This window comes from Borostomias antarcticus, assembly GCF_949987555.1.
Source record: "Borostomias antarcticus genome assembly, chromosome: 15".
Taxonomy (NCBI): domain Eukaryota; kingdom Metazoa; phylum Chordata; class Actinopteri; order Stomiiformes; family Stomiidae; genus Borostomias; species Borostomias antarcticus.
In genome coordinates this window covers 10,294,708-10,366,230 of record NC_140248.1, presented here as the reverse complement: position 1 = coordinate 10,366,230, position 71,523 = coordinate 10,294,708, and the positions used below count along the sequence as shown (strand labels likewise).

General features: G+C 42.2%; 6 protein-coding genes across 8 annotated transcripts in view; 2 read left to right on the top strand and 4 right to left on the bottom strand.

Annotated features, from left to right (window-relative positions):
* Positions 1 to 30,537: 30,537 nt before the first annotated feature.
* Positions 30,538 to 34,576, bottom strand: LOC311318729 (guided entry of tail-anchored proteins factor 1-like). The gene is made up of 5 exons (XM_084450153.1): positions 34,477 to 34,576; positions 33,586 to 33,751; positions 31,829 to 31,896; positions 31,500 to 31,614; positions 30,538 to 30,971 (listed from the first exon to the last, which is right to left on the bottom strand). The coding sequence occupies exons 1-5, from the start codon at positions 34,564 to 34,566 to the stop codon at positions 30,898 to 30,900; spliced, it is 513 nt and encodes a 170-aa protein (XP_084306279.1). The 5' UTR covers positions 34,567 to 34,576; the 3' UTR covers positions 30,538 to 30,897.
* Positions 34,577 to 35,070: 494 nt separating this feature from the next.
* On the top strand, positions 35,071 to 37,886 carry hmgn1b (high mobility group nucleosome binding domain 1b). Its single transcript, XM_084449557.1, has 6 exons — positions 35,071 to 35,215; positions 36,482 to 36,508; positions 36,714 to 36,743; positions 36,834 to 36,869; positions 37,030 to 37,134; positions 37,299 to 37,886. The coding sequence occupies exons 1-6, from the start codon at positions 35,198 to 35,200 to the stop codon at positions 37,353 to 37,355; spliced, it is 273 nt and encodes a 90-aa protein (XP_084305683.1). The 5' UTR covers positions 35,071 to 35,197; the 3' UTR covers positions 37,356 to 37,886.
* Positions 37,887 to 38,312: 426 nt separating this feature from the next.
* Positions 38,313 to 47,897, top strand: mipepb (mitochondrial intermediate peptidase b; the record flags this gene model as incomplete). The annotated part of the gene is made up of 19 exons (XM_084450199.1): positions 38,313 to 38,336; positions 39,753 to 39,926; positions 40,046 to 40,134; positions 40,225 to 40,311; positions 40,485 to 40,548; positions 40,681 to 40,863; positions 41,101 to 41,257; positions 41,403 to 41,451; positions 41,560 to 41,620; positions 41,763 to 41,815; positions 42,078 to 42,231; positions 42,409 to 42,486; positions 42,648 to 42,852; positions 43,410 to 43,519; positions 43,942 to 44,016; positions 44,127 to 44,243; positions 45,757 to 45,878; positions 46,466 to 46,539; positions 47,806 to 47,897. The coding sequence occupies 19 exons, from the start codon at positions 38,313 to 38,315 to the stop codon at positions 47,895 to 47,897; spliced, it is 1,968 nt and encodes a 655-aa protein (XP_084306325.1).
* A 6,796-nt stretch (positions 47,898 to 54,693) lies between these two features.
* LOC311318765 (gamma-sarcoglycan-like) lies at positions 54,694 to 57,665 on the bottom strand (the record flags this gene model as incomplete). The annotated part of the gene is made up of 7 exons (XM_084450198.1): positions 54,694 to 54,870; positions 55,195 to 55,318; positions 55,652 to 55,724; positions 55,810 to 55,929; positions 56,750 to 56,840; positions 56,950 to 57,051; positions 57,471 to 57,665. 7 exons carry the CDS (start codon positions 57,663 to 57,665, stop codon positions 54,694 to 54,696), a joined length of 882 nt encoding a protein of 293 aa, XP_084306324.1.
* Positions 57,666 to 60,278: 2,613 nt separating this feature from the next.
* Positions 60,279 to 63,523, bottom strand: rps25 (ribosomal protein S25). Its single transcript, XM_084450452.1, has 5 exons — positions 63,466 to 63,523; positions 63,133 to 63,222; positions 62,337 to 62,520; positions 62,124 to 62,225; positions 60,279 to 60,530 (listed from the first exon to the last, which is right to left on the bottom strand). Exons 1-4 carry the CDS (start codon positions 63,466 to 63,468, stop codon positions 62,128 to 62,130), a joined length of 375 nt encoding a protein of 124 aa, XP_084306578.1. The 5' UTR covers positions 63,469 to 63,523; the 3' UTR covers positions 60,279 to 60,530; positions 62,124 to 62,127.
* Positions 63,524 to 71,134: 7,611 nt separating this feature from the next.
* slc37a4b (solute carrier family 37 member 4b) overlaps positions 71,135 to 71,523 on the bottom strand; it is a gene marked incomplete at both ends in the record, with an annotated part of 4,122 nt that continues 3,733 nt past the window's right edge. For all 3 annotated transcript variants that reach the window (XM_084449988.1, XM_084449989.1, XM_084449990.1), the window contains 2 exons: positions 71,135 to 71,301; positions 71,410 to 71,523. The exon at positions 71,410 to 71,523 is cut by the window's right edge and continues 25 nt beyond it. In XM_084449988.1, the coding sequence (XP_084306114.1) occupies positions 71,135 to 71,301; positions 71,410 to 71,523 (281 nt within the window). The remainder of the gene's footprint in view (positions 71,302 to 71,409) is intronic.

Genomic DNA, 71,523 nt, shown 5'->3' with positions numbered 1-71,523 from the left:
GAATTCTGGGGGGGCTTGTGTGGTGGTTTACATAATTCACCTACGGTACTTGAGTGAGGTTAATTGGTTCCGCACGATCTGTTATCTTAGGCGGACTTCCGGATGTTATCTCTCTCTGCGAGTGGTTTGACTGAGTAATGAAACGTTCTGTTGATGTCTCACAATAAAGTGAAGTTAGCTCCATTGTTCGACACTCCGCCTCCGACTCCAATTCTTCGGCACTACAGCTTAGATATTTAGATGGCTAGAATCAAGACAAATAGACGAACAGTTTGATGTATATTATGTCCCATAATACTTTTGGATATATTATATTATGGAGCTACGGACGCACAAAAAGTCTCCAATGGCACAGGGAAGAGAAACAGACATCGACGCCGACTCAATCGGCCTTCACTGTGGTAAATCTGGAATCTGGAATGTGATTGGACTAACAAAATGTCAATATCTGAATCCTGTTCAGACAGGGCCGGAGTAGACCTACTAGCCTCCCTTGCGGTAATTTTTCAGCGTTTTGGCCAATCACAAATTGGCAAGAAAAAAAGGCATTAGCCTACATTGATTTAAGAGAAAAGAACCCGCCCTAAGGGAGGCGAGCCTCCCTTCCATAGATATCTATGGGTCCTCCAGCTGCATGTTATAGATGTCACTGTTGGAGCTTTAGAATTTCAATAATGGGTTTTTATCCATAGGGAAAACTTGCTTTATGAACAAAACTGAGATAATATTAATTATGAATAAATAAATTACCCATATATAACCCATATATTTATATTTTAATCCCTCTCTTCTCTCCAAAAACTGAGGAGGACTGTCCCCCCCTGCCTCAATGGAAGAGCCTATGAACACTAGCCTGGCTTCTCCATCCTGATCACATGATCTCACATACTGTTCCTCTCCACGCATGTCCATTGCATTTGCAAATTGAGTCTGGTGATGCCAGGCTACATGAACGCAGCATATCCTGTCCTCTCTGTTGTAGGAATGAGCATCAAGCTATCAAGCCCACAAGCACACACCACTAAACCAGGACTTACAGATGGTCCGGTGAAAGATTCAGCTTTTCCATATCAAATCATAATCAATTGGATATAGGTTGATCGAATTGGTGTTCTGTGTGCATATTTAATTGGTGGCGCATTATTCGCATACAACTGCTCGTAAAAACGTATTTGCCAGTTAAAGTTGGAAAGCAGCTCAAGATCAATGTGAGATTAATTAAAGGGGTCCACGTTTGCAAAACTAACTTTTTCATTGTTTTTTCATATACATTTGAGTCTCTGATGGGCCTACTAACACACAAAGTATGAAGTGAAACAGCATAGTCATTTTGTTGTGCTCAGCCGAAATGAAAACATTAGAAAAGAAGTCAGTCCCAGCAAGCCATTCAAATCTCCTGTGTCAAATAACGTCACAGTCGGGGACCTATTATAAAAATCCCGCCCCCATCTGAATACCTCCAATCACCTGTGTTTGTTTACCTGGCTATAAAGGCTGACATTATTTGCAGGACCTGCTAGCTAGCATAATATCTTCGCACGGAAAATTCTCTGTTCTTGGATGTACAAAACAGCAAGGATCATCTCCCAAGCTCAAGGGATAGAAGAACTGAGTGGATAAATTGTATTTTTGATGGCAACGTTCCCACTGAAATTGACAAAACACTGGCAATGTGTGCTAGTAATTTTTTGCCTGATTGCTTTTCCAAACTAGGTCAGTACAATGCAGGATTTTCAGATAAACGCTTTCTAAATGATCAAGCAACACCAACTGTACGTGGAAATTATGGAGAAACTAAGTAATTATGCAGTGTGTTTGTTTGCATATAGTACTAACGCTAGCTAGCTAACACAAACAAACTCCCCTTTTGCCACAACCCTGATGCACGTTTCATCATATGTTTAGAGTACGCTATTGGAATGAAATTAGTAGACTTCTAGTTCATTGAGTGGTCATTAAAAATGATCAAATGTTAAGAAGTGGACATCATTGGATTCCCCTCGGCCTACGGAATCTAGCTTTTATTGTTTGTAGACGAATGGTTTCATATAGCCTGGTGGTGTCTAGCTAGCGAATGTACAGTAGCTAGAGGTAACAGCATACAACCGTGGAGATAATAACATGGTCGTTATCATGTTAAGTCAGGGAGAGAGGACAAAGAAATTTGTCACAGTGTCATCGAGTGTGGATGGGCCAGGCTAGCCAGCTATATTTGAGGTAGCGTAGCGCCGTCAACAGCCCTCGTTCTCTAGCCTGCCGACTTGCTCTTAGCTGAGCTCATTTGCATATGAAAAAAAGCGTTCAATCTGATCTTGTGGTCAAAGGGGGGTATAGAGGCATGCTAGAACGCTTATTCTGAGTGGTATTTTCAGCAAAAATACTCAGACATGTTTTGGGGACCCCAAAGACTTATATTAAATTGTTGAAAATTACCATAATAAGACACCTTTTAATGTTACAATTTGCCAAGTGATGCTGGTGAATAAGGAGCCACAGCTCAGGGGTGTGTGTGCGTGTGCGTGGTGCAGGCATGAATTCTAACCACTGACTCTGTTGACATATTAGGTGTACACCTGAACAATAGCGTTGATGCCTGGTACATGTTTTTTGCTTGGTGCTTTTGAAATGACCAATACTTTTCAGTGTTATGCAATACTGTACCGTTGGAAAGCTTGTCCGGTCTATTAACCGTTCAATGAATAATAGGCATACTGCTCGTAGGCTTACTAGAGATTGTAAAGCAACAGGTCAGTCCTCTTTTGCCCCTAGTCTTAACCCTGGAGAGGTTCATGGGGGAACGTGTACCTGGCTGCAAAACAACTTACTGTAAGCAGGATATAGTGAGCCCTAACTAATAAACACAGGAATTGATGTGGGTGCACACAAGAATAGCCCTTCATCTTCACTATCGACTACAGATGCAGGCAAGGGAACTGTCGACTGCACTGTACTGTTATAGTACTATTGTATTGTTTTTATTGCACCGTTTTATTACTATTTATCCTGTATAACTACTGTTTTTGCCACTATCTCCTGTTGTTACTCTGTTGCTGCGGCAAGGTTGAGTGGCCAGAACCTAAGAATTGTATTCCCCTGTGCCTGTACAGTGGATGGAACTTAACAATGAAGGAATCGAATCTGAGGGACCTGGATCAGAATCTGAAGATGGCTGTGAAGTAACGTGGTAGAAGGCAGAATATTTGAATAGGTGCACATAAATGAAACTGGGCATTGAAATAGCCACCTACAGTACAATGGGGGTGTAAATGCACAGGGATTTCAGCCTGATGGGGTGGGTCATTGTAGCATCTCACTCTCTATAAAATAGCACAGATGGTATTTTAACAGTGTTACTCAATCCTCTCCTTTTTCATGTCACATTAATGCTTTTTATATAGGTGTCTTAATTGAGTGAGGCAATTAAAGTGAGTCGCTCCACCCATTCAATTCTGCCTATTGATTGAGGGATCGGCATTGAAGAATGTGGTATCTAGAAAAAATGACCTTGCTGTCCAGTCCCTAAAAGGGTCGTTGGGCTCAAAAAATAGACATTGGGAATTTTATGATGCCTAAACTTGGCTTTATGCACATCCAGGGGGTCTGTTGTCAAGGACTGGCTAGTCTCCATCTAGCTAGTTAACAACAATTCAACTTTCCAAAACTAGTGAGTCCTTGTTCTCTTCACCACCATTAGATCTTTGGTGATCTGCTAGTCATCATTCTCATGTTTGCTATACTGTACACACAAATTCTCATGTTCTCTCTCTCTCTCTCTCTCTCTCTCTCTCTCTCTCTCTCTCTCTCTTTCTCTCTCTCTCTCTCTCTCTCTCTCCTATAAACAGTGGTTAGAGAGGCCTGACAGGCCGTCCCTGTGTTTTACATGGCAACCTAGCAACCCTGTCTCATCCTGCGAGTTTCTCCTCTCATGGTGTGTAGAGACAGATGCCCACTCAGCTGCCTGTCCGCCCCAGGGAAAGTCTGCCAACCTATAACACTGAGCTGTCCTGAGGGTTGGAACAAAGGCGGTATTATAGGGGTATTATAGGTTAGAACTGGCATGATGGCACGGCACATATCAAGAAAGTTCCTGATTCTACAGAAGATCTGCTTGATTCTACAATTTGATTTGATACATTTGATATGTATGTTTTCATACAGGGCAGTGGTTGCTTAATATTTACAAACTCCACTATGGGAACTGCTTAACGGACCTATGCAGCGAGAGCACTGTACTTAATATTAACTATACCCCAAATTTCTTGCATGTTTTCAATTTACTTGTCAGTGCCTCGCGCTTGTTTTTGATCAATACTAATTGTGTAACAAGCCAAACCAAGGCAATCCTTTCTGCTGCAAACTGTTATGTACTGAGGCTTGACTGCAGATCGGTGGATGTGTTTACCCTGTAAGCCATGCTGTTCACTGTTCCATTCATACTCCCCAGGCAATCCAACAGCCTGACAAAAACAGACCTAAAACACATTTGTGGGTCTTGAACATTGGTCTTATAAGTGTCAAATCCATCTCACACAGAGAATCACTATTTATGGACAGTCAGTGGCAGTGGACACTGTAAATTGCTTAAATCAGGTTTTCTGTGACAAGAACATGCAATTTCCTGGTCAACTTCATTCCAGATATGTGGTACAACCAGATAGCAGAACGGAGATTCTGCAGAGCAGAGATGCAGAACTGGGGAGTATTCCACCAGGGAGTGGCTAAATTACCTTTATTTCTATGAAAGAATAAGAAACAAAGAAAGCTACATGCTGGTCAGTTACACCAATTATCTTAATTCATACACTTAAATTCATTTCAGTTATTTCATACACTAAAATTCATACACTAAAATTCAGTTATTTCGAAATATATATACAGTAGCTGGTAAAATCGTTGATTCCTGAAACACTCCCAATCGATAAGCTGTTATTACAATGTGAATACAGCAGACCATATTATCAGTAGCATTGGTGCATACACACCTTAATCACATGCTCTATGAAATGGACTTGTCTCAACTAGATCTCTTTGATGATATTCAAACAAACATAGGTCCTTCTATTTTCAGTCTCAGAAGCAGACACAGCTCTTCGGTTCCCAACAAATAGCCAATTTCATGATTAAAGTCTGCTTTGTGAGATTACTTTTCAAGCTATTCCTTAGCGGTGGTGGAACTGCTTAGGAAAGCGGACACACTGCAGACAGGGCCCTGAAAGCCTGGATGAGTTGACAGGCCACATTACTGATGGTCTATCAATAGCCATTACTATAGCACTATTCATTATTACGCTAATCTAATCCCTCCCCCCCCACTGAGCAAGTAATTGCCTGCAGCTCGGGTAATCAAGCACTAGGCCTATATCGCTCTGAATGAACGTTGGTCTCTGACGAATCCTGCAGACTCTTTTGTCCTTCAGGTGTATAATGTAGCTCACTTATCACTGATTCTCATAAGATTAAAGAAAATTAGCCATTCTGTATACAGTCTACGCAAAAGGCTTGGTGAGTTATCATCATAGTCACAAATTAAAGATATAAACAGTTGAGGCTTAGTCATAGTCATAGTCATAGTCATCTTTATTTGTTACACGCATATTATTTACAACTGGTCAGGTTGCCCAAAGCGTGGGTTCCATCAGGTGAAAACATGAAGACAAAAACTGAGCAGAGGAAGGAAACAGACATATAGAACTCTACTAAGGGTAGTGAGCAACAAGAATAGTCAGATAATAAGGAAAAATACAAAATTAGATATGGAGCACATCTCAGTAATTCAGTTTGCGGCAGAAATATGTCTTGAGGCTAACTGGTCAACCCCAACTGATCTACTGAAGTCTACTGAAACATTACAGAGAGCAAGTCAAAGCATACAGAAGGATTTGGTGTAGTGCTGCCCAGAGAATATGCTTTCCTATTATGAGTTATGGGAAGAGTTGCACTCTGCCAAGATGCCCGGACAGACTTTGCATGCATGTCAAGCTGACACAGCACAGCGGAGTGTTGCTGTCCATCAGGGTTATGATGCGTCTGGACAGGCAGTCTCTCAGAATGACAACAAGGGGAACATTCTGTAAAGTCAACTGTAGATGCCCTGGTTGCTGTGGTAACCTAAGATCATGCTTTCCGTGACACCCAATCATATAGGTCTACATTCATTACACATCACATAGAGCTGAGAGATATAATGGTGAACTCTCACAGTTTAAGTTTTTCTTTGGGGACTGTGTTGCTTTTACATTAAAAAGCATGTTTGCATGATCGTCTTGTTGAGAGGGGTCAAAGAAGAATTTGTCTCAAATTGGTGAACTGTTTTTTTTGCTTCCCTCTGGAAAATTAGGGGTAGGACCACCATGTGGTAAAGTGTATTGTGCTGCCTTTGCGTATGAAATGTGCTTTATTAATAAAGTGTGATTTGATTTCATGAACTTGGTAACTTTTTATACAGCCTGTGTTTTACCCTAGTCTTACCAGTGTCTTACACTGTCTTACCCGTGTCTTACACTGTCTTACCAGTGTCTTACCAGTGTCTTACTCTGTCTTACCAGTGTCTTACCAGTGTCTTACTCTGTCTTACCAGTGTCTTACCCGTTTCTTACCTGTGTCTTACACTGTCTTACACTGTCTTACCAGTGTCTTACCCGTGTCTTACCAGTGTCTTACAGGATACTTACCGGGTACTTACAGGTAAGTACAGGGTACTTACCCAGTACTTACTCATACTTACGGGGTACTTACCTGGTACTTACCAGTACTTGCCTGGTACTTACAGGTAAGTAAGCATTCTCTTTCACAGCAGCAAACAACTGCTGTGAAAGAGAAGCTGTTGTCAAACTGTTGCCCCATGTAAAGTCCAGAAATCATCTCTGGCACAGTAATTGAGAAAATGTTAGATGCAACATAAGACCACAGTGCATAAAATGCTTATGATGATATTCAGCGGAGCAACATGCATGAATAATGATGGCTTTGTCTTTTTTTCTTTTATGTCTTCTCTTTTATATACATGTGGCTACAGGAATGGTATAGTATGTACAGTATGTCTGTGTATGTATGTGTGCATATATGTGTGTTTGTGTGTGTGTGTGTGTGTATATATATATGAATAGGTAGGGATAGGAATAGGCTATTCAGTGACATCAACACTGGTACCTACCGTAGTATTACTGTATATTTTCTGTATGGGTGATGGGTAAAAAAAGTGTGTCAAAATGTTACAGATGTGTGTGTGTGTGTGTACTGTACTGCATGGGCTTGTATCTGCATAAATAAGTGGGTGTGTTTGTACATGCATATGCATAAGACATGTATTAATGATGTGTTGACACAATAAAGTAAAAAAAACAAAAACAATGGAGTAATGCATAAAATATGGCATAAGTGGTTTCAGAGATGCAGTCATTTGCATGGTCATTAATATGATCTTGTTCTGTGGACACTAAGTGAGGTCATCAGCACAGTAGATCACCACAGGATGCATAACGACGTAACATGTGGTTCCATAGCTGTGCTCTGATCATAGTTGGACTTCTCATATTTTCCTCTGCATGTCTGAATAACTTCACTCCCGACCACTACGCTTTGCTACCTTGGGGCGATTGTTTGCCCCATCTCACCGCGGCCCCTGCGGTCGATTGATACGGTCCCAACTCTTCTCTGTCCTGGCCCCGCAGTAGTGGAATGAACTGCCCACTGACGTCAGTACAGCAGAGTTGCTTCCCATCTTTCGCCGCAGGCTTGAAGCTCACTTCTTCAAGAAGTATGATCCTCCTTCTCAAGCACCTATTGTATTTATCTTTTTCTACTCTTGCACTTTGGCCTTAGCACTAGATTATGCTCGTTGTCACTTGTTTAGAAAGGAGATGCACTTGTGAGTTCTGGCGAGTAGCAGTACATGGACTAAATGCAATTATGGATATGGATAATGCTTTGGATAAAAGTGTCTTCTAAATGACTAATGTAATGTAATGTAACTTAGCTCACGTGACCACCGTTATAATCTAATCTATCTATAGCAGAGTTGTCGGGCAGCTAAGAGACAGGACGCGTGGAAGTTAGGTATTCTCAAATTGAATGAAGGTGAATGAGATCCGTTCACAGTATGTTGTGTCTGAGTAGCTGGTCCGGTCCGCCTCCATTGCCAGCAGTGACTTCCCCCCAGCCTGATCACCCTGTCCCCAAGGCAGATACGCTTCACCGTCCAGCACAGGCCCCTGGGCTAAAGGGCATGCATGGTGAGATGGATAAATAAACTGTTTGTTGGCTGACCTTCCAAATTTTCACTTCAGCTGCAGTTGCTTGCTCAGAGCAGCAGCAAGCAGCCATTTGAAAGAAATCTAATTAAATGCAACTGCAGTAATTCAACTAATTGAATTAGAGCCGTAATTAGCCAACACTCTCTATAGCAGCACTGTGAAGACACAAAAGTGAAGTAAGAAGAACAGATATATCTGTTCTGAAGAGGGGGTTGTGTGTGTGTGTGTGTGTGTGTGTGTGTGTGTGTGTGTGTGTGTGTGTGTGTGTGTGTGTGTGTGTGTGTGTGTGTGTGTGTGTGTGTGTGTGTGTGTGTGTGTGTGCGCGCGTGCGCATGGGTGTGTGTTCTCATTACATCTCCATTCAGACAGGGTGAGTTACTCCCTGCTGACATTTGTGGACTACAAGCATAATTGTTTGGCTGGCTGTCTTCGGGATGCCAGGCTGAGGTCAACTAAGTTAAGACTCTGCTTTAAAGGAGCCAGGCCATGCTGACTCCTCACACTGGATCTGCAGCTCCAGTCAATACTAGCAGAGGCATTGCAGCAGGCCAACTTGGAGGCGTCATAACCATTTCCATATTAAGAGAAGTTGAACTGCAATCGCAAACCAAGCATTATGCTCTGTCAATATGCCTCCAACATTTTCTGTTTCCTTCCCGTCTCCTTCCTAATCATCCAGTAGGTACAGTAGTTTTGCTCCTTCTTCTTGAGGTAAGGATGAGAAGAATAGGGACAACCAAGCAGAGACCTGCCTGCATGACGAGCCACTGAAGATGGCTCCTTGCTGCTCAGCCCATTCTCATAAGTCATATTCATGAAGGCGGATACTGGGGCCTGGTGGTGAAGCCAATCAGATGCAGAGCTCCCCCATATCCCGTTATCTGTCTTTCCTTCCACGATATAGGATTGCAGCCTGGAATTCCTAGTTGAATGCATGTTTAATAGCATCACATTGAAGCCTTCTACCCCTGTCCCCCATATCCCCCTGAGACCTCCAACACACATGTTCTATACAGGCCCTTAGTTAGTCCCCCATTTCGTCCCAGGGGAAGCCATTAGTCTCTTCAAAGAGAGCGGCTTGTGGAATGAACCGAAATGCAGCACCATAACTCTACGGTGGAAAGACCGCGTGACAATGATGTAGTCATGGAGTTGGTGGAAACACACCGTGGGCCCCAGGTTTATTGTTAAATGTCTGTAAATGTGTGTGCTGGGCTCTGAGAAAAGGGAAAACGCACCTTCCATTCTCTTTAATTGCTTCAGTAGTTAATGATCTCCGCAAGCAATATTGTTATGCCGCACCACTCCTCCATTCAAGATATTACATTAAAAAGAACACGAGATCCACGTAGGAGGGCTGACCGATGGCCTCTCACTGCTGAGGCGTGAATATGGAGAGTTTTAGTTAGAACCTCCCTTGTCTTTTGAGACCTGACCATTTGAATCATCAGTACTGATGACGTCCGAAATAGCTTATTGATGATATCACTGGTATCATATCGCCTGGAGATATGGTTGTGTAATGGTTGTGCATGCAACATAGCTAATGTAGTCCGTATCTGACAGGATATAAAAAAGGAGGCTAGTGAGATGTTATTGTCTCATAAATAAAGCATGTCTTGTTATATTCAAATCTCTACACTGACATAACATTCAGAAAGTATTAACAGTGTTCATAAGAAGGCTCATTACTAAGCACAATTATGGTAGACTTTTCAGGCATTGGTGCACAGTCTAATAAGTATGAATGGATAATACCACTTCTCAGTCCTATTCCTGGCATGGTATTCCATTCCATTGGATTACCAAAAAGGACCCTGACAACTTTCCAGGGCAGGACATATATCAACGTAAATATTCTCAGAGGGAGAGAGAGAGAATGAAGACTTTCAATGGAGTCAGATGCAGCTTTATAGCCTGAAGGAAGAACACTTCTTTGAACACTTCAGCTCACCGTCATAAAGGCCTTATTCAATCAGACTGATTTTACGAGCCACAGCGCTGGGGACTAGTGTAGATAGATATGCGGCTATGGTTGGACAAGCTTTTAACCTAACAAAGTTATATGGAGCCTATAGAGGACCTTGCAGCATCAATCACCAGTTTCCACTAGACTACCTTGAAAAGATCCAAGATCAGGTGGGTCCATGCCATTAACACTCATTTACACTCAGTCCTGTCCCCCCCCCCAAAAAAAATCTCTCTCTCTCTTGAAGAATCTGTCAAACTAGAAACCCAATGGAGGAGATATAGAAGGTCCTTCAGTCACTGTATTCACACTAAATCCCATAAATGTTTATTAGGCTACATACAGTACATCCCTTTACTACAAAGGGTTACTCCCCAGAGAGAATTCAGATGATGTCCTTCACCCCTGTAAGCTGCTCCAAAACTAAGAATTGAATTTAATTGAATTGAAACCTTTATTGCCCCAGAGGGGAATTTGTTTAGCACACGTCAAGCATACAGAAAATATTAAAATGTACGCCCAACACCACAATGTCACCAACCACCATCATCGTCATCACCATCCTCACCAACATCATCACATCAACATCATCATCACTGCAACAGGCATCAACAGCTGTTCAATAATTTAATGCTTCTTGGCACAAAAGAAGTGCTGGCTCGTTTTGTCCTTGTTTTGGGCATTCTAAACCTGCGTCCAGAGGGGAGTAGGGGGAACTCTGAGAAGAGTGGATGGGAAGGATCGTCCAGTATTCGTCTGGCAAGGTTGATGGTATACTGATCAGAGAGCTGAGAGATACACTGAATATCTGAGCCAGTGATTTTCCTCCCCGCCTTAGTAACCTTGTCCAGCATGTTTCTGTTCTGGATGGACAGACTTCCACCCCAGCACTGGATGGCGAAGGTCACCACGCTCTGAATGAACGTCAGGTAGAACAGTCTCAGTGTTGTTACGTCTGCCTTGAAGCTGCGTAGCTTCCTTAAAAAATAAAGTCTCTGTTGTGCTTTTGTGTATCTTGCCACTGTGTTTGCAGTCCAGGTGAGTTTGGAGTCAATGATAGAGCCCAGGTACTTATATTCCTCCACCGTCTCAATCGATATACCTTGTAGGGTAACCGGTTGCAGGGAGGGGGGGGCTTCTTCTAAAATCCATCACGATTTCTTTTGTTTTTGAAATATTTAGAATAAGTGAGTTTGTCGTGCACCATTCATAGAAGTGGTCTACCTCAGTCCTGAACGGAGAACGGAGTTGTGTGGTTGATATCAGATAACCTCGATGCCCCTGTGGCTTGAGTGGAGACAAACAGCTTTTGACAGGATTCTGCACGCTAGATTTCCTATCCTAAACCTCAGCAAGACGGTGTCCAAAAAATGGGATGTGTAGTCAAAATGGTTAGGAAGTGTTTCAGTAATGAAAGATGTAATATACTGTAAAAGTCACGGGGGAAGCAAAAGCCTATGACTTGTGACATCTGCTGTATCGTCAAGTCTTGATTCTGCCAGAGTACAGTCTCTTCAGACTATGGTAGCATGCCGGTGTTTCTTGAAACCAGATCCGTCAGTAGTGTGGTATTCACTGGGATGTCTATTTGCTGCCTGGTTACTGTTTACATCATCAGGAATCTGATAAACAAAAGCAAAAAAAGAATACATTACATGATCTACCCTCTAATTAGTGATAAGGTAACTTTTCAGATAACTTTTGGGGTCCCCTGCATCTTAATGACTGAATATACCAAATCTTCTAATAGACCTAATAGACCATTGCAGCTAGCTCATGTGTCAGTGCTTATTACATACTTCAAAATGGTTAGAATCGTTTGTCTGGCTGTATCCACTGTCGTTGAACTGACTGGGAGATACACCTGCAGTAAAAGAGGAAAATGTATGGGGTTTTTTTCTTCAGGAAAAGCAGTTTGAGAATGTGTCACAAGGCACAGGACAGTATAACTTGATGCCTACAATATATCAACATCACATGAGTGCTATATCAACATGGCATGACATGATGTAGCCATTGCTGGTAAACATGATCAAACATTTGCTTTGTTAATGGAAAATGTAATTTGGATTTATGCATGCATGATTGTGTGTGTGTGTGTGTGTGTGTGTGTGTGTGTGTGTGTGTGTGTGTGTGTGTGTGTGTGTGTGTGTGCACGCGCGCGCGGTGGGTCTGCATGTGTGTACTTACTCATTTGATCTTCTGTTGCATATCCTAGGTTAACTTGGTCAAGCTTCTGTCCACTTCTGCTAACAGTACTTAACTGACTGTGTGTCCTTACTCTCCTGCAACACAAAAGGCCAGTTTTATATAAAATATATAGTCTGTTTCTGAACACATACTGAAGATCACTTGCATGAAAAATAGACATTTCTCTAGCCTGCTGATAATTGTGAGTGATATCCCAGTTGTACACTTAAAGTGATCCTATCTTCTGGCATTTGAATCATTCTGCCCCGTAGGCGTAGCATATCACCTTTGCATCTAACCACACAAACACATATCCGCACCGATGGCCAGGTTTGGAGTCACTGTGCACACCAAGAAAGCAACAGATTGCTCTGTATACTTCAGATCCCTATACCCAGACACTTAGTTCATATACACTACATGGACAAGAGTATTGGGCCACCTACACATTACACTTACAGGAGCTTTTATGACATCCCTAAATTCATAGGCAATAATATGGAGTTGGTACCCCCTTTGCAGCTATAACAGCTTCCACTCTTTCAAGGCTTTCTACAAGATTTTGGAGTGTCTCTATGGGAATTTTGCCCATTCATCCAGAAGAGCATTTGTGAGGTCAGACACTGATGTTGGACGAGAGGGCCTAGCTTGCAATCTCCGTTCTAGTTCATCCCAAAAGTGTTCGATGGGGTTGAGGAGAGGGCTCGCCATTCAAGTTCTTCCACACCAACCTCACCCAACCATGCCTTTATGGTCCTTGCTTTGTGCAATGGAGCACAGTCATGCTGGAACAGAAAACGGTTCCCACAAAGTTGGAAGCATTGAATTGTCCATAATGTCTTGGTAAGCAGAAGCATTAACATTTCCTTTCACTGGAACTAAGGGCCTAGGCCAACCACAGAAAGACAACCCCAGACCATTATCCCTCCTCTACCAAACTTTACAGTTGGCACAATGCAGTCAGGCAGGTAACATTCTCCTGGCATTCGCCGAACCCAGACCTGTCCATCAGACTGACAGATAGAGAAGCGTGATTCGTCACTCCACAGAACACGTTTCCACTGCTTCAGAGTCCATTGGCGACGTGCTTTACACCACTCCATCCGACGCTTGGCATTGCGCTTGGTGATGTGAGGCTTGCATGCAGCTGCTCAGCCATGGAAACCCGTGTCATTAAGCTCCCGGTGCACAGTTTTTGTGCTGATATTAACGCCAGAGGAGGTTTGGAACTCAGGAGTCAGCAGAGAGTTGGTGATTTTTACGCACTATGTGCCTCAGAATTCAGCGACCCCGCTCTGTAACTTTATGTGGTCTGCCACTTCATGGCTGAGTTGCTGTGGTTCTTAAACACTTTCACTTTGTAATAATACCACTTACAGTTGATCGTGGAATATCTAAGATGGAAGAAATTTCACAAACTTACTTGTTGCAATGGTGGCATCCTATTACAGTACCACGCTGGAATTCAGTGAGCTATTTAGTACGACACATTCTTTCACAAATGTACATACATACATACATACATACGTACGTACATACATACATACATACATACATACATACATACATACATACATACATACATACATACATACATACATACATACATACATACAGTATACACATATGCACACATAAGTGGCACCCAATCTGTCTTACCTCATTTCCTCGTCATAGCCTGATTCTGGAATGGAGCAGGGAAAAAGGCAGAGTCAGTAATAACCTTTTTCTTATCCTTTTGGCATGGAAACAGATGCACAAATCCTAATGCTTGTCCAACATGTTCTAGAATATTTAATATATTCAAAGTATTAAGGACATGACTTTGTGCATGGAAGGAACCTCCTGGTCAGAGTTTTCTGCTTATTAAGACCGCAAACCCTTTTTAAACACTGATTTATTTACATCCACAAATTACCATACATTAACCTTCACGCCCATTTAGAATTGCAAACATGAACTGAGAGTCAGTCTGGACCTGACATCTCCTTGAAATCCGTTGTTTGTCTAGGCATCTAGGCACTGGGTTGTTGAGGGACAGCCAGAGCACAAGTGGCTCTAAAGTCATTATTGTTGCTGACTGAGGTGTATTAAAACGAGGACTCATGCATATTTCGGGCCTCTATCCCTCTATCCTGTCCTGTCATAACTTGTTCTCTATTTTCTCAAGTCCGACAAGAGATAAAGGCACGCTGGCCAGCACTAGTTATTTTGGCCTAGACACCTGCTTCATGTACCATGGTTGAGTTGGTTGTCATGTCACATAATACTATAACCACTGCTAGGCTAAAGAAGGGCTTACTTGCTTCTTTTCTGCGTTTGCAGCAAAAGATAATTCCAAGAATGAGTAGCACCAACAGAGCGAATCCCCCAACGGACACAACCACAGCTATTAGCACGGTCCAGTCTGTGGGCGGTGGAACCCGAGGCTCTGTGAGGGAGAGGAGACGACGTCAAAGTGAAGTTCTACTCTCAAATTCAAGACCCTCTATTTGTTTTCAGTGAAGGTGCACAAACTCATTTGGCAGGTTTATATTCCAATCCTGTGCAGTTGTACATTAGTCAAATGTGCATCCAAAATATTTGACTGTGGTGGATGATATTGGTGGATGACCATGCTTGATTGTTTCTTATGCATACAGAGCCAATGTGCCCTTGGGTTGAACACACAACATGCATCGATAAGGAAGCACCAACCTGCATAAACAGAGACTTCATTAAATCATTTGTTAAAGTAGTATGTGATTATAGAAGCCCAGGGGACTAAGTAAAGGCATATAGAAAGAGAGGCAGTCCTTCCTCTACCTCAAAAAGTGTTTTGTTTTTTTGTTGAATCTTAACACTTTGGGAAACCGGGCGAGCGTGAAGTGCACTTGAGGAGGGCAATAGAACCGCAGTCAGGTTTAGCATTCAACACAAAAAGCAATTTATTAAAAGTGTGGGGAGAGGGGGTGGGGAGAACATAAACTCTTCCCCTCCCGTGGTATTACTGTATCTCCTTCAAGTCAGAACAGGGTAAATGGGGAGTCAGGCTGGAGCTACCAGGGGGCAATAATCCAATCGTACAGCCCCACTGAGTAGGGTTCTCGGCCCTACTGGTCTGCTCAAAGCAACCTTTCTCCTGAGGAGAGGAAGTCATCCTGGGGGGCCAGAGAGAGAGACTCGACAAGCTGATACGTAGGTGAGGTGGTCAGTCAACCAATAGGCTCCAGCTGTGGCTCATCTCCAGGTCTGCAGCAGCTGGGAATGATAAAACTGACCGTCCACCACCTCGTCTAGTCTCAGTCGCTGTCCAAGGTGCTGAAGTCCCTCCCCTGCCCATCTGGAGCGCCTTGGCAAACGGGGGGGCTCCAAAACGCTTAAAATCGAGCCAGGAGCTCATCAAATACAACATCACTAACTCAAAATAGTTGTTTTTCATACACTTTCAAAACACTTCTTTTGATCATGAAAGTGGGGATAAAAGCTGTGGATAAAAGTGTGCTAAATGATTGTAGTGTAATGAAAGTCCTCTCCACGCTTGACTGTTCTATGCTAGATTATCTACATGGATGACAGACAGACATAGGGTTTCTTACCGACTACCAGGTATATACTGCTGAACAGAGGGGTTGCCAGGGCAGGTATGCTAGCCAGACACTCCACCGTAGTGCTGACATCTGCAGGGACTCTCAGGACACTGGTGGCGTTGAACAGGCCGCCCAGGTGCTGACCGCTGGTGTTGTAGTGGCTGGCGTCCACCGTGCTCTCGTTCATGGCCCAGCTCATCGTGGGCTCCGGGAACCAACCAGACGCCACGCACTGGAGCTCCACCTGGCGTCCCTGTGGCACCGTCACATTCCCTCCCACAATGGCCACCGAGCCACTCTCTGGGGCGACACAAGAGGGTATGGAGACAATAACATTGAACATTATGAATGCTACTGTCATAGTAACATAATAGGGGATTTCAGAGGCACATGCAGAAGTAATGAAGATACAAGTCACTGCAGGCTAGTTGGTAGAGAAGTCTGCATACAGCACATGAGATTTGGGGAACCCCTGTCATAATGAATATTATCTTCTCTTGTTTTGTTTTTTAGCCACCATTAACCTAGGAGTTAATGCCACACCAAACACTAAAGCTACTAGAGCTCCTACTCTTTGAGCACCAGTGTCCTTACTTAAGCCTCCCCTACTCTTGGCTGAAATGTAAACAATCGATGTGACCTCAATCTGATCATTCAGTGGAGCGTTCACCCCCGGCCCCTAGAGGAACCCACACATGGAAGGAGAATATGTTTATAATCGGGGAGGTCCCAATAAGTGGAGTGAGATAAGGTCCCTGAACTGCAGGACCAAGACCGAATCAATATCCAATCAACGCAATCCAATAGGGCTTGGTGTTCCACTAGCAGATTACTGCCTGGTTTATCACACTGTACATGAAGAGCAGTGCCGGGGGAAGAATGGTGGTGTATAGAGCAGGTATGAGAGACCAGGTTTTGACTGGGTGGGTTATCACTGTTAACAAGGGCTCTGTGGGTGGACTGGCTGGTTGGTGGTGACCACTCAGGTGCAGATGGAGAATCACTGTGGATCCTCTCCCTGGTCCCTGTCAGATCAGTATGTAATGTGATGCCATCACCATAGCTAGTAGAGCAGGGAGGACACACTGGCTCACTCAAATACTCAATAAAGGCAAAAATAACCAGGTTTTCCTACATTGGACAGTGAGGTTTTTTTTTTAGAGAGAGATCAATCAATAAGCGTCTCCCCCTTAAACACATGAGGAAAGCCTAGACCCACTGTGGCTCTGAACATTGCCCAGAGCTGTGAGCAATGGGCCTAACTGCTGAGCACTACAAGGCATCATACAGTATCTACAGTTATTCCTATAATTATGCTTCCACACACACTCAACTGTATCTGCCTCGACAGCAACAGCTCTCTGTTGAGTTCCTGTCCAACTCACATACTGCCTTCAAAAAGAAACGCTGTTTTCAGCTGCTCAAGACCCGTCCCTGGAAGACCGTGATAACATATGAAAGGAACTACAGTCCACGTGATACAGTGCATAAGGTGTTTAAAGGGATTTAAGCAGGAGGAGCAATATGCAAGCATACTTCACCCACCAGTACTATATGTTGGACGCTGTACCCTTAGCTAAGAGCCCAGTGTATTTGCTGATCGTAGCCAATAGATGCCAGTATGCGCAATTCACTTAGAAAAGTATATCTGTGCAGTTTCTGCCATCGGCAGACCAGGGCTGTGTAATGACCACTAGTGGTAATGAGTATATCAAATCCAGGATTTGTGGAAAAGTCAATAGTTGCTTGTGTCCATCAATGTACTGTAGACTTGGTTCATACGTTATTTATGATGCTCCAAAGAGCTAAGATGCAACATTCTTTGGGAAATCTTGATTAGGAACCAGTATGTGTGTGACACTCATCACTGTGCACTTTATGACATGGTAGGATGGCCTTCTCTCACTGAGAGACGAAACTATCACTGGTATTTATTTATTTTTAAAACCCTCACTGGAAAACACCCTTTTTACCTCTCACTGCTTTTTATCATGGAACTATGGGACCTATTCCACACGATCAAGTGAACTGCTTTTATTCAAGGTTCCCCGGGCTTACACTGACATTGGAAAATCTGCTTTTTCTTTTAATGCCCCTCACTCCTGGAATGCCCTCCAACGCTTTTTAAAACTGGACTCAATGCCATCATTTTTAAAGTTCAAGTCCATGATTATGCACCATTGTACACATGTCTGTAATTATTTTAGTATATCTTAACATTTTTTTACTATTTTTATATTGAGTTTATCCATTTAGTTACTGTTTTTATATACCTTCCTGTGTGTCTGTCCTTTCGTTGTTGCTGTTGTTGTTTATGTTTTGTTCGCTCATCGTCACTGTAAATGAGGGCAACCTCAGTGCCTCTCGAGCAAGGTTTGAAATGAAATGAAAAAGTATGAAACCAGCATAATAAAACATCACATTCTGAATATGAATAGCCTCTTCCTGGAAACATATCAATGAGAACTCAGGCTTGGTAACACTTATGTCGGCGGTGCCAATGTGCATGTTCCATCTGCAAGTGGATGGAAGGTAGCAGGTGGATTCCTGCTCCTGTGCATCTGATGAGACCTTCGGAGGCGTGTTCCAGTGTGTACTACTGCTCCCCAGTGCCCGGTGGAGTCATTACACCACTCTCATCTATGATACACACACAGGCCTGTACACTTCTAAGGCACACAGCACAGTGGTACATCAGTGCTACAGTTTTCACTGTTGAGGGGCTGCTCTTTTAGTGCACTACCATCCCGCTAACCAGCGAACCAGACCAATGCTCTTAGGAACTTCATTACATGCATTCAATCACTGCATGATTCAGGCTGAATGTGAGATGGGATGATCAAGCTGGTCTACCCTCTGTATCCCCTGTACCCGAATATCAGTCTGATATTTGAAGCCTCGGGTACAGTGTGTGACATGGGGGGGGGGGGGGGGGGGCAGAGAGCAGTAGAGGGCAGTAGAACGCAGTAGAGAATGGGTCTCACCTTGGACAGAGAGCTGGGCCGTCTGGGCCTGAATGTTCTGGACGTCACAGGTGACAGGACCAGATTCGTTGCGCTGGACATTTAAAACGACAAACTCCCAACAGTGCGTGACGCCGCTGGAGCAGTTGGTGGTGGCGAAGAGTGGTGAGTTCTCAATGGCACCGTCCTTCTTGCTGATGGTGAGGACGTTTCTGTTGTTGAGCATCCAGCCCATGACCACCCATTCACCCTCCAGGCTGCAGTTGAAGCGGGCGGCGTTGCCCAGCAGAGCCACGTTATTCAAGGGCTCCAGACGGACACGCCCCGAGACCTCTGGGGGACATGGAGATGGTGCTTACATAGACAGGCTGTTCATAATCTATACATTCAGCTGCTGCAATGCCTGTGCTGTAAGTTTGTCATAATATGGTTCAGTAGAATGCATGTACATTTTAACACATAATAATCAAGTAATTGCCACAGGTTTCTCCCAAGTCAGCACTGATGTGTTTCTGTGTGACATCTTGTGTGTGTGAGATCTGTGAATTGCTTGTTTAAAAAATAAAATATGTTGCAAGCTTTGATTCACATCAAAGACATCCACTATAATTATGAGGCGTCATGGAAAAGTGGTTTGAAAAATATTTAAGGTTTGAAGAATGGAGAGTGAAACTCAAACAAAGCTGTAACTTCAAACCTACATGTAAACATCTAGAACATTTTGCTGCATTCTTGGGCTGTTTGCTGCCACCACCACACCCCCAGAAGAGTAAACACAGTTCTCTTGACTCTTTGTTCTGTCAACCAGCACATGTTCCACAAAGAGACCCAGGTGTTTGGAATAAGAGTGCCTTCTGAAGAGAGATCACTTATTATGAAGGTTAACTCTATTTTAACTTAAGAAGAGCATTCTCAATGTTTCACAGGTAGAATATTGTGGAGTTTGTTTTCTACATGATCGTACTTGTAAATAATGCTGAAAAATGGCATCTTATTCAATGTTTTTATACAATTCAATCTGTAATATGTACATGACCAGGCTAATTGATTTAAGATGGGGTCTGAGACTGGTTAAGAAATTGTTTGCAGGGTAACTTTCTTTCCAGGCAAACTGAATTGGAGATCCTTTTCGACTGTAATGAACATAAGATCTCTGAGTCAAATTCACAACCTTAATCTCTCACAAACAAGGACAGTCTGATCAAAGAAAGATGAAGTGAAAACATCAGTTATAAAAGGCAGGAATTAATTACCCTATAAGTTGAACTCCTAACTCAGCACCACCCAATGAACTGCACTTGGATGGTGCTGATATTTCAGCGCAAACATGATGTTAGTATTGAAAATAATTAGATGCACTCACCCTCAGTCACACTGAGCAGAAGAAATGTGAATAAAATATACGAAATGTCCATGCCAAAGGTCAACAAACGTTAGCTAAAGGTCATGCTATTGCTTGCAGCCTGAAACACAAACACAACCAATTTAAATTTAATGGTGGTTATTCCCCAGAGCAAAGCAATACCATATGAGTTCTGGAAACATTTCATATGCTCCTCTATCCATGACACACACACACACACACACACACACACACACACGGTTTGGTCCTGTATAGTCCAGTAATTAATCTTACAATAAATACATACCCTCCAAAGAATTCACCATTCACGGGTAATCCGTGATTAAGTCTCTCTAATCATACAATAATTGACTATATCCTTTCCAGGTATATTCCAGTATGAATAAATAAAAAACCTTCAACTTACTTGTTGAAGACTTCCTGGGTGAATGTCTAAAATGGATCCAAGCTGCATTTCCTGTTGATTTACACCTGATAAACAGGACTCCACCTGTGAGAGTCAGACACACAGTTTGACTTCCTTACTACGTCTGTCTCCATATAGAGGGCAAGGTTCGCAGTTAAGTTCTCTTATCAGTCAAACATGCAGGTGTTAGTCCGGAAGCGTTTGAAGGAGTGCGTGTTGAGTGTGTGTGGCCGAATGTGTGTGTGTGTGTGTGTGTTTGTGTGTGTATGTGGTTAAACTAATCTGAAAGGTTATTAAAATCAACTGAAGTGTGCCATCTACCCAAACAATTATTTGGGGGGCTGTGACCCCATGACACATCTGTGTACTAAGATGTGCCTCTGTCTGCACACGCTCACTTTAAAATGGCAATTAAATGGTAAAATGGTAAATTGATTGCCCTTATATAGCGCTTTCATCCAAAGCGCTTTACAATGCTCTTTCATTCACACACACATTCACACACCAATGGCGACAGCTGCCATGCAAGGTGCTAGCCAGCTCATTGGGAGCAATTTGGGGTTCAGTGTCTTGCCTAAGGACACTTCGACATGTGTACAGGAGGAGTCAGGATTTGAACTGCCGACCCTACGATCATTGGATGACTCACTCTACCTCCTGAGCCACAGCCGCCCCGATAAATGTAGACACCCATGTCGGATTATAGTTAAAGATAGTTTGAATGTGGTGATTCCCACAAAGGTGAGTGTATCTACTGTATACTATGTTGCCTAAAGCTTGGTGTCAGTCACAAATCTTAGGACTCTTATCAAAACATTTCATTCAAAAAGCACATGTATGTGATCACAGTAAGGCAAGGCAAGTTTATTTGTATGGCACATTTCAGCAACAAGGCAATTCACAACATGAGACATTAAAAGCATCAAGACAAAGTGCAAGAAACACATAAAAGGTCCCAACAAAAATGCAAAAATATTAAATATATTAAATAAATAATAATAATAAATATATTAAAACAAAATGCAGGAAAAATTAAATACAGGAATAAAAGTTACAATGCAGTGTATGAATGAATAATTATTTGATTTAATAAAAGCAGCGGCAAAAAGAAAAGTCTTCAGTCTTGATTTAAAAGAACTGAGAGTTGCAGCAGACCTGCAGTTTCCTGGAAGTTTGTTCAACAGTTTCTTCAGTACCATCCCAAATGCAAATTGGCAATGTAACTACAATCTATGGCAAAGTGAATTGCTACAACAGAAAATGAAAGGCCCTTGGCAGAAGCAGGGTGTTATCACAGTGGACAGGTGTGGACACAGACCCGGTGTCATCCTTCTCACTAGTGTTCGTCAGAAGAGTTCACACCTCTACTATGGTGCCCTGTGGAGCTGTGATGCAGGCTTTATAAATGTTGATGGGAGGCCCTTGTCAAGTTCCTCACCAAGGTCAATTACACATTGTCCAAAGGCACTGGAACTTTGGTCAGAGTAATCTTAGCATATAAGTATGTCGGTATTAGACTAATTAAACACACAATATACACACAAAAAAGACACAAAACATTTTAAAGGATGGAAATAATATTGGATAATATTGGGTATTTCTACTTTTTCACCACTAGAGGACTCTGGACTTCTGGTACTTGATTCAGATACAACTATAATCTGCAAATAGCTATAGGGTAATGTTTTTTTTGTTGTGATAAAATGTTTATATAGGGAAATTATCATGTTATCATAAGAATTCCTTATAAAATTCTGAGCAAACATTTTGAAAGACATTCATTTTCTCCAAATAAACTCAAATGTTTAAATCAGGGGTCTCAAACTCGCGGCCCGCGGGCCATTTGCGGCCCGCCACACCACTCCAACCGGCCCGCGACATGATGTCAGAAATATAATATAATCTGGCCCGCAAAATAATTTATTGTAAACGGCGCCAGTAGGCAGGCCTACAATGTAAATTCAAGTCGCTCAAACGTGGGGCGGAATGCTGTTATTGTGCGCAGCGCGTGAGGTGAACGCTGCATAGTCACAGGTGCAATCAATCCACACACGACTATGAACTATGAACGGAATGCAGCTCGCCACCGAGAGGCTGTTTTCATGGTTAACTAACGTTAAGAACACAGACAGTTTCAAGAAATATGGACATTGCAGTATTTTTTGTGGTGTCCAATGGAAATGCTACCTGCTTGATATGCAAGAACAAAGTCGCCGTTCTAAAGGAATATAATGTCAAGAGCTATCCATTACTAAACATGGAGTGTCATAAGGAGACCAGAGGAAAAAACGAGCCACACAGCTGAGAGGGCTAATGTCTCAGCAGTCTTTCAAGATAAGTGTCTGGCAAGAAACAGAGTTGTAGCCTACAAATGTATTCAAGTGTCTGGTAAGAAATGGAAACAAACTTGAACTTTAATAAATGCAAGTACAGGTCCAGGGCAGGCTTACAGTAGTGATGCATCTTGCAGCTAAAACAGAATAAAGTACAAATGTAGGCTATTCAAGATAAAATAAAAGTCAGGAAAAATGATTTGCAGCACTAATTTATATGTTAAAATATATTAAAATGAATGGAAACCGGTTTGAATTTGTATGATGAAAATGTTAGTTATGGAATAGTCTTGCAACATTTAGAGACTGAGTTGTGAGTCTAGTTATGGAAATGAAAAATGACATTTTAGGAAAAATTGCACTTTCTTATAGTTAGTAGTAGTTGAAGTTGACATTGAAGTGGCCCTCCTATGAGTTGACGATACCAGCAGTGGCCCCAAGCCAATTTGAGTTTGAGACCCCTGGTTTAAATGATCCTGCATCTGTGACTAAATCCAGCACACATATCTCACTGCTGAATAGGGTGAGGTCCGGTGGACTTTGTCCCTAGTGTGGATAAACCAGGCCAGGTCCAGCCTGGCTTATGTGCGTGACTGGCTTGTTTCTGTTCAGGACTGGTAGGACGGAAGGTCCACTGAAATAGCTGTGAATTGAAATGACATGAAATAATGTCTGATAAATTAAGATAGGTCTCGTCATCTGGACACATCAGTTCCAATGCTTCCAATGCTAATCCTGCACAATAAGAGCGGGATAGTTAGCTCATGAGCTCACAACAACTAGCAGCAGCTTCCTTAATGCTCCCGCTATTGCTCCACCACCATTCCACCGGCAGTTTATTGTCTATATCCTAGGCCCATTGGCTCTAGGCTTATGGATTTCTATTGCTAAATTAACTTACTCCACCAATTTTTTTTGGGTAACCCTTCCTTTCATAGTCCCCCAATTACTAAACATTTACCTGGTAAATACATGCAAAGTATAGCCTAATATATAATCGGTAATTACTGAGACACCTCTACTGTAGGTATAATTTCAAAACAGGAGTATTTCAAATGTTCAATTACTGCACATAAATTCAATAACTGACATAGCACCATCAGGTAACCACATTTTTACATAACTTCTATAACATCCAGCGACAAACACAAATAACTAATCAAAATGCTCATATTTATTAAAATGCTTTGAATTATATTAATTATAACCGGATCCACTCAGGAATCTGGGAGTGGGACTGAGAACAGAGGGAGCAGAAAACAGAGTTGCATACACAGAGAAACATAACAGTAAGCACAAGTCTGGTATATCAATGGGACTTGTAATTGGTCACATAATTGGTCACCCAGTTTCTGCAATCAGTTTGACACAGTTAATTCATCTGCAAAACAGACTGTACATTTCCTTAAAAAAAAAGAAAAGAAAAACTTGCAGACTTGTTTTACATCATAGTCAGCCCAGTGTCTGGGGCCATGGAACCAGGTGCTCCTAAGCAGTTCAGTATTTTGAGTTGCTGTGGGGCTAGGAGTTATTCTGCTAGCCTCTTGCACTGCCTCCAGCCACCCTCCCTGTCTGACGCCCCCTTCAGGTACTTGGTAGCCTCCTGCTGCAGTGCCTCCTCAGTGGTTCCCCTCGTGACTGGGTTTTTCCACGTAGCCCCTAAGAGGGATAAAGCAGATATTAGCTCAGAAACAAATTTCTGCTTTATTGGCACAGCGACAGTAGAAAAGGACAGAAAAGTTGGGAGAGGAGGGGACTGACACCTTCATGCTCCGAGGTACCCATTAATTCGGGGCATGCTTTCAATTCTAAACATGATTTATTTACAACAGACTATTACATTTCACCAGGGATTCTCAACCTTTTGGAAGGCCAACTTCTGATTGTTAAAATTCTGAGGACCTAATTGAAGCAGATCCTGATACACCCCTTGGTGTTTCACAGTTTACTCCATTAACTAGACATTGAAAGAGAAAAAAACACTACCTCTGCACTTGTTTTATTCCAGATCACAGGAACATAGTGGTCGATGATCAGCCCAGACATGAATGAAGGTCACATGTGGGAAAAGACAAAAGACAAAACCCATGCATTATCAATTTTGTTAGACTCACTGACATGCAAAGTAGACACTATTTCTTAAAAATATTTAAACTGTATAAACTTGTGATCATGATCATGATGCTGAGCCCAGTTTCTTAAGTGAGAGGAGAGCATACAGTACTTGTGCATGCTGCACGCAAGCTTTCCTCAGTATTGTGACAATACTTTTTAAACCCTTAATAAGCATTCTTTGACCTTTCAATTCTCTTCACCTACATAAACAGACAGTGAGTGTGTGGTCTCTGAAATAATATAGAAATATAATATATAACTAACAGAAATACTTACACAAATAACTAAATAGCCTAACTCAAATACTCATTGAATTGCAGTCTATCACTGGTAATACACGTTTGTAGCCAACTAACAAGAACGTGGACTAAATCATACTTGGACAACAGAACGTAATGAACATAAGAATCAAAGTCTATGTACAGTTACTATTAGCTACCAATAGCCTATAACTAGAGATTACATGATAATAGTATGAAAAAGCTATCAAAATCCCTACCGAAGCCATAGCTAGCAACATAGGGCTAACACTAATCTACCAGGCATTTCTAAGCAATGATAAAACATTGTGGTAGAATCTCACCATTAAGGGATTGAACCAGTACACTTTCATCACCTTGTTCAAATATAATTATCCCTCACACTGTTATCCATCTCTATACTAATAATAGACTTACAACTAAAGAGCTACAACACAGAAGCTGGCAGCTAGGCTAACGTTACGTTAGCTAGTTAACATTAACGCTAGCTTGCGCGTTAGCTTACCTAAATTTGTCAGCTAGCTAAGATAGCTGTCGTAACATGCAGTAGCAATAACATTTGAGTAGCAAATGTTCCCTCAATACACAGGACATTTTTAAAAACATGTTTTATGTGATGTTTGTATACAGCTTTACATTTTGAACCAGAATTTATCTGACCTGTCCAGGGCGTCGTGTTGAGCTAGTCGTCAGTGACGAGGTTGTTCAAGACTACCTTCCAGTGACAGTTTCAAGAGGAATTTTGACGGTATCCCAACCAATTTCCACCATGGGAAAAGGGACAGGGGAGGGCGTGACATGCAAGCGGAATTCCGACAGTATCCCAACAGAGGTACACATGAGTTTTACCATCAGAAAAGCGACAGGGCAGGTGACAGTTTTACCATCAGAAAAGCGACAGGGCAGGGCGACAGGGCAGGGCGACAGGGCAGGGCGACAGGGCAGGGCGACAGGGCAAGGCGACAGGGCAGGGCGACAGGGCAGGGCGACAGGGTGGGGCGTCAGCATGTGCGAATGCGAGTGGAATTCCACTCAGAGACCGCAACCGACTTACCAGCAGAAATTCTCCTGCTGTTTAACAACGGTCCCCCCCTAGACACCCCCCAGTAGAAACAATCCAGGGGATTGTCGCTCTGATTCCGATGGAGGACCGATATCTGTGTGCTATCTGGGAAAAGGTTGGAGTGAAAGGATGAATGTGTGGAGGTTTGGGGTAAAGTCCCATAAAATCATCCCCATCGGGTCCTGAACCCTGATTTCCTGGGTGAGAGTCCAATACTTTCACTGCTACTCTACTTGTGCAGTGGACATTGGCTGGATGATTTTGGTGTCCTTTATTTTGGTGTGCTGGGACTGCCTCTTGTGGTGCCAACAGAGAAGTGCAGGTCAACATTGACCGGAAGTAGGGAGTGACAACCAGACAAACGTTATCCTATGTGCTGGCTTACAGACACGCACAAAAAAAAAAAAACACATCATAGATAATCTCTAGCACCACACTTTGGCATCAAAGTGAATTGCAACAGAGAAGAATGAATAAGATTAATGATCTGTGGTCTTTCATATTCCCCCTTTCTATCTGTGATTTCTCCATTTTAGAATAAGCCATAACTATATCTGCATGGCAGAGCTAAACTTAGTCAATCATTCCCCCCTCTTCATGTGGGGGCTTAATTGAAATTCTAGCTGAGCTTACAAGCCAGCAGTCTGAACAAAAGAAATTAGGTTCAAATGCTTAAAATGTCAGTGAAATGTCAATCCCTACTAATTGAAATTCTGTTTGTTGAATAGGTCTGGATAGGCATTGTCACACTGACATACAGTAGGCTACAGTATACCCCACTATGATGTCACTAGACCAGAAGGGAGAACATTTTCAAAAAGGACAGCAGTGACTTACATGGAGGCGAGGCTAAGCCCACAGCCAGTCTGGTCCTTAAAAGGGCTGACATATAGAGGGGCTGGAATGTCTCCAGACACAGCTGGTATTGTATGGGAGAGGAAAGCAGACAACCATGAAAAACAGGAAATAGATAGTGGGGGAGGGGCACTGGGAGTCTCCTTAATATGTGCAGAGGAATAATGAGTCCTTTCCGCCATTGGAGCTCCTGTGTCATAGAGATCATAAGTTATAACTGTTAAAGGGTTGCTTTTCTATTGTCTCCTATGGTTGACTTTTACCATTATATTAACTCTATTGAGTTTGTCATAGATCACTTACACTCCATTGCCCCTCATTGAAATGGGCTAACGAGGCAACAAGACTGGCCCCACTGCCACACAATACTTTCCATGACAAAGAAATGCTAATCAAGCAGTGCTACTGTCTTGTTTATTGTATGATTCCATTTCATTGTAATACTGGTTGAGCTAATCAATAGTTGGAGGTTTATTACTACTCATCAAGCTAATCAATAGTTGGAATATTACTATGGCTCTGCTGAGTATCCTTCACACTGTTGAGCTTATGAGCCAATTTGTTTTTCTGCTCCCTATAGAGGTTGGATGTCCCAGGTTAATTGAACTGCAAGTATTGGATTCTCTCAGTCATTTTGTGTAATTCATGCACCAACAGTTTCCAATAACAACAGCTGTTAATCAAGTCCAATATGGAGACATTCAGAAATAGCGTGAGAATCTAACCTTTTGACAAGTTTTAAAATATGGTTTATAACAGCCTACTAGTAGGTCGAAACTGCATAGCATAGCATCTACATTGACATAATAAATGTATGCTTTATCAGAAGACTTCTGCCATCACTCTGGTATATGAAGGCTTTTTATACCTCATTGTTTTCCAGTAACCTGTAGTAATTCACTGATTACAACACACATAATGGCATTACTTTTTCAACAGATTTTCACTCATTTCACACACGTAATTAGTGTTGTGGTCAATTACATACACTTGTAAAAAACATGTATGTCATGACAGTCTTGAGTTTCCAGTACGAATAATTGAGTTTCCAGTTCCAAATAATTTCTACAACTCTTATTTTTCTGTGATAGAGTGATTGGTACTTCTTTGTCACAATTTTTTTGTTATATTTCTTTTTTTTTCATATTTGATATTTCAAAAGAAACCATTGTGATCACTTTGAACTCAGATTGATGATGAGATGGACGGAGATGATGACCAGCCTTTAATTAGCTAGTATTATATGATGCCATCTACTCAGAGTTCAGAGCTCATTTTTCAGCAGTAAAGAGTGGTCCTACCTTTTCAGTGACCTTTCCATTTGATTCCTGGTGTCAAAATAACATGAAAAAGTGTGTTAATTTGTCTCTGTGTGTTGTCTGGTTTAGGAGTTATGAAAATTGGCGTTTTCGCCATTTGCGTGGACATCAATTCAAGATGGCCACCAAACAGACTCCATTGGACATTAGTTGACCCGGGCAACAAGCAAAAATCTTAACTAGACACCTTTAGGGTCCTAAAAAAACAGGTATCTCGGGTGCATGGGAACCCCTCCTTCCTACTAGACTAATACTGTAGTTCTAGGAATGCTCAGGTTCTGCCGGTTTTAATAGGCATCTCGGTTCCATTATCATGCATCAGTTTCTCATTAAAGTGTCCCAAGGTATGTCTTGGTGGATTATTAGATAGAAGATAGAAGCCTTTATTATGACAGGTAGGAACAAACTGAGACCAGGTCCCTTTTACAGTCAACAACAAACTTGCAGTCAACAAATAGAAATACATACACAAGGCCGTAACCATGGAGTCAACGTTGGGGGGGACCAAATCTGAAGTGATTGAAGAGCACAGACCTCCGCCCATGAATGCATTTCGTGGCTCTGTGCACACAGACACAGGACATGGTTGGTATTGCTGCATTCATTAGGTTGTGAGCTTTATGCCAGTCCAAAACCTGTGACTTCGTTGAGATTTGGCCATTTCAACCCCCCCCCCCCCCCCCCCCCTCCTCACCATATCTCAACGTGGGAAGATGACAAAGACACAAGGTTTGGACTTGAGCCCGGCGACGGGGTTCCCCCTCTTATTTTACCCTGGAGAAATAAGTGGTCCTGAGCCTAAGTCCAAAACTGAAGGTGAATGGGCGGCCGTGTTTGGCCAGCTCGGTGGTGCGCCCCTCGGGTTGCAACACAAGTGCGGTGCACTCCGGGCCCTCCCCCCGCACACCCCGTGTCTCTAGCGCCCCCACACAGGGAGCTGGCTTTGTTCTAATTTTTATTTTCATTTGTGGATTCGGCCCGTGATTCGGATCCGCTCAAAAATGTAATGGTTTCTAAGTCGTCCCATGATACAACCCTCCACTGAGTTTCATGCAAATCAGTCAGGTAGTTTTTGCGTAATCCTGCGGGGAAATAAATGCGTGGAGTTCCCCCACTTATTTTTACCCTGGAATAACAAGCAATTTTGAGCCCACCTCCAAAAAATGACTGGAGGTGAATGGGCAGCCATGTTTAGGTGGCTCTGTGGTAGTTTTTGAGTAATCTTAGTCCAAAAAATGAATGGAGGTGAAGGGTCATGTTTCGGCGAACCTTTGACATCTCTGATTGGATCCACTCCCAAATTTCATGGGTTCTAAGTTGGACCATGCTACACCCTTCCACTGAGTTTCATGAAAATTGGTCTGATACAGTAGTTTTTGCATAATCCTGCTAACAGATGGACAACCAAACATACAATCACACACCACTGAAAACATTACCTCTCGCCCTGCGCTGTTGCTATGGTGGAGGTAACTACAATGGTCAGGCTAAAGAGGGGTTTTCATCTAGTTGTTTCTGGAATGCAGTCAACTCAGGTGAGACGTCAATCCCAACTCCAAATTCCTACTTCCTAGGCAACTGGAACTGTTGCATTTCACAAAAATGCAATGGGTCTGAGTGAGAGGCTGCTTAGTTTATTTTCGATTTCGAAGGGGCGTTATCGACGGTCGCAGACCAAAATGCCAACTGGAAAAATTAACTTTGGCTTCCACCCTCCAGTGGTGGGGTCTGGTACATCCTGGACTCAGACCGACGGACTTAGCCCTTATTAATAGCCCACCCTCCGATTTCATCGGGTGGGGGACAACTAACAGAGGAGAAATGTGACTGTGAAAGGAAATGTTTTACACTTTTTTTATTGATACAACTATAAGTTAAGAAAATACAGTAGCCAAACAACACACTGGAACATGCCATAATGACAACTATAACCTGCTTTGATAAATGTTCAGTTTAGTCATTATAAAAAGCATTAAGCGATGAGTGGAAGGAATTCTGATTGAGAAGTAACCCTAACATATAACATACTTGCTGGTTTATTCAAATCAGTGCAAAATTACAAAAAAATAAATTACTTTAAAAATAAATTACTACCAAATACATTTTAAAAAGATACCTAGACCAACATATGAAATTATGTACACTTATTAAACTGACATACATGAGCAAAATGGCAAGAGTAATTCAATTGCATAATTTGGTCACTATCGCCTCAAATATATCCACAGGACGTAAGGTCATCAACCTACAGCTTGAAGCGTTATGGCGACCACCTTGTTACAAACAATGAGCCAGCAGGTGATCCCAACACCACCTGAAGACATGAGTGGAGATTAATATAACAGCCACATGAAAGCAACACTTTAAATCACAGAAGTACTAAATGTTACAGAGGTAGACAAATAAAAAAATAAAATTAATTAATTAATTAACTACGCCAAGAATATTAACATAGAGAGTTTGGAATATCCTGTCTGTTTCATTGTTTTAGAGAGAAACCGGAAGTGAGAGGGATATTCAGAAACATCTGCTCCCAAAATCTCTCCCTTTAAAGCAGTTAGAGCATGTATTAATTCTAACCCTCCTAAGCATTTGTAAATCCTCACTTAAAGGGTTGAAAATCCTTGACCAGGGACGGACCCTTTTTTAACATAAAGCATATTGAACTGAAGTGAGTGGAGTGAATAACATTCCATTTCTACCAATGATAATTCTTCATATGCGCATTTCAATAAAGCTTACAGTCTGCAGCGTAATACTATTGTGTCCTTCTGTGTGCCCTCTGAGCACCAACCCCTAGCGGTGTTAGAGCCCCTCTCAGGCAGGCAGTAATCTGGCTTACCTGCCACTCCAGATGGGAAGGCCACCATTCGCTCCAGAGGAGAAATCCACTTACTGGGCAGCACCGTTACTGGGTCAGCATAGTACCGCCAAATCAGAGAGATCATCAGCCCAGCCTGGGAGAGAAAGACAGGATCAGTCACACTCCTCTGTCCCCCATTCACCTGCATACCTCTCCATTCTCCGTCGTCGTCATCAGTGGGGTTATGGTAAGCAGAGAAGTGGGAAGAAGAAGGGCCCTGTTCACAAAAATGCTAAATAAATGTTAAGATATGTAAACAAACGTGTTTACTGTTCATGTTCTGTATATTTCAGATTTACATCTCATACCTGAAGGACATAGTACACTATGTTGACCACCCATTTGATTTTTGCTTGTTGTGCTGTTCTAGACTTCACTGTGAAAAAAGGGAAAAGGCCAATATTAGAGTGTTGTTGGTACTCAACTGTCAGTCTCTCTCTCTCTCTCTCACACACACACACACACACACACACACACACACACACACACACACACACACACACACACACACACACACACACACACACACACACACACACACACATCACCAGAGTTGGTGGACCAACAGGTGAGACTGAATGATAGCTGGCTGAGAGAGTGGGGTATGGACAGAGAGAGAGAGAGAGAGAGAGAGAGAGAGAGAGAGACAGACAGACAGAGAGAAGTTTGCTCCACCTCAAAGAAGCTTTGGTCGAGCCACAGGAAATGTGTCATGCAAAGGTCACCTTTACCTTCATCCTCCTGCAGCTCTACTCTGAGGATTATGGACGTTCAATACCCTCCATGAATGCCAACTGAACACTCCCTTCACTTGTCACATAGCTGAGAATGCAATCACTGAAGACAAGAAAACTTCACACCTACTACGATTTTTACATTTATCAGCAATGTTGATAGTACTACTACCTGTTGTGAGAAAAAATGGCAACTTGGCACCCCAGATTTCTGCTTTCTACCATATCCATTAGTAACCCATGTTAAGGGCTTGCCCAGGGCGGGATAATAACCCCACAAACTCCCACTTGTGAGGCGGATGCGCCAATAGGGACGTCCCTCTTGGAGGGGCTGTTAGCACTCCTATGAAGAGTGAGTTTAAACAACTACTCGCTACCACTACCGGGACTCACGAGAACAGTCACTCGGTTACACATATTCACCAGTTAAAGGCCAGTGAGTGTGTACTGTCTGTAATAGCTGCCTGTGGATTTGGTCTGGTCACAGCACTGACCTGTGGGTAGGTAGGACAGGGTAGATAAGGTGTGCAAAATGGCACGTTCCTGAAATGGGAGACCCTGTTTCTTCCTCCATCTGCTACTGTCAGGGCCCAAGAGGAATGGCGGGAAAGAGAGAGAGGGAGAGGAAGGCCAGCAGAGGGCTGCAGCTGTGATGGTGAAGCACCCCCCCAAGTCAACATTCAGGGCTGTGATGGTGAAGCACCCCCCAAGTCAACATTCAGGGCTGTTATCTGAGACCACCACTCCCACCCCCCTTCTTTCTTATTTTCTTCCCTCCTTCCTTTGACATACATGTGTTGCCTAGCCCTGAGCTTAGCCCCCCTAGTGAGATGAAGACACATGTATACTTGCATCCCCAGAGTTTATACGCTTACACAAACCCAGCTAGGAGAGTGGGGGGCAATATTCACATTTAACTGCGATGTTGAACACTAGTGTTTCTAAAAGTGAATTAACATTCTCCAAGGTAACACTTTCAAATCCAAGAGTAGATTCTAGAATAGAATAGAAAGTGTATTTGCCATGCGTAACAAGCACAGGTACGGGTACATTGGAATTCTTGTAATCGCTTGTCCTTTACAGTAGGTTGGGTGGAGTGAAAACATAGTGTGTGGGCAAACTGAACTTTTGGTTGGGGCTAACAGATACAGAGCCTAGTCAGATGTCTGACTATTAAATGACATAATGGTGTGCTGGGTTGGCCATTCACTGCTAGTGTTGAATAATGTGTTACATGAAGAGATCGAGAGTGGGGGGGGGGGGGGGTCCAACATCAGAGAAGGCAAAGAAAACATGAGTTTTGGGTGTGCATTTAGAAGCAGCATTCTTACCAAATGTCTTCAACTTTTCGGTCATCTTGTTTATCTTGCGTTCCAATCGTGCATACCTAGCGAATTCGTCCATCATGTTGATGGAAGCAAGTTCTTTTTTCATGTCCTGAATCTCAGCCCTCATCTCCACCTCCGGCTCCACATGCTTATGGAAGACTTTAGACAGCTGACATAGGGAATGAAAAAAAGGCAAAACACATTGAATCTTATACTTTCTTTTAAATGACAGACGCCTCAACAGGTCAACCTACTTGAACAGTGAATGACAGAGGTAGGCCTATAATAGGGCAAACTGGGGCCTTGAACTATATGGGAGTCTGGTACGTACGGGAATGATTAAGAGGGATTAAAGCATTTCCTATAGTCATTGACACCGGGGCAGCAGATGGTAGGCAACTTTTGTTTCTATGGACAGTAAATAACCTAATCTATACAAATCCCAGAACATACCTTCTAGAAGCACCACTGGCAGCCTGTTAGGTTAGGAGAGTGGATTACAGAGTAATACTTCCTAGTGGATTACAGAATAATACTACCTAATGACTTGATTTAAGCAGCAACAATATCAGCGGCCCAAGTGAATTTTTTGTTTTTCTACAAATTCTTAAATTGTACCGCCCACAATATGGCTGATAGCGTTCCAGTTATTTTGGGGTGATAGGCACGAGCGCTGCCATAATGGCGACAATGCTTGCAATGAATGACAATGGGTAGAGTGATACATTCTGCATTGGAGGTCTAATCCCTGATCAGAAACATGAACATCATGTCCTCCTACTGACTGGTCGAGTACCCAGAAGCTCTCGCTACAGGTCTGTGCACACATAAACAGATTAACATAGACAACCATATACTACACAAACTGTTTCCGCGTAAATATATGCTACTCACATGGGAGGAAATGGACGGCAACAACATTTTGACGAGGTTGCACAAGATCACAGATCCTAAAACCAGCAACCACACATACCCCGTCGCCATTTTCCCTTGATTATTTACTGTCGCTAGGGAAGCACACCCCCTTCCCTACCAGAAATTATTGCATTGCCTTTTCTTAAAATTCAATTGCATGTTCTTCGCTTGAAACCCGCACAACCTATCATAATTATTTGTGTCGCACATTATGTCAGTGTGTGACTTCCTCTGTATTGTTGTTAAGAAATCTAACGAAAAAAAAATATTTTAGACCAAGCAATTGCATGTAAGAGAATCAAGAGAATGGACATGTCTGAAAATTATTATGGTGATCCCCCCACCAATGGTTGCAGAGAAAAAGACAAATAAATATAGATCTGATTGGCATGTAGGAATACCCACACAGGTTTCTCGCTATGATTTGAAAATGAGTTGACGACTGTTTAGACCAATCAATGGCTGCCCAGGGGCGGAGAGTGCCTTGTCCGTCAGGTTGGGGTTATAATGAATTGAATAGGGAGGGAGGGGGAGAATCCAATCCGGTTTCAGCTAGTTTTTGTTCCATTGGAACATTAACGTCTTGCTACGCCGTAATAGAACGTACTGTTTGAATCTTTTACTGAGCATAGAACGGTATTTTCCTGCTTCTCCATTTTGAACATTTCTCTTTTTCTTTTAACACAAACGCAAGCCAGCCATGCCTAAAAGGAGCAAAGTGAGTTGAAAATTATACATAAATTAATGCATCTAACCATATATAACTAACAGTCGCATTGCATCGTTTTTATTTAGTCCTTCAGTTGTTAAAATGTTGTTTAGCCATGAATGTGTTCTGTCTCGCAATGGCAACATTGTTGTACTGCCCTGCGCAGGCATCAGTTTTTAACGTATCCCTCTGTTTTGATTCGGGAAGTGGCGGGTTCTTGTTCATGCAGTGATTTTACCCCTCGATAACTGTAGCATAAAACTTATAGTATCATTTATATTAAGTTAACTTTACTGCACGCTATGTCCAATACCAGCTGCTGCAGTATCATGATAGTTGTTTACAAATAAGACTTTAGCGTATAACCAGACAAAGAGGCGTAGCTGCGTCGTGAGATTGCATTTCTGCAGGGAAAGTTGGAGGCATCGATCCTTTAGTGAAAAAAAGCTTGCATGTATGTATTCGTGCTTTTTTGTATAGCAAACTGCACGACCATTATAGCCTGAAATTTGGAATAGTCGTTTAAAATGTAATAATTGCTAGGGAGTGCCTGTGCTCGATGCACTAGGCACATGCAGAAGAATGCTAAAAGGGCACGAAGTCTGTGTGTCATGGCTACCCATGAGCAAGATGAACATCGACGACGCTTTATTTTTAGGTTGCCTACAGCAATTGCTATTTTCCGTGTCCCATCGATTCAAGGATGTGGGTGCACTCATGCAGTATTTTGCATTTATATTAACTAATTATATTCTGTTTTTTCGCTATTTATGTCCCCTTTCGTGTTGTTGTTTGCCCGTGCCAGCTCAGGGTTAAGCAATGGCGATTCTCCGACATCACAGCGCCGCTCTTGTTGCTGGGGATTCTAGTAGATTCTGTAACCATTCGGGGAATCGCTGAGGATGTCGGAGTTAGAAATTCGAATGAATGGCGGGAACACATATCGCACTGGTCGGCGTAGCGGCAGCCTGGCAAATAAATCCCATTTATCACCAGTGAATGAATGCGTCGCAAGGGGGCGGAGCCAGTGTCCCCCCCCGTTTAAAAAAAAAAAAAAAAGCAGGAAGGGCTTAATTCAGTTTTAATAGTACAGTAGTTATGTCAGTGGATCAATATATCCTGCATTTTTACAGATTACAATGTATCCCCCAGCCTACTTTGGGTATAATATAGCCTTACATAACTAGGCCATGGCATTTAGACTGCCCCTTCCTAAACATTCACTTGCTGAGCCATAGGGTCTTAACTGTTCCTATCTTTCTTTTTTCATCATAGGCTAACAGTGATGCTGAGGCAGCAGAGGTGAGTGATAAACATGTTTGTTAGATATGTCATTGTTTGTATAGGTTGACTAAGGGTGGGCTCTGACTGTTACCAAGGGGGGTTTAACTAAAGACAATTCAACTGCTCCACTAGAGGTCAGCATCGATCCATCTTGATCAAACTGCTGTCACTAGATGACTTGATACAAAATGTTCATATATCTTTCTTTTGATGCATTTTGTAGCCCAAAAGAAGATCTGAGAGATTGGTAAACGTGAGTATATTACAGACACCTATTAAAGATTCATAAATATGACTGTTTCGTCTTACAATTGTACACTAAAACAAATTATTTTTATCTCAGAAACCCACAACTCCAAAGGCAGAGGCAAAGCCAAAGGTAAAAGTGTTCAAATTATTTCTTCAGAACAGTTGGTTGTATATGAATGTGTCCATGTTGGTTGCATATTAATGTGTCTATGTTCTGTGCTGTACCAAAAATTGCCTCTTGGAGGACATTTAAGTTTTCTAAGTCTCAACCTCTTGTTGTGCATTTGCAGAAGGCACTTGCTAAGCCCAAGAAGGCTAAAGAGGTGGAGAAAGCCAAGCCTGAAGAGAAGGAGGAAGTGCCCGCTGAGAATGGGGAAGCCAAAGCTGAGGATGAGGTAAGGTTTTTGGGGGTTTGGTATCTGATAGGAAAGAACATATCAAAGTAGTTTTTGTCTTGAAAGATAATTTCAACAATCAATTTTAGTGAGCTATAGTTGGATTACAGTGTGTCTTAATTGTTGTATCAAGTTAATTGATGTTTCACATATTATAATTTCAGGCACCAGCCACAGAAGAGGCTGAAAAGAAAGAAGAAGATGAGGATGCAGCAGAATAACATCTCTCCAACCACATCTTTTATCAGTGCTCCCTGTACCTCTTTTTCTTGTACAATTCAGGGGAATATTTTTATCGACTATTTTCTAAATGCAGGTTTTTTAGTAGTTTGATTGTAGAAACACATTTTTTTATGGAAAAAAAATACATCTGGAGTCGGGGATTTCATCGCATCCCACATTTGTACATCTCCGGAACAATTACGGTCATTGTAAATGTCAACGGTTTTTATTTTCGATGTGAGGGGAGGGGAGGACAGGTTGCTGAACAAGAACATGCAAGTGCGTCGTTTACAGGAGTCGGTCAAACAACTGAGAGAGCTTGCCTGAGAGACTAACATTCCATAGGCTATGAGGGATGGTAACCTGTATTCTGTGGGGGTGAATTACTCAATGGACAACACATTGTTTTATTGTTTATAATGAGGAAAATAAGCGTTTTAGAATGTTTGTAATCTGTGTTCCATTATGTTAACTCTTGTACTTACGCAGTTTTTCTTAACCATTCTGCTAAATAAACCTATTCCCTAGTATTGGAGTTCTCCCTATCAGGCCTGTGCATTGCGTGTATTGGTTTTGTCTCTGTTCTGTGATAGCATTGCAAAAGATTTGTATAGCTGCTGTGAGAAGGGTTTTCAAACTTTCTATATGCAGTGTGTAATGGTACATTGTGAGGATGGTAAAAATGGAATATCTGTGTTTTTAGCCAAGCTAATGATGTAGGCTACAGTGTGAAATATACCATGGGTTCCTTGGGATTCCAAGAGACAAATGGTACATCCACCTGAGCTGTCAAATACACATACCAGCAGTAGCAATATTCATGTGGGTTTTTAGGTTTAGGTATCAAGTACAAGTGTACAGTTTTCTTTTGTTTATAGATGTATCTCTGTGTAATGATTGGTATAAACACACCAATAAAAAAAAAATGGTTGTAATTGTTTACTCGTGTGTTAGGGATGGTTAATGTGTTGTCCACAAAGGTAGCTGTGGTCCACTCAAGTAGCCCATTACATGAATATACACCTGTAGCCAGCCTTGTGGAAGGGGGGTTCGTTTTTATCAAAAAGCGGACCTTATCGCATTTTTAGATTGTATGATTGATGAAATATTCCTTTAAGAAGACATTAAATTAATCAGCCCCAAACTTGATGTATTATATCATACAACAGTAACGTTACTGGAGGGTGGGGAAACATCGTATCCCTAAGATCTAGGATCCGGTTATTTGTCCTCTACACACTATTTTAAATGTTAAAAAGAGGCCTGAAAAGTAACGTTAGCTTTCATGTAGCGCGACCATCCCTCTAGTGACCCACTGATATCAGAACCATGGACAGCTCCGCTTCATCCGTTCAATTCTGTGGTTAAGTAAAAGTAGTAGTAGCCTACTAATGCACTTGAATGAAACAAAGAGAACAAACCTAGCCAGCAACTATCCTAAACCGTCCTCAACGATTCGGTTTGCTTGTGCATATTAATTTGGGCTTCCCTCCCTTTTAAAACAAAGATGAATGCATGTATTCACATAGCAGCGTCAGCAGTTTCGTAGTCTATTGTATTTAATGTATAATAAGATACACATATTTAAATGTTTGTTTGTAAACCTCCTCTTAGTATTTTACTTTAATGTGTCTTCATAGTCCTTCGTATTGTCTTTAATATGTTTGATCAGGTTAATGCTGCTAGTTGAGTTGCGAAAGTGCGGACAGGCAATATGACATATATTTACGTGGACTGTAAACAAATTATCACATAACATACAACTAGTGGCCGGTGTTAGCTAACTCACTCACAGGCATGCCCAGTGGAGAATAACGTTACATTTAAACACAACAGAACATGATTATGTCAGTCATAAGTAATTAGTAGTAGGGGAAGAATACAGCACCAGACGAAAGGGTGCATGATAGCTAGCGTTACTTGCACGATCACGCCCCCACAGGATTTCTCTCGAGACCTCTAACTATTTCCCATTCTATAAGAGGACACTTTCAGTTGGAAAAGCTATTTTTAATATGTTGGTTTGTCAACGGTTAGTGAGTATTCTGAGGAGAAACACAAGGACACAAGTTTTTCTGCTCTCGCCCCAGCCCGTTGCAGATCACATATCACAGCAGTCTCTGCCGTAGAACCCAGCACATAAGGTCGACCGTGAATGTTGTCATTGGCCAAAATAATGAATCAATCATCACTAGTGGTGTGTAGTGTATACGGAGGTATACCCACTTCTTTGAACCACAGTATACCATTTATTTAAACACCACTAATATAAAAAACTAACATTTCTGCTACAGTTTACCCACTTATGTAGTCAGAGTATACCCGCTACACTTCTTTACTCACTACACCCCTGATCATCACTATTTTGACGTGCATGACATTTCTCGTTGGCGCAGGGATTGTTTGGTGTGCCAGAGTTGAGTACTCCAGAAGGTTTCCAGGTGGCACAGCAGCGAGCGCTCAAGGAAACGGAACAACTGGTAGACCGAGCCTGCAGCAGCCCAGCAGATGCACTGATCGTGGAGACCTTCGACCTACTGTCTGACAGCTTGTGCAAAGTGGCAGACTTGGTAAATTCAAGAGTCCCCACTCCAGCTTCAAAATGTAACCCAGTTCCACCAACACAAACATGCCCCAATTAAGACCTTGTGTAATGCTACACAACCTGACGTTTTTGGTTTCATTGCAGGCAGATTTTGTCAAAGTTGGGCATCCGGTTCCTGCGTTTCGAGATGCTGCTGAGAAAGCATGCATAAGCATTGGCACAGTAGTAGAAAGGTATAAGCCTCCTCAGTAATTAGACTGACAATTCTTAAACAAGTTGTTGACTTGACGTGCTTCAATGTTTCCTCTCTTTGTTCCTGATAGGCTGAACACTAATGTTGAACTGTGTAGGAGTCTCAAGAATCTATTAGATAACAAAGATATTCTAAAGACTTTGGATCCAGATACAAGGTGTGTGCTGTATTTTATTATGTTGTCCTCATTGTTAGTCCTGTCCTGTCAATCATTTCTTGTGTGATGATAGGCAGAAATGGCCTACATAAAAACAAACAAACAGTAAATTGTTTAGTTGGTGTACAAGCTTCAACCTAATGTTGATTGATCAGTGTCTGTTGTCTTTGTAGGAGAGTAGCAGAGCTGTTCCTGTTTGATTTTGAGATTAGTGGAATTCACCTGGATGAATCAAAGGTTTGTAATACAATAAGCCCCATACCATAGTAACAGTTTCATTACTCATGGATATACAGCAGCAGCACTATCCCAGTGAATATCCTTGTTCTGCTGATGAGGAACTCGCTAAAGCCCATTTGGATCTTACAGAGGGGGAAGGCAGTCAGCCTCAGTGTCAACCTCCTGGACCTGAACAATGAGTTTCTGAATGGCTCTCAGCTGCCGAACAGGGTAGAGAAGAGGGCCCTGCCAGAGCACATCCGCCACTGCTTCTCCATAGACGGCAACTGTATCCAGATAGGAGGACTCCGTGCAGACTCTCCTGACGAACTGGCATGTCTCTCTGTCCCCATCCATTATCATTGGTCTCCCAACTATCTGGTTGCTATTGCTGCAAGTTCTGCATGTAGGATTGACTTGAATGTTGCCATGTTCTGTGGAATGTGTTACAGGCCAATTATAGTCTGAACTCAGTGCAAACTCGTGGTTTATGTCCTCCTCCTTTGGTTAACGTGTAGTCGCTCATTTATCTACTATACTTGCTCTGTCTGTGCTTGTCTTTTTTAATAGGTGCGGGAAGCTGCTTATAAGGTCTTTCTGTACCCCAACCCCAGCCTGCTGCTTTGCCTGGACAAATTGCTAGCTTGTAGAGATGAGCTTGCCAAACTAGTGGGCTATGAGTCATTTGCACACAGGGCTTTAAAGGGAACCATGGCTATGAATCCAGGTAAAGGAACCTTTGCAGGATACAGGGCATGTTTCCGAAGGTTCTGTCACCTATATACTGTATATATTTGGATATATACTGTATGGGTACATACATCATGGATATTACTCTGCTGACCAGTATGTTTTTTTGTGTTTGTTTGCAGAAACTGTCATGAAATTCCTTGAACTGCTTACAGACAAACTCTCAGACAGGTATCTTAGCCAGTCCCTTAGAACCACTGAAACAATCTCACTGAAAACAATGTTTTGGCAATGACATGCATGCATTCACATGTGAAGAATGAATGTTTACTTCTGCAGAGTTGCCAAAGACTTCAGCATGATGAGGGACATGAAGATGAAAATGAAGACCAGAAGTACGGTGAGTACTACACATTTGTTAGGTCCCTTTCTATTTGTTTTGGGAGAATGTAACTCATGATCAAGCAGCTCCCTGGTCTGATGGTCAAGTCCTGGGATGACGTTGGATAATCAAGTTATTGTTCAATTATGGTTTCTCTCAGGAGCTGATGCCATGGGACCACCCCTACTTCAGTGGTGCTGTGCGAGCTGAGAGGTAAGGCAACAGTGACTAGGGCATTAAAGCCATGTACTATTGAACTGAAAGTCCTCTAGGGGGGGCTTGTGCATTGCTTTAACCCTGCTGTGTTGTTACTACTTTGTAGCAACCCTCTCTTTCACTGTCTGTTATTGTCTGAAATGTCTGTTAGGCAATAATCTATGAGCCTGCATCATGCTCTTTGTGTGTGTGTGTGTGTGTGTGTGTGTGTGTGTGTGTGTGTGTGTGTGTGTGTGCGTGCGTGCATGCACACGTACAGGTATAAGATAGAGCCAAGTGAATATAGCCCCTACTTCTCTTTGGGGGCCTGTATGGAGGGTCTCAACAACCTGTTCAGCCAGCTGCTAGGGGTCTCCTTCCAGACTGAGCAGCCCATGAATGGTGAGGTGTGGAGCGAGGATGTCCGCAAGCTGGTGAGACCATACCTCCGTCTGCAATCACACTCACTGCCACTGCCTGCATGGTTCTTTTTTAGAGAGAACCAGTTGTGAATGTGTACATTTTGTTTCTAGGCGTCTGTTTGTAGGTATCTGTTGTATTTGTAGATTTCAAAAGCGGTTCCATGATCTATTTTCCCATCATACGTACAGGCAGTGGTTCATCAGACAGAGGGCCTCCTGGGATACATCTACTGTGACTTCTTCAGGAGGCCTGATAAACCACACCAGGTAAGACACTTCAACTGACATAGATGTACCAAAGCTCCCTTAAAGAACCTGTGATTGTGTGGACATATCAAATCTCTCTTGCTCCAAACCTGTTTCCCTCTCCTTCCTTCATGCCATCCCACTCTCCCTTTTCCCGTTCCACTCCTGTGTTGTTCCTCTAGGACTGCCACTTCACCATCCGAGGGGGGCGGTTGAAGGAGGATGGTCAGTACCAGCTGCCTGTGGTAGTACTGATGCTGAGCTTGCCCCCTCCCACCCACAACACCCCCACCCTGCTCACCCCTGGCATGATGGAGAACCTGTTTCACGAGATGGGCCATGCCATGCACTCCATGTTGGGACGCACACGCTACCAGCACGTCACAGGTCAGGAATCCCAGTTGCCTCTTAATGTTGGAATTTATGACTTATTTATTTATTTACACAACAGTGCTAGCCAAGTGTTAGACATGCTCTTGTGGCATATATTTGGGTACTGTAAAATAGGGCTGGGTATCGATTCGAATTTCAAGAATCGATTCGATTCCGATTCACAAGGTACAGAATCGATTATCACGATTCAATTCGATTCGATTCAATATTGATTCGGTTAGTGTTACTAAAACCTGTTTTTTTTAGCTGTAACCTTAATTACATGACTGCCAAGTTGTGTGTCTGGGTATCGATACTGATTTCCCAAAATGAATGAATGAATCATTGAATGAATTAATTAATTAATTAACTATTCATTCCTTCATTTATTCTTTCATTCATTAAATAAAAGATCGATTTTGGGATTCATTAATCGATTTTCTTTAACCCAGCCCTACTGTAAAACCTTTAGAAACGTGCTAATTTATGAAGGGTTATGATTATTCATGTAACAGTGTGTTATCAAAGTTCTTATGTGAGAGACTGGTTTCGTTTTTCCCCACTTCTTCCAGGAACCAGATGTGCCACTGACTTTGCAGAGGTTCCCTCTATCCTCATGGAGTTCTTTGCCACAGACTATCGTGTGGTGAATCAGTTTGCATGTCACTATCAAACTGGACAGGTTAGACAGGTTCATAATCGCCTTCTCTTCTGAATACTGTCTATCTTTCCCACACGTGCGTGCGCGCGAGTAAGTGTGTCCTTGTTTGTTCTTTGCTGTGCTGTCTGTCTAGAGTTTGGCAGTTGTTCTGTTTCACCTGTGGCATGATAGCAATGCTGAAATGCACCACTTGCTCTGCATCAACTAAGAACCAAGCACATTCAGCAGCATTGGAAGACATTGGCTTGGGTATGAAGTCTTGTCATGGCTGCGAATCAGACTGAAGGCCTGCTGATTAGACAGACCACAAACAGCTGTGTGATGAGAGGCATGGGCAGTCATCTCACATCCATTCTCCCACCTGTGGGGTAGTGTGTCGTGTACACACACACACTGCTGCTGTTGACAGTCACTACATGTCATGTGTTTGATGTTTCTTCCAGCCTCTGCCCAAAAACATGGTGTCCCGCCTCTGTGAGTCCAAGAGAGTCTGTAGGGCTGCTGACACTCAGCTTCAGGTAACTGTAGGGTCAGTTACTGTGTCAATGAGAAACATTAGCCACTGACTACAGCAAATAGGAGATGCTAACATAAATCCTAAGGTGAAGTGGACTTTGTTGTCTTTTAGGTGTTCTATGCTGCTTTGGATCAGGTCTATCATGGAAAACCCCAACATCGGTCTACGACAGACATTCTGAAAGAGGTGCAAGAGAAATTCTATGGACTTCCATATGTTCCAAACACTGTAAGTTTCTAGCAGTGAAGATATGTTTTTTCTCTGTCATTATTACCATTTTGATTTGAAAATACTTATTTTGTCCCTTGAAATGGTTTAAACCAACTAAATAGTCCTATAGGACAAGATGTTCTAGTCCATTTCCATCCATTCACTGCCAGGATGCAAAGCCAAAGATCTCTGAAGGGTATACTTTAGATTTTTTTTTGATACTTTAGAGTTTGTTTTCCACCGGGTGAACCAGTGAACAAGTGAACAGTGACTTAAAGGACCATACCGGTCTAAGTATGATTTTATCTCCTAAAACTACTCACCCAACGTATATCACATTACCGCATCCGTTTTCTGAAGTAAAGTTGAATGTTAAAAAGATATTTGCATTTTTGCGTTTTACTTTCATTTCAAAAGTTGATTGTGATGGCTTCAAAACCTATTTTAAAATTGTTCCCTCGTTGGGTTGACAAACTCGCCCCGGTTAGTTTCAAATCATTTTGAGTAGTTGTTGTTTTTGTTTTAACCCTCTTTGCACAGCCTACGCCAACGGTCTGTCTTCCTGTTTACATGGTAGCCGTTGCTAGGAACGCTGGGTAGAGAATCGAGACTAGGTGGATTAGAGAATATAGCGCAGGAGTTCAATAGATTAAAACTAAAATAATATAAAATAAAAACGACGGAAAACTATTTGAAACTAACTGGGGCGAGTTTGTCAGCGCAACGAGGGAACAATTTAAAATTAAAGCTGCTACGCAGCGATTAGGCAAGGCCAGGCAATTTCAGACAAGTTTAGGAGCAACAAGAAAGTTGGCATTCCAATGTTCATTTTGCATCAGTTGAGGATTGAACTTGTAACCTCTGACACCAAGCAACATCCTCTATCTCACTGAGCTAATTAGCAACAACTCAAACAACAACAAATTCACTAAGTCAGTCACCAGGGTGCAGGATAAGAGGTCATAATCTGTTTCATCATAAAACACTGAATGTGTGGTAAATGTAAAGGCCCATGTGAAAAGATGTTTGTTGATTAAAGTATACACACTGAAACAAAGGTAAGGCTGAAGTTCACACACTGGGCCGCTCGCACACTGGGCCGCTTGCACACTGGGCCGCTCGCACACTGGACCCTGTGTCCAGTCCAAAACCCTGTGTCTCTCTGTACCCCCACACAGGGAGCTGGCTTTGTTGTTTTCATTCGTGGATCCGACCCATGATTCAGATCTGCTCTAAAATTCAATGGGTCCTAAAGTGGCCCATGATATCCCCCCCCCCAGCAACCACCGAGTTTCATAAAAATCGGTTTGGTAGTTTTTGCGTAATCATAGTCTGCTGTCGCTGGGGCGGAGGTAATAATTAAAAGTCCTCTGTTGCCAATGTGTGAGGGAAGGCCTTCCCTTAGAAAGTCTTCTTGTAGTCCTTTGAGTGGGTAGATGTTTTCCACATAGCAATGTCTCTTTTGCTGTACAAACTATATTAAAGTGTATTTCTATACAATATGTATTTGTGCAATATATTGTATCCCCAGGCCTGGCAGCTGAGATTCAGCCACTTGATTGGTTATGGAGCTAAATACTACTCATACCTCATGTCCCGAGCTGTGGCTTCAATGTTGTGGAGGCAATGCTTCAGCAAGGACCCCTTCAACAGGTGAGACGGAGGGAACGGTGTACCAATGTTACAGATTAATCACATTTTGTCCCTCCCTGTGACTGGGCATACTTTAATTACATCAATTGACCTGTATGCCTTTGAACACAGACATTCTGGGACTAATTGATTCACTTTTTAAAGTTCTGTTTGGTGAGCCTAGATGACATCATATTAGTAGCTTATAGTATGGTGGTATAATAGTATATTAGTACATGCTGAAGCCTTTGCTGCATCCACTGTTTTTACTTAGTCCTCTGTAGTCTAAAATCACACCAAGAACACTACATTAGACTACAGGAATGCCAGCACACACAAATCACCTTAAGATATTGTGACGCCTGTAGATTCTACTTCAGCAGATTCCTGATTAGAAATCCAGGATTGTTTTGCCTGGGGTGTTATGTCTGTCCCAGTGGCATGTTTGTTCTCTCTACTTTAGTTTTGTTGCCAGAGCCTGTTGAGTGGAAGTGAATACACAGTTCAAGCCTCACTGCTGAACTGAATCAGTACAGGAGTCACTGAAGAATTGTCTTATCTGTCCTCAATAACGCTCTTTTTCTCTTTACCTCTCTTTGTACCTCAAGGGAGATGGGAGAGCGCTACCGAAGGGAAATGCTGGCTCATGGAGGCAACAAGGAGCCCCTGCTCATGGTGCAAGGTAACACACTCATACTCCCCCCCCCCCCCCCCGACTGCTATGCTTGCTCCCATTACATCACAATCATTTAGCAGATGCTTTTATCCAAAGCGACTTAGAATAATTGCATTTAACATAGGTAGTCAATGTACTACTACTCGGCAGAACTCACAAGTGCATCTCCTATCTAAACAAAGTTGTCGATCAACCACTCCCTTCTCTCGTGAGAGCTCCTACTCACTTTTTTTTCTCTCCAATGAGATGATCCACTGAACATTATTAGGTCCCCTCTCAGATCACCTTAGCCTAGCTAAAACAACAGAGCCTGGCTGAGGCACTGGCTGTGTACCACAGCAGTGTGCGTGTCACCTAGTCACCTCACCAGTGGGGGCAAGAATGTGTTAATCACCTTGATGCAGAGCGATTGTTTTGCTTTTGCGTTTGACTGAGGTACAGGTCTCAGGTACTTCGAATCCGTAATGAATGGGTTATGATGGCTGTTGCTCTGGCGCTTATGCTTCTGATCAGGTTCATTCCAGGTCATCCGGAGGTCACTGATCAGAGCAAGAAGCCACCCCCCTACATTTAGTGTTTGTATTGGGTGACAGGAATGATTAATGTTTTTAATGCATTGTTTAATTAGTAGGTTAAGGTTCTATATTCCCTCAGCCAAATGGCCTCTCTTAACCCCTTTTCATTAACATTCCTTGGAGTCAGTCACAGTTTGGGGAGAAGCTCTTGTTTTGGATGCAAGGCTTCCCAAGTTTCAACAGTGGAAGAAGTGGCATTAGAGTTGGATATGGTTTGTGATCTGTCTGTCTTTGAAAAAGATCAAACATTTACCAGTGCTCTCTCACAATACTAGAATGAGGTGCTGTGTAACAGGGCATTCTTGTTCAGTTGTCCATGAGAAACGTTAAGACTCTTGATATGCATCCTTGAGGATGAACCTTTTTCATAACTGTAAACATAAAGAGTTTGGATCAAACTCGGATTGAAGCGGTTCCAACTGAGTGCAAAGAATGTAGTCCACTTACAACCACTGTAGTCAGGTCTATTTAACGTGTATGCCTTGTCCATCAAATGGTTGACATAGACTATGCAAAGATTTGGATAAGTAAATTCAAAGCAAGATTGGCAAATATAGCCACCTGCTTTTCAGGATGTTCTTTGTAGAGTTTGACTGCCTCCAAAATAGTTTGTAGAACCTGAAGTTAAAACTGAAGTTAATTTGCTTTGTTTTTGTTTCCGGATCTCTCTTTGCCTTCCTATCTCTCCCCTTCCCAGGCATGCTGCAGAGCTCTCCTACCATAGAGGAGATGGTGGATGCTTTAGTAGCTGATTTGGACACTGCTGCAACCCATACAGATTCCACATGACCAGATCCCACCAATGGGATCAGCATTGGATTTTTTTTTTTTTTACCTCTTGGGAGTTGGGGCCTGAAATTAGTCCTCTCTTACCTCATCAAACACTCCTACCCCTCAATGCACTTTTAATGCGGACATCTGGTGAGTTGTGAGACTGAATAATTAGGATGGAGTGCTTGCATTACTGCTTTTAACCTACTGTACAAACTGTATGTGGTAGGCCACAATTGTTTCATATATAGACATTTTTTAAAGTAAAAAAATATCTGCATTATCCTCAAGAGTATGAGACTACAGTATCATGAAGTGTGAATACCATAGTTTTGTATTATATAACTTGTGGTGCTCCTCCCTAGAATGTGAATATGATGAACCTAAATAAAGTGCATTTCCTGTTGTTGTGTAGCTATCCTAAAGTTTCCTTACTTTCTCTCATGATTTTGACTGAATCCACAACACTCGACACAAAGCCTCTGGTGCTTTGAGACACACAGGAGTCGAGTGTATGCGAAGAAGCAGTGCCTTGGCTGGCTGACACCCAGCCAGTGTTTTGATATGGGGGATAAGGAGCTGGAGTCTGTGTTGTGTCTGACTCGGGATCGTGAAGAGACAGGAGATCATCAATACTCACTGGAGCAGAGAGATGAGAGAGGGAGCAGTCTGGGTCTGGACTAGCCTCTGAAAAGGCTTCACTCTGGTGGGATCCAATTATACTTCACTATCCAGTCTTTTTAATTCCCTGAATTCTAAAGGCCATAATTGAATGCAGCACTATGGGTGGGCCTGCATTGGGTTAACCTGGCAACCCATCCTGAATTTTATTTAGCTTCACTGTTACTTCACACCATAATTCAAATAAATCCCCTGAGGTTAAAGATAGTGGGCAAAGAGATTTAAAGATGTTAGTTTGGGCAGCAAGTCCAGGATATTGCTAGAATAGAACGACGTATCAAGAAAAAGAGTAAGAGTAAAGTAACGTAAATAAGAGCAAGTATGCTTTTTTACAATAATGAAGTATGCACAAATTATTACAGGTCGTACTTGACCTTATCACTAGCAATGCTTTACAATCACATACAGACAGTTTGTTAGATTATTTATTTATGTACACATCTAATTCACCATACAGATTACTGTGATTACTGCTGAGTGCAGTGACATTTGCGCAAGGATTTGATTGGAACGCATTCTTCCACCTGACATTTTGGTCTCTGCTTAATGACACATCTGTACATCCACAGCACTTAATCTTTTTATTAAAATGCTGAAAAAACTGCTAAAATGCTTCACCAGTTGTCATGCCATCTAGTTTTATTTCCTCTCCAGATACTTCTGCAGAATCATCTTGGGCAAGGTCCCGATTCCCCTCACTACGCATTGTATTCTCCAGTGGGCCAGTCTGCAGTTCCCAGGCAGAGCATCCCTGACATCCAGTTGTTGGATTTAAGAGGCTTAAGACAAGATTGTGGTGTGAGTACAAGGTAGCTGATATATCTAAAAAACAACATTTTACATGAAATACACAGTGCAGACAGATGAGCTCTCACCTGTTATAGCGGATCTGAGAATAGCAGAGACAGTAACCATTCATGGGCCCCAAACTGCAAGGCCCCTCACAGCATTGAGCATGTAACAGCCCTAAGGAGAAGAGTAAAGAAACATACCTGGAGTGTGTGAACGTTTTGGAATACATTAAACCAAATCAAAGTGACTGTGCTGCTGCATAGTGTGATCCATGAAATTGTTGTTTATTGATGAACAAGGAAATTTGTTCAGGAAGGAGAATGATCTTACCAGAGGTGTGGCCCCAGACCTGATAGCCACTGCAGATGTTCTGGTGACAGGTGTCCGTACCGTGCTGGACCTGGATGTGGTCAAAGCAAGAGAACTCTGCATCATAGCGACTTCCTTCCTGGCAAGGTTCTGATGCAAAAAGACAAAGTTGCACACAGCAACAAAATGTTTCACTCCAGCATCCTTCTCACTAGCCACACCTGACTGAGAGCAAGGCTATTGGGGCAGGAAGTACCATTAGGTTTCCTCTCCAGGTGTCTCTTGCAGTATATGGCACACAGCAGCAGCAGGGCCAGCAGGACTGAAGCCAGGGCACTGCAGATGACCGCCGCAAGGGCAGTGTCGTGAGGGCTGGACACCACAGACGAGAGGGGGACCAGGTTCACCCTGCTACTGCCTACACACACACACGCATGCAAACATAACACACACAAATACACACAACCACATAAGCAAACATGGACACCAACACAATGGGATAGGATAGATAAGACCATCACCACCAGTTCTCCCCAAGGCTGTCTCCTTTCCCCTCTCTTCTCCCTGTACATGAACTGCTGCACCTCCAGTCACCAGTCTGTGAAGCTCCTGAAATTTGTTGACACTACCCTCATTGGGCTCATCTCTGAGGAGGATGAGTTTGCGGGAGATTGACCATCTGTTGTCCTAGTACAGCCAAAACAACCTGGAGCTCAACACTCTAAAGACGGTGGAGATGGTTGTGGACTTCAGGAAGAACCCAGCACCGCCTTCCCCCCATAACCCTGGGTGACTCCCCAGTCGACTCCGTGGAATCTCCCAGGACCATCATCTCCCAGGACCTCAAGTGGGAACTGAACATCAGCTCCCTCACCAAGAAGGCACTGCAGAGGATGTACTTCCTGAGGCAGTTGAAGAAGTTCAACCAAAGCCAATGATGGTACACTTCTACACCTCCATCTTTGAGTCCATCCTCACCTCCTCCATCACCATCTGGTACGCTGTTGCCACAGCAAAGGACATGGCCAGACTGCAGTGTCACCCGTTCTGTTGAGAGGATGATTGGCTGCAACCTGCCATCCCTTCAGGATCTGCACACCTCCAGGGCTCTGAAGTGAGCAAGAAAGATTGTGGCCGACACCTCCCACTCTGGACACAAACTCTTTGAACCACTCCCCTCCGGCAGGAGGCTGCAGTCCACCAGGACCAAAACCTCTCGGCACAAAAGTCTTCTTCCAGACTGCAACCGACCTAATCAACAAGGCCCGTGTCCCCCACTGACAGACTCGTTTTGCGCTATTGTATTTTGCACTGTCCTGTCTTGTCCTTGCATCTTGTCTATTTGTTTTCTATTTATTGTTATGCACCAACAGCTCAAAGCAAATTCCTTGTACTGTATGTGTGAAAACCTACCTGGCCAGAATAAATCTGATTCTGATGTCATTTCACATTTTGTGAAACATGTTGTGTTATTGGTGAGCCAGAAAGGCTTTGTCCTCCCTGTCTGCTTCTCTGGCTGCTGCACTTCCTCAGGTTCAATAGTGCACAACACACCCAAACACAAATTACTTTAACAGGTAAATTGCTCCATCATCAGAATGTACGGTAACTCTTCACAGTGTGTGGGTTCAGTATGTGTATCAAATACAAGCACCAGCATGTTTTAATTCAAACCATTCTCTGAAATGCAGTCCTTCCTAACGTAGCTTGGAAGTGCAAACCATGGCTCTCCATGGCTGAATGGCTTTCATTCAGCTGAAAGAAATTAGATGCTCTCAAGACTTTTCCATATTTGCCACTATGAATTAAATGCCCTTCATAACTGACCGAAGGTATGTAGAGAGAGGTAGTGAGACTGCACTTGGAAGCACCCTCAGCTCTGGGGTACAACAACCTATTTGTTTTATAAGAATTTCACATTTCAACTGCAAAAGCACAATGGGCAATATACCAAAATCTGTGTTCTGCAGTCTTGATGATATGTATCATTGCATTCATGAAGGAAAATGTGTTAAATTATGCTTTTCATGAATCTACTGTGAAGACAACATTGTAGTCAAAATATGCCACTGAAACTGAGGTATGAATCGCTGCTTTAATACACATAATACGTATCAGTGCCTAACACTATGTTATAAGATTTGGGAAATGGGTTTATTTTCCCAAGTAAAGTTACCGTGATTGCCAAGTTACATATAGACAGAAGTTAAATTGCCATTACCAAACAGCCAAGGACCTGAATTTATCATACAGGTCTTTCAGGTAAATAAATATATCACTATAATATTAACTACATTAAAACATGGTTTCATAGACCTTGGCACACTCTCACCTGAATACTGAGTAGAAAGTAAATGGACTGAACATATGAGTGAGTATTGATCCAACAGAGGACTCACACTGAGGCTCATGAGCAGGGGCAGGGTCTCCACAGGGAACACACTCCATGTCCTGAAACCCACTCAGCCTGGTTCTCCTATAGAACCTGTAACATAAGGACAATTCAGATTCATATTCCTTTATTGTTACATCCATTGTACAGGTATAAGGGAGTACAATTCTTAGATTCTGGATCACCCAGGACCCTATCAGTATGAAGTAACCAAGGCATAACCTGAAGTGCATCAGAGATTAAACCAGTTTACAGTAGCACTGACAGGTTGGCACTATCGGCAACTCACCCGGGCAGACAGTCGCTACATACAGCATTGTTGGTGGCAGTACAATTGGACCTCTGGAGGCGGCTGACACTGACACATGCCAAGCAGAGTTTACATTTCTGCACGCCAGAGTCCTCCTTGTAGCGCCCATGTCTGCAGGGCACACAGCGGGCACCCTCTCCAAAGCCAAAGCCACATTCCTGGGGGGATTAACACAGGAGGCCCAAAAGATGATGGGCTACAGGGGCTATGGTGTTGGGGGTTCCACTTTAGGTGGAACTGTGTTGTGTGAACATGTGAGCAAAGCAGATGTCCTAAAGTCATCATTCCTTTGTCCTGTCTCTGAGTCAGCGTGACCTAAAGTTCACCTGTGAAGTCAGTTAGCCTACAGTTTTTAACGCGATCCTAGGAGGACACAGGAAGGACCCAAGCAGCCCCTTTGTCAGGAGGGGGGCCAGAGACCAGCTGACACCTTGACCAGTCAGAAGCTCAGTTGAACCGTTTGAGCACATATCTGTGTTAATGAACATTCCTTGTATGCAAATTTGTTTGTCATGTGATTCCTGGCCTGAAGCCAGGATATAAGCTCGGCACCTCATGAGAACGACAGTATTGCCTAGAGATTTGACCCATGTGTTAGGCTTGCTCAATAAATTGATGATGCGACATTTTTGGCCTCCTTGAAGTTCTGTTCCACACGAAGATTATGCTTTTGAAATACACTGCAACCTCACTGTCCCCAAATCAAATACTGTTTTTTCACTTTGTGTTATAACGTTAGCCTGTTCTTGTATTTTTCTGTACTCTGCCACTGAATAACTGTACTTGAATTACTATGTTGTCTGTAAGCAGGGTCTAAGTATGTTCTTCCAGTCTAAATAAAGGCTTCTTTCCAGACTATGTAATGCTTAGGCAATTAGTGCAAAATAGTCTTACTGGGCCTCAGGTGTAACCTAATTCAGATTGATAGCAATCAAACAAGGAATCAAATATGATTTGCAGTAGGCTATCTTAACACTTAATACTGGGTCTCAGCCCCTGTGCCTGCATCACGGAAAGCTAGTCATCTGTGACAGAAGAGCAGTGGACATCACTGACTGGAATAAATCAAATTTTTCATTAAGATAAGTGTCACCTGTTCCGTCCAAAACATCCATATCTCTGCTACTTGAGAACTAAGCCTACCAACTCAGAATTCAAACACTGACTTGAAGCTGCAACAAAAATAAACACCATGGTTTTAGGCTCAATACAAAAAGTGTGCATATGTTTGGCAAACAAGAATACTGAAAAAATACTGCAACGGATGGACTCACCATCTACTACTCACCATGGATAACTCCTGTCCAGGACCACAATGTATGCAGGGTAGACAGTTCCCAGATGGAGTCCTGTACTCCTGCTCCCTGCATTCTCTGGCCTCTTTTGCTGCACTAATAATCTGACCAAAGACAGACAAAAAAACTGAAACATTTGGTTATAAATCACACTCCTCTACAATGCAATGCTTGACATGCCCAGTGACACTGGAAATAGTATGCTAATATAGCTAAGTGCATAACATCTAGAAACTTACCATAAAGAAGTACCACAAAACGGTCAGCTCCAGTAAATGGTCACGAAGATTCCAGGGTTGCAACTCCATTGTGTCTACTGAGTGCTGAGATTAGTCAACTGTGTTAGAGATAGGCTAGAGTCAAGTAAAGTGGTGCAACATTACCCGCAAGCGATAGTGACACTTTTGACAGTCATACCTCAACTATTGCAATAAAAAAACAATGAAAATGTTCAGATAACTCCCGCATACAACTATAGGCTACAGTATCAAATGTTGAATCTTTTGTAAATTCGCACGTTATGAGTTTGCCAACTATCTATAAAGCTCCAAACTATACACTAGCGATTCTCTGACGTCTTGCCTGGGAATACCGCATCCCCTTACCAAATACTCTCGACGCCGAAGTGCATACAATTTGTCGCACAAATTACTTTCATGCCAGGGGGAAAAGCTAGATCTTTGACGTCACCATAACGGGAGGGCTTCATAGCACCAATCCTCCCAAAAAGTATAAAGTCCGCAGACACGTTTTTCGGCATGTAAAACTATTCACATGCATAGCAGTAGCATGTAACACACAAGTTATAACCAGATTACGTCATGCTAGTAAAAAGGTAGATATCCAACACATCACTTCATTAGTAAAACATTTTCATTAAACGTATTCGTATTCTTTTAACTTTTATTTTTTTTAAGCATTCACAATCCATGAACTGGGTTCATGTAATGAGTCAGAGGAGAGTAAAAAGTGATCCCAAGTAGAGGTACCAGCGTAGTCCACAGTAGCCTACTAACTAACTAACTAACTAACTAACTAACACTCCAGACTGTATTCGTGGCAGGTGGAGGTGATTCCAGCCTTGGAAAGGTACAGTCTCCCATCAGGGCAAGCGCAGACTTCGTAGAGCAGCCACTCCTGAGGCACGGTCCCCTCTCCCTCTCCACTCAGGGGTAACCTGGGCAGGCGCACCCATTCAGCATCCAGAATTAACTGTTGGAAGGAAGCGTAAGGCATAAACAATTACCTCAGCGAAATTAGCTGGCCAATATACACTATGTTCTGTTCATGACAAAATAAATGTAAAGAAAACTGCTACATTAAGATTAAATGACGGCTAACAATGATAAATTAATTCTATCCATTCAGTATTTTGTAGTAGGCCTACTACATTACAGTCTAGACAGCTGCCTTCTTGGCCGGGTCACCCTTGAAAAAGAGACGCTGTGTCTCAATGGGTTCTTCCTGGTTAGATAAAGATTATAAGTAAATACAAAATTACATATAAGTGATCAAAAAATTACAGGCTTTCCATACCACTCCATCCATAGACAGTAGTGAGATGTCCTTGTTGGACATAGCCTCAGTTCTACCAGACACAGCTGTGATGTGGACACCCTTAGGAGCATCCATGTAGAGGGGGCGAGTTGGGGCTTCTAGCCTGGACCAGACAGGAGCAGTGTGGGATTAGACAAAAACAGCTATATATCAATACAAATCATCTGCATTCATTCATTAGCTTGTTGGTGCCAATAGATATATATATATAGCATTCAGAGGGGATTGTGTTTACTTCAAACAATTATAGCATTCAGAGGGGATTGTGTTTACTTCAAACATTTTCTAATTATATTACATGAAAACTGGCATCTACTGGCATACATGCAAACTCACCAGGGTTTTTCAACGACATAATATGAGCCAATGACATGGATGTCCGCGCTCTCCACTGAGTACTCAGTCAGCATAAATGGTCATTAGGTTGTTTGTTTACCTGAGGTCTTTGGAAGCCTCTGCCCTGACCAGTGGTGTCTCTATGGAATGGTCACACTCAGCACCGTCAGACCCTTATAAATAACGATTAGAACACTTCATATTCAACAAATACAAAACAAGACCTGAATTTGCAGACATGTATAGATATGTAGCTACCTGTAACAGTTAACTTCTCTGCTCCAACCACTACTCTGTCCAGACCAGCAGAAAATAGCATTGTCCCAGATTTTGATATAACTTCAAAGTGTTTTCCTGTGGTTTCTATAGACCGCGAACCTAAGGAATAGTAATAAAGGAAAAAAATAATTGTTAATATGACTTAGATTAGATTAGATAATAGATATGCAGAGGGCATTCGGATACTGGGCATCCACAGTAATAATTGATTCTTACTGTGTGGCTGTGTTGTTTTGTAAATTGGTTTGCAATTGAACCCCCAAAACTGTGGAACATTAAGACACTGAAGCTAAAGGTGTTACCATAACCCAGAGTTTGCTTATGTGGGCCATTACCACAGTACAGTTAGATTTAATTCAGATCTTAGGAGGCATATTAATATATTAGTCTGGACGATAACATATTGGCATCTGCTCTCGCCCTCATTATTGTATTGCATTGTGTCAGACTTACTGAGTGTTCATGAAAGATGTTTGACCCACACGAGGGAGTGATAAGCATCATCAAATGCATATCAATTACAGAGCCATAAACAGAAAATACATCTATTGTCAGGCTCTTACAGAGGCATTCCATAGGACTTTGATTTGAGCCCTTTTTTATTAAATCCATCCATTCAGATTATTCAGGGAGGGTCAACCCTAGCCTAATCCTATGTCTTTTGTCCTCAAGCAATAAATATACATTGCAGCAGCTGTCAATGCAGACCTCAATTTTTTGCAGGGTCAACCCTAGCCTCATTGAACACCATTACTCATAAATCTACATGTATGAGTCCAGCTGCTCTTAACAGAGCCAGATTGATACTTAAAATGGGTTGATATTTAAATTACATGATATATATTCAAAAACCTAATAATTTTAAGAGGTGTTGACTATTACAGATTCACTTCAAAATGAGGCAGAAATGGAGTCCTACCAAGAATAAGGCTGCCCGACACACCACCTCTCCCATCACTGCATAGTATTGAGACATTCTGAGACTCCGAACGGAGAAACAAGGAGGTCTCCTACAAAGCCAGCAAACATCACTCTCATTAGTCAGCAGATAAAGCAATTAAACAGCATGGGCTATTCAAGCATAGAGGGCCCAAAGGCAATGCACTGTTCACAGATTACCTGTTGGGAGCGTATCTCTTGAGCGAAGAGAGGGAAGAGAAACTCGGACACCCCCTCAAGTCTCACCCTGCCTGCCCTTATTCTCAGATGACCCATTCCTTCCTGCGAGATAAATCACCAGGTGTTATGTCTATTAACCCTGCTCTGCCATTGTTTTCTTTCTTCACATTATAATGATACTCCTCGAGTAAAATTAATGTCTCATTATTATCCTTTAGTAATGTTTTGTGAGTATGACGGCCTTTTAATTATACAAAGGTATTACAAACAAAAATATTTCCAGAGTGTTTCATTATAGATAAAAGCATTGTTGGATGTGCATGAGAAAACAATCCTCATGTCTGCCTCCCAAGTATGGGAAACCTGGATTCTAATCCCACCCTGGGCATGCTGAAATGTATGGATTATATTTACACCAATCATATCCTTCTAACTTGGATATTTACAGAGGGAGGGAATACGTGCACACTTCTGGAGAAAGGATGTATAATGAGGATGCAGAGATAGTGACATATACTCACAGAGTTGAGGCAGGTGACTTTGAGGATCCACACTGTCAGGGAAAAGTTGATGACCATGATGGAGAGCAGCAGAAGCACCAACAGGTAGAGGCAACGCTTCCTCCAGCCATAGATTCCTATCCTATAGACATACTGCTCCTCTGTGTCCTGGTCCTCAGCGCCATCTGCTGGTTGGGGGTATTTTTTCTGGACCATCAGCTAATGCATAGAGGGCATGGACACTGAGGCTGAACATCAAATGTGTGATATCTGTGCACTTTCAATCTACACAATCTACAGGGGATGAGAAGGGAATGGGGGGAAATAAGACGTTCCATTACAAAATGTTCTCGGATTGTAATTAAATATCTTGATTTGAAGAACTTAGAACCGAGAGGTTTAAATGGTAAATAGTAAAATTTAAGTTCCTTTCCAAATCTCACCATCCACTTCTATTTCAATCTGTTCTGAATTTCAGCAAGCAAAAGAGAGAAATATCTTATGGACCATTCAAGAAATTTACAAAAACCCTTATTTAGCTATATGGCTTTAATGCGTGATGAAACTATCGAATTGTATCTCCGACTGAACAAATTAATTGAAAATGGTCAAATGCAAACTATGCGCAATGAATAATTGAATAAAATCACATCCATGAAGGTAAATCACATGTTCACAGACAGCACTTAGTCGCAAATGAACAACAAAGTTGTCATGTCTTACCTACAGTAAGTCTTAAGAGTGTTTCCTTCCAGTGGCGCTTGTGTTGTTAAGCCTTGGACCTCCCTATGGCATTTACATCAAGATGAACACCGCTCTGCATCGATGCTGAGTGAGGCTTGGCATCTTTCCTTATTTCTCTCCTAGGCTACATCACACAGGCCAAGCGCCTCTGCATCCCTCTCTCCTTGTTCAGCATGACTTATGGGCTATAATAAAGGTATCCACAGAGGGTGACAAACCAGATCATTACCCTTTGTCTAAAACTTTTTTGCAGAATGGTAGAAAATCAGCGCAGTCAGGAATTGGCAAAAGGTAAATTATATAGACAACATAGGCCTATCCGTTTAATGCAACTGGCTCTCGGTGTTAATTTGCTGTTGGCTGGCCTATCCGTTTCTGCTCGGTAAAAAGTCGAAAAGACTTTCTCACTCATTCCGCATACACGGTCAGTGCGCCTCTACTTACCGTTCCGCAGAGCTGCTATAGGGAGGGAAAGTGAAAACGCGCGCCCCTAGCGGATTTATTCATGTCGGAGAGGAGTTTCAATAGGCTATAAACTCCCATAGACCGGATTTTCTAATACAGTAATTAGGCTACTACGAAGCCATTTCGGTGAAGTTATCAAAACAAAAACTTGAGTGTCTTTACATTAATAATCTACCAACTGTGAGAATTTCAAACAGTATTTCGCCTTCTTTCAAATTTTCGAAATTGCTCCATTCCTCCAGTCAAAGTCAATGGAATTTAAGAAAAATATTTTCATAATTCGGATTGTGATTCAAAATCAACTATGATCACCAGAATCAATAAAGTTTGTCTCCAAGTATTTCCCGTTTAAGGCATTCTACTAACTTTTAGGTGTCGACCAAGATATCATTTTTCAAAAGACGTGTCTATTAGAAATCGCATTAATTCTCTCGGCATTAGGAACGCTACCACTATGGGGCGATGAGATTACTTTCCCTCCTTATGGCAGCCTGGCTGCACTTATTGTTAATGTGGAACGTGTTAGTATCAAATATGTCCTTAAAGCAATACATAGCGTTTTCTTGGATTTGCACCCCCACAGGCTCTGCGAGTAAGTGCACTGTCCTACTCGAGTACTATTTGGACGATTCAGCTTACTTTTAGTAAATCTAATTGGAGAATTAGCACCAGACATGTTTGTAAAGGTCCAAATATAGCGATGTATTGCTTTAATTAAAAAAAAAAATATATATATATATATATTATATATATAAACCGCCTCTCAGTTTGTGACTTTCCTGCATAATGAGTTCACAATCTCTGTCAACTCAGCATGATTTACCTCACATGTTGATTTAGGTTTCCTTTGGTGTTGAAAGAACCAAACACAATTCATAATTGAAGGTGGATCACATATTTCCTGTCTGACAGGAAGCAGCACATGAAACTGGGCAAGCATGTCTGACTCCAGGACCATCAGCACAGGCTCCCCCCAAGGCTGTGTTCTTTCCCTACTCTTGTACACGAACAGCTGCACCTCGAGCCACCAGTCTGTTAAGGTCCTGAAGTTTGCAGACTACACCACCCTCATCGATCTCATCTCTGAGGACAACAAGTCCGCCTACAGGTTCAAGTGCCTCCCCATTTATTTATTTTTTTAACTGTATTTTGTACATTGCACTGCATTTTGTTGCACTGTATTTTATTTGCAGTTGCTGGTACTGTTTGCACTGTCCTATGTCGTCTACAACAGCATATGCCTTAACTTTAGTCAAATTCCTAGTATGTGTGAATCATGTACATGGCAGCAGATCTTGAGTCTTGAAAATGGGATTTCTATAGAGGGCCCCAAAGGTACCCAGTTATGCAAATCTAATTGGCATAGATATAGTAGCCTAGTAGCCTTAAACCAACTACAGGTAATATCCACATTCTATGGTAAAAGCATATTCCACATGATATAAACGTAGCAGGCAAATCGACATTAGGGAATAAGCCTACATTATGCTTCTATGCATTTTATGCACAAGTAGACTTAGCCTACATTAAAAGCTTTCACTAAACAGTATGTTCAAATAGCTTTTCTTTATCTCATCAAACACTGACAAGTGCTAAATAATTATTAAAAAACGAAATAAGTCATTTTTTACTCTTTTTATTATACAAACAGATCTTAAAAGGAGAGGTGCCAGTAGCCTGGCTCCAGCCCCTGAATCACATCACATCACATGTCCAGAGTGATTTCTCAGTTGGAATTCCAACCAGGCCAATCAGCGTCCTTTGAATGCGATTTCAAATGTTGTGATTGGTTAAGGGATGAACTAATCGCTGATGACTCCCTCTTCGACAATACCCATCTCAGAAAATGGCTGCAATGGGAACTGGTTCAGCCTGAAGAATGAAATGAAACAAAATGGATATTCAGTCTGAGTGTCAGGAGAGGGTGCCTGGAAAAATAACTTGTTGAATTGACTAGGTAACTACACCGCAATACATCATTAACAACATTGTAACTACATAGGAACTGCTACATAACTTGATAGATAATAAAACTGCATCTTAGCAACATAGGATTGTACATAAGTGGAACACGTTTTGGGGTGGGGGTGCTCTCCAGGGGTAAGTAGATGTGGTATAAGGAAAACTTAAAATACAAAACAAGAGATTTAGATCAAGTTACAGATGTTCCCATGTAACTATAGTGTTACTAAAGCTAACAGTAAATCATCAGTTTAAAGGACAGCGCTTGTTTTTGACAACCTGGACCTTATTTACGACATATAAGACGTTTGACTCACCGAGATCACTTTGGTGTAGTTCGGAGGCCTGTAGAAGAAATTTAAAATCCAGCGCGAGCCAGTATATCCATGTAATGGCGGTGGTGGGGGCAACGAGAATGCAGCTTCTGAAAATCTATTTTCTGCCGCATAACGGTTGTTTTCATCAATCTGTCTTGATGAATCGCTAGTTGTGCTTACATAGAAAGCATAGGCCTGTTGTGGTATTTCACATGCCTCTGTGATCTTTAGAAACATCTTTAGACACGAAATAGCTTCCTCACTTGCTCCAGCACGCATGCGCACAGCGTGCTGGAGCAACGATTGTGCGCTGTGCGCATTAGTGCTGGAGCAAGTGAGGAAGCTATTTCGTTTCGAAAGACGTTTCTAAAGATCATGGCATGTGAAAACCACAACAGTTATGCTCTATGTAAGCACAACTAGCGATTCATCAAGACAGATTGATGAAAATAACCGTTTCGCGGCAGAAAATAGATTTTTTAGAAGCTGCATTCTCGTTGCCCCCACCACCGCCATTACATGGATATACTGGCTCGCGCTGGATTTTAAATTTCTTCTACAGGCCTCTGAACTACACCAAAGTGATCTCGGTGAGTCAAACGTCTTATAATATGTCGTAAATAAGGTCCAGGTTGTCAAAAACGAGCATTGTCCTTTAAAGGGAAATGCTACTGAAAATCCAGAATTTCTCAAATGATTTCATATATTGAATTGCATTTCGCAGAGTCTGCTCAACATTCACAGCTCTCCCATTAAATCTATAACTCAGTGTGACAAATTAGCCAGGATTAAATGGTTTGGGACACTGGAAACAACTTGTGAGTGCACCCTTTCCCAAGGGGAAGTAGAACAATGGAAGAAAGGAAGCATAATTATGAACCAAATGGAATTATGACCAAAAAGGTGGCAGGAATATGAGAGAAAGAATTATCTTAAGTCAAGTACAAATGTTGAACTCTCAAGCTCAAAAAGTGCAACAATAGACATTGTGCAGGATGGATGCAGATAGGTCTGGTGGAGAAGCATATGCTGATTCTACATGCCTAACAGTACAAATGTCTACCAACAGATACTGGGCGACTTAAGCCCATTACCGCTCTCATCTAAATTTCTGAGGAACAAGTAGGAGGCCAGACTTATTTATTTACTACAGGGTCCGATATCTCATAACCAAGCAAGGTCTTACCTTCTCATGCCTTCACCTCGTCTGGTGCACCCTCCTCAGGGCCCTTGGTGTTACGTGTGTAGATGACCTGTGCTCTGTGCTTGGACACCAGCTTGATCATACCTGTTGGGGGCGGGATGAACAATTACAAGTGATCAGCCATGCACACTGGCTTTTGCATTCAGCACCTAGCTGTGTGATGTTTACATGGTTCCGAATTATAGCGTTTTGTACCTTTAGAAAGCAGCTCCTGGAGCGCCGCCCTGGCAAGAGAGCCTCTGATCTTTAGCCTCTCAGAGACAACTGCAGGTGTGATAAGTTTGTAGTTCGGCACCTCCTTGTACAGCTTGTCGTAGGTGGCCTTGTCGAAGAGGACCAGGTTGTTGAGCTTGTCCCTCACCTTTCCTTTGGACCACTTCTACTCAAGACAGAGAGCATGGATATGATAGTTAACTAGAGGGTTAGGGAAACAGTGACCTGCCATAACCTCAGGGCTGCATTCCAAATTGCATAATTCTACTTTTTACTACCAGTATGTACAACAGCCGTCCCTAGAAAGTAGTACTTTGCACGCAGGATGCATCCAATTGGGACATACTACTTTGACATAACATTGTGCCTTGAAATTTGACCACATCCGTCGCTGTCCGCAAAGCGACAGTCATCAACAGCCGGGATTCATCAAAACTCCTCCGGCGCGACTCACACATGTGACAATTTCCGCTGAGCACAGGATTATGGGAAAAGTCTGCTGGCTTGTATACTGCAAAATATGACTGGATATAGTTGGACAACCTGGAATTTTTGCCACAATGCAAGTGGCATACTATGTATTGGGACATACATTTTTGGCATACTATATAGTATGGATGTACGCGACCCGGAAAGCAGCCCTGGTCACATTTGGGGCAGGAGAGAGATATAGCAGGTAACGTTACCCCAAGTGAAAACGGTCTAAATAACGTTAGCTAACCTGGCAGCTACGGACACCTTGCTAAATGTAACCAAGCTAACGTTAGTGTTACGTTACCTTCTTCTTGGCTTTGCCTCCAGACTTGTTGGCGGGGTCCTTGTCCTTCTTGGCCTTCCCCGAATCCTTCTTCTTATCAGTCTTGGGCGGCTGTAAGAGAACCACTGATTATCATGAGTAGGTTCCTAGGTCTATGGACATGCATTGAGCCCAGGCCGCACGTCACCGCAGCACAAAGGATAAATGTGAACAAGTTTTGAAGCATTTGAAGGCTTTCACAGTAGTGAGACGTTAACATAAATTATTCCAAGTCTTATATCGCACACCTTTTGATCACAAATTACTGAAGTTTTGGGAAGAAAAAGACAAATTGTCAGTCCCACGCGCTCTTACCATGTTTAGGCCGCAAGATCTGGTTCAGAGAGAACTCTTCCTTCATGCGCACGTTTCATTTCCGGGAGATATCGCCAGTGATTCTGGGAAATTGAGTTTGCAGTTCACCTGCCATGCTGCCAACAATTCGCAAAAATAGAGGCTGTCTCAAACGGTACTGTCCAGCGAGGCAGTATCCTTTGGAGGCAGTGTTTTTGTCTGAATTTGCCTGGAAAGGAGTTTGAATTGAGACGGACTTCCAAGGAAGCAATGCATAACGACGTCATATCATGTTGCTAAATACCTGTCGGTCAATCATCACATTCTGAAAAAAAGTGTTTCCTGTGTAATAGAATGTATCAGTTGTCAAAACGAAAAGCCAACAAACTGCTTGTTATGCTGGTCAGCTAACGTGGGTGAAACCTTCCTGTTAACATTTTTATTGATACTGGATGTCCTTTAATGAGTGCCAAAGCTCGAATGCATAAGGAATGTAATCCTCAGGGAAAGTGTTACTACTCCCTCTGCTGTATTTGTCAGGAATAACATGTGTAACGACCATGGATGTATTATCAGTGGCAATGGTTTGGCTACTGTCTACGAAATACGTATTAAAGAGCAGGTCGTAGACCCCAGTGAGTCAATGTGTAAGGAAAGGATGTAGGAATTCGATTTTCATAAACAATTTATAAAATATACACCTCAGTGACTTCTGGAGGCATCTAAAAAAATCGCAAAACTGGAAGTGACGTAGGGAGCCCGGAGTTCAACAACAAAACAATGGCTATATATTAATTTGGAAATGAGAATAACAGGAGTCACGCAAAAGAACAACAGTCAAGCGGATAATGAACTTGAACTGTAGGCTATTTAAAGCTCAATGATAATTTTATTATAGCTCAATATTCACCTTTACTTGCTATTAGTTTATGAATTGACCTTAGCAAGACTCCAAAAATCATTCTTGTGACATGAGACTGCATGAGACCCTGTTGTATTCTAGAATTTCGGTGTACTGGCTAGTACACTGGTGGGACATCTTGTGGTGGAAACGGAAGTAACGCATTTTGCGTGTCACAATATCAGGAAGACAACAAACACTTCGCCCCACAAAACGAAATTAACATGCACATAAAAGAAAGAAGTCCAGGAGCCATGGGGTTGAACCTTGTTTTGTCGGGTGGAATTTTTTTCTTTGCTGTTTCTTGTAGCTTGGGGGTAGCTCTTCAAAAATACAAGAGGGTGCTCGGTGATATCCCTTGAGCATTTTCAGGTATTAACCCCTTCATGCCCGAAAATGCCGAAATCACACAAAAATAGAGACTTATGATATTCCATGGTAAATATATAAATTAAATGCATCCAATTTACATTCTCTAATGTTTTTTTCATACAAGGGGTGATGGGAAATGTATTGCATTCCAAATGATTAGCTGAGAACAAATCCCAGATGAGAAACCATTGGTGAATGCCAGAATTTTCTTAGAAACGGCGTAAATACAGTTTAAGAAGAAATGGTTCTTAAGAACTTCTTTACTTTGTTGGTGAATGAGGCCCATTGGGCCAATTCCCAATAACGTGTCCTAATCATAACCATAATTTCCATTGTAAACGTGTGCGTCAGAATATCTGATATGTTATCGTTTAGGCCTAAGCCAGGACCAACGAAGCATGCACGCATGCATCAACAAAGGCCAATCATTTGAGAGCGAGCGAATAAGAGGGCAATATTTAGGCCGAAACAACCAAGCTTTTAGGGACACACTAAATAAACTACAAAGCCATATGACAACAATGGTCAAGCACCACGAAGAGGAATGACAGGACGATAAAATACACCCCCTTAGGGCACAGCACACAATAGCCTACTCCCCTACTTCACTAATCAGTGTTTAGGCTAGCTGGGTTCTATCTCAACCAAGTCTGAACGCGATATTGAAAGTCACTAATTCCACTGGTAGGCTATAATTACCATGTATGTAGGCCTACTCTAGTGCTTCTCAGTCCCGTTGTCACATTCCGCTCGCTCATGCCAGACAACAGTCCTTTGCTGCTCCGTCAAAATAAGTCGGTGTCGGCCTATTTAGGAGAGGCGCTCATATTTCCAAGTGTCAGATAAACATGAAACGTCACTTACTTAAGCAAAAGGGTCTATTTTTAACAAATGCTGGGTTTTGGCGCTACCATTAAATAACTGATTCTGTCCGAGTGAAATTATTTTTCCGAGGTAGTCTTCTTCTGTGGTGGTGGCGGTGCTTTGAAGCTTCAAAGTGTATTAACACTTTGTATTCTGTGTATTAACGCACCGAAATGTGTGACCATCGGATTTTGTGACCGGTGGTCACACATTTCGGTGATTACAGATGTCGGTGTATTAACATGCGGAAATCAGTGACCACCGGATCTGGTCACTGATGGTCACAGAATTCCGCATAACACCTGGTTGAATCAGGGCGACGCGAAACCTCCGGTTGAAAATACGTCGGTTGCTCTGGGAAGAGGGGCCAGCAGCTGATGACACAGTGGAAGTTTGAAGTGGTAACAGTAGCCTAACTATAGTAACAGTACTCCTATATGCTAACATGGATATCTTAATAGCAACACTAAAGCTTACAATTAGAATCAGAATCATTTTTTATTATTAAAATCATTTTTTATTTATTTTTATAATTTGCCACCTCCTCCGCCTCCTCCTCCGAGCCAGGGAAGAGGAGAGAGAGAGAAGAGGACATCTCTCTCTCTCTCCCTGACTCTCTCTCAGTGGTCCAGAGAGAGAGAGAGGAGAAGGAGATATCATCTTGACATCTCCCCCCCCCCTCTCTGTCCAGAGAGACAGAGAGAGAGGAGGAGATATCAATCTGACACTTTCAGACAGGTGTGATGAAGGTGCTATTGCAAATGAAACCATGGTCGGAACAACAAAAGACTGAGCTGGGGAGCCTACCCACGCGTCTAGCGGCATATCTTAATAAAGGCTTTGTTGCCATAAATTAGCTGGCTTATTCTAGCAGCCGATTCTAGCAGCCTAGCAGCGTTCCGTTCATAACAACGAAGGCGCCTTCACGAGTATCCTGGATTTGGCGTTAATATTATAATAATATTCTCTCGTTCAAAATAAAGCAACTGCCAAAAGTTAAAAAGTATTTATTGAGATATGCCGCTAGGGCGTAGAGGCTCCTTAGAACTCCCGCCCTTTTCTTTTAAAATAATATTCTCTATTCTCTATTCAATAATCTAATTCTGTCAAAATGTTCCAATATACATTTAGGTTGCAACATTAGGACTTTATTCGTAGGCATATTTTTAATCATTATTTTTACGTGTATTAGGCCTACACTGCAAATCTTTAGTGTTAATATTAACATTAAATTAGAAATTACACACAAAACAGACATGCATGATTTCTCCTCATTATTACAATTCTGTAACTGTATGACTTCAACATTTATTTTAAAACCTTAGTAATTTTCAAATGTTCTGACCCACTGTGACAAATGTACATTTCCAATAAAGTCAGGGAGGGACTGTAATGTAACAGCATTGTCACGTCATTTAATTACATCGTAGTTACGGATTTAAGCAGCAGTGACGGCTACGTTGCCTTACAGTCTCCTTGAGGTCGGTTATTTTGGTTATTTTGCGACTGTATAGGCAAGTGTCAGCTAGGTGTCAGCTAGGTCCGCTTTTGGTACCGTCGAATTTACCAAACTGCGACCAATGTGTCCCGTCAGCTTTACGTACTGTGTTAGTAGGGTTCACCTCAGTAGAAAGATATTGGGGGTATCTCTTCAAAATACAGGAGGGTGCTCGGTGATATCCCTTGAGCATTTTAACCCCTTCATGCCCGAAAATGCCAAAATCACACAAAAATAGAGACTTATGATATTGCATGCATTATAGGATGCATCAAATGGATCATCTACAATGACTATTAATAAAGGAGGTCATGTATTCTAAACAAATACTGCAGAGGCATAGCCAGAAATCATCTGGTGGGTGGGCGGAGGCAAAAAAATGGGTGGGCAACGAAGCACAATTTATGCCCAAGTTATGGTAATAATATTACGTATTAGGGTCTTGAGCATCCTACCCTGAAACATGTACAGAACATTGTTCATGGCAAACCATGCACTTTACAGCTGCATTTCTTGGAGCTACAAGGAGTTTCACTCTTGCAGCCACACCGGATCATCTTCAGGATGTAGTCTGAAACCAGTTTGACATCTTCTGGTAGGTGGATTGGGATCAGTGCCCTGTTACTGGTGTCCTTTTTCCATCCAAATTCCTCTGGGTTCATTGCAGGTGGCAGATTGTTATTGAGATTTCGTCACAGGTACGCTTGGAAGTGGGCCCTCTACATTTTCAGTGAACTCTTCCTTTGTTGGAGGTATAGCAGCTAGATTTGGTGAAGACATATGTCCTTTCCCGTTCTTTTTTCCCCCAGACAAGTAGCCTTAGTAGTTCTCTCTTAATCACGGTTTGCTGGGCATCATTGTACGGGAATGTGATGTACCGGCGAGTGAGAGACTTGATAGCCTCCAACACTGCCGGCATGGTCCTGCTGATGGTTGACTGTGAGATGCCAGACCGATCCCCCATCTCCCGCTGAAAGGACCCGGTGGCCAAAAACCCGAAGGTGGAGAGCACCTGCACTGGCACAGGTACTGCATGAGACCGCCGGGTTTCCCTCTTTAAATGGGGCTCCAAATTATGGCATAAGTCCAAAAGGACATGCCTTGGGAGACGAAAGCGGCTGACAGTTGTCACTCTCCATGAAGAGATCATTGCGGTCCCTGAAAACCCTCTCGCGTCTTAGGGCGTGTAAAACTCCTCTAACAGTGCCAGGTCCGCCATTGCTGCGATTTCATGACTGTCGCTCTTGTTTAAATAGGCTAGTTGACTAGTTAGAACGTCATCTAATTGTCACATTGGCAATCAGCTACCCATTACTTTTCATTGGATGATTTTATTTATGTCACCAGTAGACTGGCCTGGGCTAACAAGTAGACTATTTTAAGCGTTTGTGTACCAAATTATTGCTGGAGACCATTCAGTAGTCTCTGAATATTGATGGTGCAGTGTATTTCAAAAGCATCATCTTAGTGTGGAACAGAACTTCAAGGAGGCCAACAACTTCGAATCATCACTTTATTGAGCATGCCTACACAGGGCCGAATCTCTAGGCAAATAACTTTCTCACACGAGGCGCCGAGCTTATATCTGGCTTCAGGCCAGGAATCACATGACAAACAAATTTGCATACATACATGGTCACAAACGGTCAAATGATGTTCTGACCCCCTCGGACATGGGGCTATTTGTGTCCTTCGATCCTGGGTCCTAGGATCATGTTACAACTGTAGGCTTATTGACTCAGAGACAGAGGAATGTTTACTCAGGACAAAAGACATCTGTTGTACCCACCTGTTAAACTCCTTAAGTTAACACAGTTCCACCTAAAGTGAAGTTTATTCATTATTCGTAATAAAATGATTACTACATGAGAGTAATACAGTATGATTGATGTATACAGTATAGTACAGTATAAAAATATACTACAATGGGAACATGCAGCGTCCCCACCTAATTCTATGCCCATGATTAGCCCTCCTTATATTGTGTAGGCCCCCCTCGTGCCGCCAAAACAGCTCTCACCCGTCGAGGCTATCATGAAGCTCTGAATGTGTTCTCTGGTATCTGTAAATTTGTATCTAATATTTTGTATAGGCCTATACTGTACATTTGTATTGGTTTTGCTGGGCCATTTGATGCTGTAACAGTGCAAATTCCCCCCGGGGATCAATAAAGTACACTAGCCTACTACTACAATGTGTATGCTAGAATTTCCTACTGACGAAACTCAATAGATTTTGATTTCTCAGGTTTTCAGAAGAAATTACTGTGACATTCATAATAAATTAATTACCCTTTATTAGGAGTCCTATTCATACTTCGCCTAGGATAATTATTGTACATTAAAACATGCCTGAATGACAATTCATTGTAAGAATGAGATTACTATTAAAGATTAATTCAGAAAGTTGTGTTGGTTTTTCAGACAAAAACCTAGATTCCAGTTGAAGTCAAAATGATCTAGTAACATATAGTTAGAAACAGAATGGTATTAAGAGGCAAACAATGCATAATCCCTCACATTCAAAACTGAGATTGTAGGTTGACATTCAGAAGAAACTAAATAAACACACAAAAAAATAAAAGATAAATATCCATAGAGTGGTAATATTGTTGTTCTTCATTTAACAAAATAGGCTATTTTAGTTCCTTTATTGGTAAGAATGAGTGAAGTGTGCATAGTATAATTTCCTTTCCTATCACATCGGGCCGTTATCTATCACCAAGAGTGTTATAACCAAATTCACTTTAATTCAACCTTCACTTCATTTAACCTTGCATTGTGTTACTCAAGGTAGTGGACTGCTTCTTCTTGATTTGTTGGTGCTTCAGGATGAATGAGTAAGCATGTGTTTTTAGCTGTAAATGCTATGCTAGTGCTACTGTATGACAGCAGGTCTGAAAATATTGCCTAACAAAAAAAGGATACAAGACAACCCAAACAAAAGCAATCAAAAAAAAAAACTAGCTACTTTTATACTTTGGCTCCTTCACATAGTAATTGGGTACTATAGTATGAACACACATTCTGTGCAATTTCCTGGGTCCATAACCATGACTATGCCAGCCCATTGATGAGACATACATTTCAAGACATTTGGGCTCCATTGCAAGGCAATGAGCAGTACATTCACTGTGTAAATCATTCACACCCCTGTAAAATTCATGAGTTATTCCAGATATCTCATGATTAACACATAATGAGTAAAATTAAAGGAGGTAAGAGACAGCTGGACAGTTGGAAAATGACAGTTGGACATGAACATGATCCTTATCAAACAAATATTCACAATTATCTTGTCAATGATCAAAGACAAAAGCATACTCTATTCAAGCATCAACTAAAGCAGCAATAATGTAGCTTATTTTCTAAAAGCTTAAATCTGTATCCTTCCCAGCTAACATGCTACAGTATGCAAAAACAAAGACATCATTGACTTGTGACTTCTGAATAAAACTGTGGTGTAGACTGAAGTTCAAACATGATTCAAAATGGAAAATTAGTGATCGGAAAGTCACCAGTTACTTCTTGTACCATGAAGTGTACCAAAAATGTATTTAGATGAGGACAAAAATGGAAAAAGAGGTGTTCTGTACAGTATAGTAGGCCTACTGTATGAGGTGAACATTCAACAGCCCCACAGCAGGGCACTAGTACATTGGGTGCATTAAGTAGCTGAGAGCTCAGTGAGTGAATGCTCACTGAGCGCTGAGCGTTTTTTAAAACCACTTAACGGTCTGCTCTAACCGAGCGCTGAGTGGCTAGGAGACGAGAACTTTTCACCTGGGCTGCTTTCAAATTCTGTTGTTCTGTTGTCAATGTGTGATTAGCAAGCAGCGTCCCAACGATTCCCAAGCCAAAACGCGCCATTGTTTTTTTTTGCTCAGGTGATGATGATGATTATGACGTGGTGTTTGGCTCAAACATCATAGTTCAAAACTGATCACTTGTGCTCTGAGCAGATCAGTCTGAGCGTACCGTTAAGTGAATTCTGATCACTGATCGCTGACTGAGCGCTCAGCTACTTAACGCACCCATTGTCTCAGGTGACACAAATCAGTCTATTTTCTCAGGGATCCGGCCCATTTTGGTACGCATGTTGCGCAGCAAGAAGAAGCAGACAGTTGTCACGCCACAGATCACCTCGGCTACCCAGAAGGCCATGCTCCAGCTGTGGAGCTTGGCAATGGTGCTGAAAGGTAGTCCCGCGAGGAAAGCTCCAACTGTGACCAAAAGAAACACAGCTTGTTGTTACTGAATATGTCAATCAGTTAATTATAGAAGTTGTATGCATTGATTTAGACATAAAAGGAGCCAAGCTAAAGACTTACCATTGGCCATCAGAGCCACAATGGCATGTGAGGTACCGCAGTAGTTTGATGGAGCACTCTCATTGGCTATAACACCAAACAAGGCAATTGGTCCGTAACAAGAGAATCCAAACA

What these genes read in the sequence shown, in the direction of transcription:
- rps25 (XM_084450452.1), bottom strand. An exon ending in GAGGCAAAGCCAAGAAGAAG is followed by an intron (nt 62,521 to 63,132) that starts GTAACGTAACAC and finishes TGTCTTGAGTAG; the next exon opens with AAGTGGTCCAAAGGAAAGGT. An exon ending in CCAGGAGCTGCTTTCTAAAG is followed by an intron (nt 62,226 to 62,336) that starts GTACAAAACGCT and finishes CGCCCCCAACAG; the next exon opens with GTATGATCAAGCTGGTGTCC.
- hmgn1b (XM_084449557.1), top strand. An exon ending in GTGATGCTGAGGCAGCAGAG is followed by an intron (nt 36,509 to 36,713) that starts GTGAGTGATAAA and finishes TGCATTTTGTAG; the next exon opens with CCCAAAAGAAGATCTGAGAG. An exon ending in AAGCCAAAGCTGAGGATGAG is followed by an intron (nt 37,135 to 37,298) that starts GTAAGGTTTTTG and finishes TTATAATTTCAG; the next exon opens with GCACCAGCCACAGAAGAGGC.
- LOC311318729 (XM_084450153.1), bottom strand. Translation starts at nt 34,566, where the DNA reads ATGGCGACGGGGTATGTGTGGTTGCTGGTTTTAGGATCTGTGATCTTG. An exon ending in TGCCGTCCATTTCCTCCCAT is followed by an intron (nt 33,752 to 34,476) that starts GTGAGTAGCATA and finishes TCCCTATGTCAG; the next exon opens with CTGTCTAAAGTCTTCCATAA. An exon ending in CTTCCCATCTGGAGTGGCAG is followed by an intron (nt 30,972 to 31,499) that starts GTAAGCCAGATT and finishes TCATGTCTTCAG; the next exon opens with GTGGTGTTGGGATCACCTGC.